General features: G+C 38.1%; 2 protein-coding genes and 1 non-coding gene across 4 annotated transcripts; all 3 read left to right on the top strand.

Annotated features, from left to right (window-relative positions):
* The first annotated feature begins 4,621 nt into the window (after positions 1-4,621).
* On the top strand, positions 4,622-4,728 carry LOC118481447. Its single transcript, XR_004865656.1, has one exon. It is a non-coding gene; the product is annotated as a small nucleolar RNA R71 (small nucleolar RNA).
* A 34,949-nt stretch (positions 4,729-39,677) lies between these two features.
* Positions 39,678-45,496, top strand: LOC110873441. The gene is made up of 7 exons (XM_022122368.2): positions 39,678-40,169; positions 41,390-41,489; positions 43,116-43,181; positions 43,301-43,418; positions 44,076-44,158; positions 44,948-45,009; positions 45,103-45,496. The coding sequence occupies exons 1-7, from the start codon at positions 39,967-39,969 to the stop codon at positions 45,215-45,217; spliced, it is 747 nt and encodes a 248-aa protein (XP_021978060.1). The 5' UTR covers positions 39,678-39,966; the 3' UTR covers positions 45,218-45,496.
* A 2,829-nt stretch (positions 45,497-48,325) lies between these two features.
* On the top strand, positions 48,326-60,264 carry LOC110873440 (ubiquitin carboxyl-terminal hydrolase 5). Of its 2 annotated transcripts, XM_022122366.2 has the most exons (13): positions 48,345-48,693; positions 50,683-50,839; positions 51,567-51,776; positions 51,896-52,040; positions 52,171-52,230; positions 53,069-53,164; positions 54,418-54,810; positions 55,446-55,757; positions 56,268-56,525; positions 56,655-56,803; positions 56,900-57,382; positions 58,624-58,897; positions 59,894-60,264. In XM_022122366.2, the coding sequence occupies exons 2-13, from the start codon at positions 50,685-50,687 to the stop codon at positions 60,071-60,073; spliced, it is 2,715 nt and encodes a 904-aa protein (XP_021978058.1). In that variant the 5' UTR covers positions 48,345-48,693; positions 50,683-50,684; the 3' UTR covers positions 60,074-60,264. The 2 variants fall into 2 exon arrangements, with proteins under 2 accessions (XP_021978059.1, XP_021978058.1); XM_022122367.2 differs by lacking the exon at positions 50,683-50,839 and having other exon boundaries at positions 48,326-48,693.
* The last annotated feature ends 11,825 nt before the right edge of the window (positions 60,265-72,089 follow it).

The following is a 72,089-nucleotide window of genomic DNA, read 5'->3' as shown; positions in this document are numbered from 1 at the left end:
AATTAAGTTATTAATGCAAACTATGGTAGGCCCCGCTTCTGGCGGTGACGTTACCCTCGGCTAAGTAGTCTGAGTCAGCAGGGATACAGTCCTAAATAGCCGGGTTATAGTATTAATAGTAGTTAACTTATGAGGGGGTCAAAGAGTTTGGATCCCCGCCATCCAATACCTATGGGCATTGAAGGAGATCCTACTAAATTTGACCCAGGTCCCAAGCAGGACCTCTAAACGCTGAACAAGGGCAAGACCTTTACCAAACCGTTCCCTTAACCCCCGACCAGGTAGCCAACATACCTCCATATAGACCGTGGAGATATGAATGGTGAAAATCTTTTATTTTATATAGACAGTAAAATAACGCCAAGACACCACGGACAAACGATAAGGAAAGATCACCTTCAACATAAGTAACTAGTTATTAAAGTCATTAATACAAAACCAAATAAAAAGTGCAAAAGATTAAAAATAAAAAGTATTATACTAAACACTTGTCTTCACCAAGTGATGTAAGAGACTTAGGCAAACATGGCCTTGATTGTCAAGAACTCTTACGATCAATCTTGGATCCCGAGACGACTCACACACTCTACGATGGACAATGGATGATGGTGGTGGATGATGGTGTTATGGTGGTGGTGGGTGGTGGATGAGGTGTGAGAGAGGTGGTGTGCCAAGGGATGAGAGAGAATGAAGCCAAGCTCCTCTATTTATAGGCTGAACAGAAGGCTGGACACGGCCCCGTGTCCGCTGGACACGGCCCCGTGCCCGCCTGACACTCTCTCTCCTCATTAATTGTAATTGCAAATTACAATTAATGCGCCTGCTGTACTTTCACCACGCCCCCGTGCTCGCTGGACACGGCCCCGTGGTGGGCAATGGAAGCTTCTACTGGTTTGTCTTTTCTGCTGCTTCCTGGGCACGCCCCCGTGTTCGCTGGACACGGGGCGTGTTCAGACTCTGTTTCTTTCTTTTTGCTTTGGGAGGTGCCGTTGAGGGTCCGGACAGTCTACTTTTGTTCCTTTTCTTGTATTTATGGTAGAATTAGTGGTCTTTTTGCTTCTTTTGTGATTTTGAGCTTATTTCATCCTGAAAATACAAAAGGAAGACAAAAACACTCTTTTTCCAACATTAGTCCAAAAAAAGGGTTAGTTTTATGCCTTAATTGATGTGTTTTATATGTTGCATTTTACACATATCAAATACCCCCACACTTGAACTTTTGCTTGTCCTCAAGCAAAACTCTTTAAATGTGGCTTACACTCCCAAATGGAATAGGTAGAAGAGAAGTTTTTTTAGCTTGTCCTAGAGTGTCGGGAATCCAAGGTTTTTTATAGGCTTTATTTTTATTTATTTACAATCCTATTCGTTATGATTTATTTTGAACTTTTCATAAGATAAATTACTTATTTGGGCATAGCATGCCTTATTAAAATTCCATTTATATACAAGTTCACATACCTCACGGAAGATCACTCAACACTCGGCCGAAGGTGTATATTTTAGTGAATCACTCGAGAGCGGCAAGGAACTTACGTCTTTCCATAGGCTTGCCAAGCAATCAATCCTCCTCCTTTTTAACTTTTTACCTTTGTAAATATCAAGAGGACTTTTTTTTTTGGGTGAAGGCTTGGGTTTAAAGGTGGGTGGTTGGTTAGTGGTTAGTAAAAAGGGCGAAAAATCGTAACAAGCGTCGGTTTTCGTGAAGTACCTTATTTTTAGTGACTTTTTATTTTGAAGTATTTCTCCAAACAAGCTTTTATAGCTTTTGTTTGTTTTTGACTTCATCATCATTTTTTTTTTTTAATGTCACATGAAAGGGCAAGTTGACGAAAAAGCGAACTTGTTACTAAAAAAAATAAATAAAAAGGTTTTTGGTGGGTAGAAAGGGTTTTGGGGTAATGAAATGAAAGGTTTAGGCTCAAAGGGGCTATCTAGGGGGATTTTGGGTAGGTAAAAAAAATGAAAAATAATGGTTTTGAAAGAAAAATAGTTAGTCCTAATACCTCCATCATTTACTTACTTGGGTTTAAGTTGGTAAGGACCGGGAATGTATCGTCGTGGCAAGTTCTAGATTTGTAAGGACCGAGCGGCTATTCACACAAGAAACGAAAAATGAGCATTTAATCTAAATATGTGTATTTTTATGCTCAATAAAGGCTCAAAACTCACTTTTGTGGTAATGGGTTTTTAATGTGACCAAGCATATATAATCGAATTTTAAACTAGACTTGTTATGCCGTTTCATAATTTTCTTATGTTGGTTCCTTTTTTATCACGACGCTATCGGTTGTAAACTTGTAAAAATATAACCTTTTTTTAGAACTTGTTCTTCCCAACTTAAACTAAGACAAGTAAATAAAAAAATGAAAAAGTTTTTGAAAAAATTTGGGGTGTTTAGCGGTTCCAATAGAGTTTTGTGTAAGGCTTGTGTTTAGGATTTTGCAAAATTTCAAGGTTTTAGCATCCCCCCCACACTTAAATTACACATTGTCCTCAATGTGTCCAAAAATAATATTTTTGGTTGATTAGAATGCATAAAAGTATGTTAAAAAGCAAAGATTTTTGTTACTGGCATCCTAGACACGGCCCCGTGTTCACCGGGCACGGCCCCGTGGTCAAGTGCCAGTAACAAAAATTTCAGAATTGAAACAGAAGCCTGGACACGGGGGCGTGTCCGCTGAACACGACCCGTGTCCAGTTACCTGAACTGGGTGATTTTTCTGCAGGGGCTCAGCACGGGGCCGTGTTGGTTGGGCACGGCCCGTGTTGAGCCTTCTGTAATGGAGATTTTTTTTGTCGGGTTGCTCTGTTCTTCGTGCATGGTTCCATTCTTCTCGTTCCCTTTTTCATCCATTACCACCATGAGTGTGTTTTATTCTGCAAAAATTAAAAGATTAAACTAAACTAAACTAAACTAAGGATAGATCCGCGGAATGCCTCCGTGGTGCGCCACGTTTATAAGGGTCCTTGGCTAGACCCGATTTCTGGTTATATATCTTCTGAGTGGAGTGCCTTGCTTCCCAAGTTACACCGTCGGAGAGCGGCATCCAAACTTGAATCAATAACCTTCATGTAATTGACTGGGTTATCGTCCTCTATTTTCTTCCCAACTCCGAACTTCACCTCATCGTCCCCATACCTCAAAGTCAGTGTCCCTTCATTCATGTCTACCACTGCTTGTGCTGTGGCAAGGAAGGGTCTCCCTAGGATAAGGGGGACCTCGGTGTCTTCCTCCATGTCGAGTATGACAAAGTCAACGGGATAAACGAATTTGCTTACCCTTACCAAGACATTCTCGATGACACCTTGTGGGAACTTGACTGATCGATCAGCGAGTTGTATGCTTATTTTTGTAGGGCTCGTGGTTCCCAAGCCAAGCCTTTTGAACATTGATGAGGGCATGAGGTTAATGCTAGCCCCTAAGTCGGCCAAGGCATTGCGAACGGGTGATTCCCCTTTTGAACATGGAATCGTGAAACTTCCGGGATCGATTTTCTTTTGGGGTAGTTTATTGAGTACGAGGGCAGAGCATTCTTCGCCTAAATTAACTAATTGCAAATTTTCAATTTTCTTTTTATGTGTAAGGAAGTCCCTCATAAATTTAGAGTATTTGGGCATTTGGGTTAGGACTTCGATAAAAGGAATATTGACATGCAATTGTTTTAACAAACTTTCGAATTTTGCGAATTGCTCATTGGTTTTTTGACGAATTAACCTACCGGGGTATGGAACTCGAGGAGCCTTGGTAGGTTCTGGTGATGGGGGAGAGTTCTTTTCCTGCAGATGTGTTGGCATTGTTTCTTCCGTTGGTGGAGGTACTTCTGCAGGCCCTACGGTGCGGTTTCGTAGTGTGATGAGGTGAACTTGCGCCTTTGGGTTTGTTTCGGTATTGCTAGGTAATGCGCCTTGCGGTCTCTCGGAAAAATTTTGTGCTAGTTGATTTATTTGTTTTTCTATGTTTTGAATGCTAGCTTGTTGATTCCTAAAATTAGATTCTAATTGTAGAAATCTTTCCGAGTTTTTCTTATCAGTGTCGGAGACGAGGCGAGATATAGTATCTTCGAGCCTTTCTCGTCCACCTTGTTGTTGAGTGAAATTTTGTGACTCATTTCTTGATTGCTGAAAGTTTGTTCGTTGGGTTTGTTGGTTACTACTATTGCCGGTTTCCCTCCAACCAAGGTTTGGGTGGTTTCGCCATCCTTGGTTGTAAGTTCCCGTTGGAGGACCCGACGGCCTAGGTCTATTATCAATGTAGTTTACCATTTCTTGTTGATCGTCCGTTTCTTTCATGCAACTCCAATTTTCATGTGACCCACCACACCCTTCACAAGCCATAACCGAGACTGTTTTTGTCATTTCTAATTTTTTTATTTTTGAAGAAAGGGCCTCGATTTGGGCTTGTAAAGAGGTGCTTTCGTCGACCTTATGGGCGCCCGGGGCGATAGACTTATTTCCTCGGGGAGTGTGCCATTGAAAATTGGTTTGAGCAATTTCCTCAATTTGATTATATATTTCGTGTGGGCGTCGATTACCTAAAAGTCCCCCGGAGCTAGAATCAAGTGTTTGCCTAGTGTGTGGCAACAATCCATTGTAGAAAGTGGATACTTGTTGCCATATTGCGAGGCCATGATGGGGACACTTGCGTAATAGCTCCTTGAACCTTTCCCATGTTTCATATAAGGATTCCCCGTCCTCTTGTGAGTATGTGTTAATTTCAGCCATTAATTTAGCAGTTTTAGAAGGAGGGAAATACTTATATAGAAACTTTTGGGCTAGTTCATCCCAGGCGTTTTAAAACCTAGTTCACTATAACCAGTGGCTCTGATACCAACTGTAACACCCCCAAAATTCCACCTGCGGAAACCCCGCGAGGCGTGTTACGCATCAGAGTTCGAGCCACCAATCACATTGAACAAATGATAAGTATTTAAGTAAGTCATGACACTAATTACCAAAATAAGATGTCAACATGATATCAATTCTCAAATGTTATGTAGCGGAAGCATGTAATCGTTCAACAATCGTTTCATAATAATAATCAAAATCAATGTATCGTTTATAAGTGAATCCAAGAGTCTCGATCCATGACCACTCCAGCACTCCCAGATAGCAAGTCCATGTTCCAAGGCTAACGACCTACAAGCATGCAAACAAGTGTGTCAGACTACGCACGCTGGTGAGTTCAAGGTTTTGTTAACGTGTTGAGTTACCAGATGTATGTTAATGTGATTCAATGTTGCGTTGCGATGTCGTTCACGTTAGATACCCTAGGGAGTGTGCCCATATGTATCCGGGGAGTGTGTACCCCTTAACGACCGTTGCTATGTTGCCTTCGCTAGATACCCTAGGGAGTGTGCCCATATGTATCCGAGGAGTGTGCCTCTAACAACCATAGCCATACCCAGATAATTAGTTCACGCCCGTCCTTACGGCCCGGTGTGAGGTTTCCCACCTAATAGCGCTATCAACTAATTACCCCCATTGCCCTCCAGGCAATCCGATGATAGATTCCATGTTCAATAACCAAAACCGATTAAGTTGTTTACCCCAAGTTTCCCTTCCAAATGTTTACCAGTTGTCCCAAACCACCGGGACGCATGCTTGAGAAAATGCAATGAACTCACATGGGATTGCTCGGTAAGATACACAAAAGGTTCTTGAATTAAAGATGGTCAACCACGTCCTATCAGGGTTACCATACGAGTCAGGTTTGGTTCAAGTAAAGCACGTATGTTCCACACAAGTTAACACGTTTCTAGCACGTATAGATCATGGCACACTTAACAATCAGGTAATGCTACAAGAAGCCCAAATAATATTGGCCCAACCCGTTGTGCGATCCGCCTACTTGTGCGTTCCACAATGGGTTGTGCGGTTCAACTAACGTAGCCCAACCAGTACCCGGCCCAACATGGCAGTCCAATTGTATACGGCCCAAATACTAAACAAATAAGCCAACTTGTACGGTTCATACATCTTGTGCGACTGGAGTTCATATTGTGCGATCCGGACCTCTTGTACGGTTGGACTGGGTTGTGTGAGCTTGTGACTTGGGCTTGTTCGGCCCAACAGCCTCACACGTTTAACGTATGTGTGTGTGGCCCAACATATGAGCGGACAGTTCAGTTTGTGCGACTCAAAGGGTCTTGTGCGACTGAGGACCGCTTGTGCGGTTGGCACTTGTGTGATCGGATCAGGTCCGGTACAACCTGATCTTGTGCGATCAGCCTGATTTGTGTGATTGGCTCTTGTGCGATCAAGGCCCTTGTGCGACTAGTTTGAATTCCGGATATCATGCAAAATCGGTTACAAGCATCAATCTTGCTAATCAATAGTTTCCAATTTGTTATCAATTAACACAATCAAACAACAGTTAATCGGTTTCCAAATCAAATCAATTAACAGTTTTCAAACCAATCCATCTAGCATGCCATCGATCAAACAAGCATATTTCAATTGTTTTCTCAAGAACCCTAATCGAACCACACATGAATACAACCTATTAATATGCAATCAGATTAAACTTTAAAGCATGACCACCTCGTAACCTATCAATTCTAATACCCAAAACTATGGCATAACATCCGATTACATAAACATATTCTAAACACACAAACAAGCCCATTAATCAAGCATTCAGTTTACAATCATCACAACCAAACTTTAACAACTTATATTACAACATTATGCAATAATTTCGGTAACCATACATGATATCCGATTCACAACTTTTATGCATAACCAATTCACAAGAACATCATTCATATACACTATAACGTGGCAACCTAATACCGTTTAATCACATCCACAAAGAACACTAACCGGTTAGAGGAATGATAACGAGGATTATCCAACAAGAAGGTGATCCGAGCACAATGATCTTCGGTTGATTGGAACGAGTGTTGCCGTCGGGTTCGTGAGAGAGAGAGAGAGAAGTAAAGATTAGGGTTTCTTGTGTGTGTGAGGTGATTGTAAAATGAGAGCACCAACCCCAACCTTAGGTGTTTACACGTTTAAGAGGAGTGGGCCGGACCCCTAAATGGGCCGCCCTTAGTTCGTGTACAAAAGTAAGGCCCGAAGTGGGCTTGTGCGATCGAGAGGGAATTGTGCGGCTCTGGTTGGGCTCGATTAACATACATACATACATAGCACACATCCACATAACAACATATCAGGTATTCAACAATCATAATATTCACATAATCAGTCAAGTTCATAAAGTAATCAGTCAAGTTCATAAAGTAATCAGTCAAGTTCATAAAGTCGTGTCATGTTCACGAATGTTACACAAAGATAGGCTCGGATTGCGAGTTGTCACAGTATCCCCAAGTAAAAAGAAATTTCGTCCCGAAATTTGGTACGCACTCACTGAGAAAGCTAGATAAGTTAAAGCTAGGTAAGTTATATCGTTTGCTGGTTTTCCTGGGGTGTCACATCCTCCCCAACTTGAAGGAAATTTCGTCCCGAAATTCACCAGTGATATCAAGAGTTGGTTCAATCCCTTGAACAATTGAGAACATTGAAGTTTTAACATATCCTTCCGTTCCTATGTGAACTTCAGTCCACGTATTGAAGTTTAACAAGCCCTCACGATTGTCATATGACTCATGCTAGCGAACCTTGACTTCTTAGCCCATGCTTTCGATAGATTCCCTGATATATACAACTGATCCGATGACCTCAAATTTCGGTAAGGGTATCACCAGGGTTTCATCGGGCAACCACTGCCTTAAACCTAGGGCTTACATAACATTACGATAGTTATCTCGTTTCATCAATTAGCCTGAGTTTGTGAGCCAAGTCACCGTTTGTTCCAGTAATTCGAATGTCTCACGCGTCGTAAAGTAAACTTGCCATGTTTTCTATAGCATACCGCACCCCCCCCCCAGGGTGATGCTTTCGATATGACACGTTTGCCTACAACAAACTCTCAGTGTTTCCTAAGCTAATCAGCTTTCCTAGCGCTCATGCGCTGCCATCAAACAATTTCCGATCTAAGCAATGTTCGAGAGTTTTGAGCTCAAGTCCTGGACCTGCGATTACGTCGTCAACTACGTTAGTCCAACAAGGAGATTAGAGTTACTGTCCAGGTTATGCCTCAGCATGGGCTGTATGCATACTATCGTGGTGCAGCTGCATTAGAGCTTCTCCCCAAGATGAGTGTCCTTCCCAAACGTTTACTAAAGTCAGTTATGCACATACTTACAACATGCCTTCGTGTGCTCAGATGGTTCGTCACTTTGCTCGATTGTCCTACAGTAATAAGCAATGTTCATGTCAAGACGTGAGTCAAAGGTGTGCGCCATGCCCGCCTTAAATTAGGTACAGTCCAATAGGTAATAGAAGTTGGCACCTCATGCCTATAATCCGTCTCTTCCAAAGAAATTTTCACAAGCTGAGAAGACTCATCAGTTCCCTTGACTGCAAGGAGGTGTGCTGGTCACATTCAACGATCAACGATTGTTACTGTTTGTGTTTCCATTTCGAGTTGTGAATAGACTAGTGGCAGCATTCATAGCAGCCTGCTCCCATCTTCCACATGAGTGTTGCCAGTTTCTTATACTTCGCCTTGACTTTTCCCAAAGTCAAAAGTCATACCCATACATGGTTAGACGGGTTTTCATGCCCAATTATCAGTACAAGATTTACATGTCCAAACATCTTTCCTTAAAATCCAGTTGAATAGAATTTTCGAAGCCGGTGTGTTTTGCTAACCACAACTTCCCTACCGTTGCTGTGAAATGAGATTTATAGTTGTTCTATGAGTTAATGAATATTGTTCGTTTCACCAAGGTTGTTCTTCCATGCCCCGCATGGACTCAACTTGAAAATTCTCTCCCGTTAGTTCCCTAGTTTGTACAGAACGAGTTGAGTCAGGTGGGTTAGAGTCAATGGCGAGCTGCAAAGTCCATACACGTTCAGGTTCCACAGTCGTAATCCACTCAGAAGTTCCATCCAACGATGCCATTTACTGATTTAGCTCTTTCGAAACCAGAGTACACGGAAGGCCCTTGTGATCGGTCTAAGTAACGCATTTGGTACCGTCCAAGTAATGCCTCCGTGTAACTCCAAAGACCACGGTTTCCACCACCAGTTGTGTGTCATGCAGTTCTTCGTAAGTCGTTACTCTCTCGTGTTGCGTCGACGTGTAACTGGAACTCTGATTCAAAACATAATGATATACCACTGTATTACCCATGCCCTTGGGTAAAAATGAGGCTCAGTACCTTACTGAATTAGGATTCGAAAGCTGAAGAGACGTCCTCATGTTCTGTCTTTCGCGAACACGGCACCCCGCTGTGCTAAAGGGATCTAAGCTATGCGGCCTTCGAAATTCCTGTGATAAATCAAGCGGAACCAAGAAATCGTTGTATCCTCGAAGGACTTTTAGTGTCGATCAGTTTCCAAAGAAAACGGGTCTTAGCGAGATTCACGTGCATTCCCACTTTGTTGATTACATTACCCAAAAGGTACCTCTCGAATTCAGAAGCTACATTTATCAAGACTTCGCGTGATGTGGCTCCTCCATCAGGACCTCCCAAATAGGATAAAAAGTTGTCCATGTTGTTGCTTCCCCCCGAAAAGGTTCAAAATGTCACCCAATAGCACGGTCGGTTCACATGATCTATGAGGCTGCTGGTGTGATGATCGCTCTAAAGGTCTTGGAGTGCAAAGTTGTATGGCCGAATTGCGTCTGGTAAGCTTCTTTAAGAACTTTCTCCCCTTGGGTTTCCATCTGATAATAATGCGCTCGTAAGTTAATCCTTGAATGAAAGCTCGTCTCTTGTAACTAGTCGATCGGTTTTTTGTTAGTTCATTTATGTCTATCGCCTCCGTCATCTCAGTTCGTAGCAGAAACAGAAGATCTTTAGTGATTATATTGTTATATCTTGTTACTAAAAGGCAAGGTGGCATGATTGTAAATAAGGAGAACTCTCCTTATACCTTGGCCTATAAATAGAAGCCTTAGGCTTTTAGTTAGAGACTTTTGCCATTTTACACCTTGGAGCTTAGAGGTTAGAGAGAGAAAGTAGAGAGAGAAAGGCAAAAGGTGATTCGTGTTGCTTGTATACTGTCATACATTTCTATAGAATCACAGATTGAGTACGTCTCGTGTGTTTCGGTCGTTCACGTTCACGGATTCCGCACGTCGGACGTGTCATACGCAATCGTTTCGGAGTCAAACCGGTCCTAACAAGTGGTATCAGAGCAGGTGCTCGATTGCGAAGATCAAACTCACAGATTCGTACAAGTTTTGAGCAGATTCAGAGCCAAAAACCTCCAGATTTGTCAAATTCTTCTTAACTTTCTTGTTCTTCACGTTTTTCTATGAATTTTACAAATTTGAACGGGTTTTTACGGTTCAAATTGGCTGAAATTTTGATATGTTGTGCGCATATATCTGATCTATAATCCTACAAATTTTCAGGTCAAAATTCCAAGCCGTTTGAGAGAAATCTGCAATTTTGTGTTCGTTTTTGCTGAAAATGTTCGTCAAGTTCTTCATCAGGTCCTACTCGATCGAGTAGGCCAACCGTTCGGTTAGGCTACTCGAACGGCTAGCAAAGTGCTAACCGTTCGAACAGAAAAATCTCACTCGAACAGCATACTTTTCTATTCGATCGGACAGCTCTTTTGTTTTGGATCGAACAGCATATTAGTGCACTTCAATCGAACAGCTGTTCGATCGGCTAGAAAGTCATTCACTCGAACAGCATAACATTCATTAAACACTTTGACTTTTTGACTCTGTTCGATCGAACAGCACAGCATTCCTAGCCGAACGGCTAGCACCACCGCTACAATCCTTCAATCGAACAGCTTTTTAACTGACTTTCATTATTGACTTGTTGACCTAGCCGAACGACTAGGACTCACCTCCTTTTTCAACCAATCGAACAGCATAATTTCCCAACCGATCGGCTAGCATGTGCTACCCGATCGGCTAGCAACTCTTGGATCAGATAGTGTATTGTGGTTCGAACAGGAAATTGTCACTCGAACAGAAGTTGGATCGTATAGGCAAACCGATCGAACAGCAATTCTCACTCGATCAGCTGGTTAAACCGTTCGAACAGCAGACGTTGTGTATTGTTAAAGTTTTTTTTAAAAGATCCCAACCGATCGGCTAGCATGTGCTAACCGATCGGCTAGCAAATTCTGATCGAACAGCACATTTTTTATTCGATCGAACAGGAGTGATTTTGGTTCGAACAGCTACTCGATCGAGTAGCAGACTTTGTGTTTTGTTAAAGCTTCTAACCGATCGGCTAGCAAGTGCTAACCGATCGGCTAGCAAAGTCCCACTCGAACAGTATCCTTTCCTACTCGATCGAACAGAGACCTTTTCTACTCGATCGGCTAGCACTACCTCCTAATCGATCGGCTAACAACACCTCCCACCCGATCGGCTAGCAATCCCCCCCACTCGATCGGCTAGTATATCATTCCTGCTCGATCAACTAGCATTCACTTCTCACCCGATCGACTAGCATTCATTTCCACCCGATCGGCTAGCAAACCCCCATCCGATCGGTTGATAATAATCAAATTGAGAAAGTATTTTAGAATTGATTTGGATCATATAAATTTTTAAATCATATCAAATCAATTAACTTTCAAAATCAAGTTTGTTAAAAGTCTTTGAACTAATCGGTTGTTTACATAATTCATTCAGGTAATTGAAGAATTTCAAATCATGGCAGAGGAATTCTACAATACATTTTACAACGCATTTACTTCCGAATCGTCAGAAAGAAGAACTGAGATGAGAGAAGTTTCAAAAGAGATATCAGAAAATTTGAAGTTTGAAAATATGTATGGTAGTCAACAAAAACCACCGAAATTGATGAAAGTCGAAGATTACAATTGGTGGAAGAATAGGTTTGAAGGATGGGTGAAAGCTTTCGCTCCTGAAAGTTGGTTGAAGTTAGTAACTGAATATCAAGCACCAGAAAAAGCAGGAGGAGAGTTAATCGAGGAGAAAGATTATACAGAAAAAGATGTAAAGAATGTTGTTGCTGAATACAGAATGATAACTTTGATTAAACAGTCAGTAAGAGAGGATATTATTTCATTGCTTGAACAAGAAAAAACGTCAAAGAAATTGTGGGAAGCATTGGAGAGAAAACTTGTTAGGACCGGTTTGACTCCGAAACGATTGCGTATGACACGTTCGACGTGCGGAATCCGTGAACGTGAACGACCGAAACACACGAGACGTACTCAATCTGTGATTCTATAGAAATGTATGAAAGTATACAAGCAACACGAATCACCTTTTGCCTTTCTCTCTCTACTTTCTCTCTCTAACCTCTAAGCTCCAAGGTGTAAAATGGCAAAAGTCTCTAACTAAAAGCCTAAGGCTTCTATTTATAGGCCAAGGTATAAGGAGAGTTCTCCTTATTTACAATCATGCCACCTTGCCTTTTAGTAACAAGATATAACAATATAATCACTAAAGATCTTCTGTTTCTGCTACGAACTGAGATGACGGAGGCGATAGACATAAATGAACTAACAGTCTCCCCCTTGGATATTGCCGCAGTCAATCTCAAACATTCAGACTCGTAGCTTCTTTTCTTTTCTTTCTCTCTCTTTAGCTTGAATATAATCCCGGTGGATCTGTCTTCAGCTTCAGCTTCCCCTTTCGGTAAACTCTTCAGGCTCCCCCTTTCGTCAAGCTTCCGTGCTTTTGGGATCGACACCTGGCTTTTCGGTTACAAGCTCTTCCAGAAACGATTCCTGGCTCCTTACACGCTTCCGTTTGCGTTGAGCTCGTCTTCAGACTCCCCCTTAGACTCGGCTTTTGGGATCGTAGTCTGAATTTTTCCTGTAATAACTCATACAAATGATAAGTAACAATATTTTCAAATTCATTAAACATGTTCTCTAATACACTCCCCCTGTCAACAAACTTAACAGATATGGCAATATAAAGAATCCAATTTTCTCACACATTATCATTCAAGTTCAAGTTAATGACCTTGAAGATATCATACATGTTTTTGAAGATTTTCCAAGAAATTTCAAGTTTCAAATTAATGAACTCGTTTTGTTTTCAGAAACACAATCAGCATACTTCGATTTTGAAACTCAGCAACTCAGAGATCGGTTTATCGAAAATAACGCAGAAATCAAAATCTTTTTGTGTTTTTCTAAAAAATAAAGCTGCAAAGAAATATATACAAACAATATTTACAAACAATATTTTTGTTTTGAGTATGCATCAGAGGATCATATCAGTCTTTGATCAGTCACAAGTACCGTTAAGCTTTAAATCATACTCAGAATTAAACAATTCACTTAGATTGTCAATATACTGATCCACTTAAATTTTCATACAAATTTCAACTAATTCAGGATACGATTTAGATATTTTAAGACTTAAACTCATTCATGTGTCCCACCTCTTGAATATACTCCCGTATCCAGAATCCCAATATTCAGTCTTACAGGTAAGAATACTACAATGATGTCTGTACATAAATTAGGGTATGCGAGAACTGAGGGATCTCAGGTCAGAACTTCCGTTCAGCAGAGAGATATCAGCTTCGACTTTGCAGTGTGTTCCCTTTAGAGAATCTTTTTAGCTACAACAACTGAGTATCAATTTTATTGTCTAATCAGCTGAGGGCTTTATGCTATATTTCAAGCATTTTGGAATAAAGTATTAGCCAAGGACTAGGTCAGAACTACCGTTCAGCAGAAGTCCCGGAATAATACCCCAGACATCATAGAGTATAAACACCTAGTATATCAGAATACGAGACCTGTCAAACGAGATTTCAGGGGTTACCTATATATCCAAGTAGTGTTCCCCACAAAATAAGCAAGTTTTGAATTTAGGTTTATATCCCGAAAAAGCTTACTAAATGTATAAAAACCTATCGACATATCATCAGTGAGACTGTTTAATGCTATTTAATCATTACATTTCTTTAGCATACTGCAACTGTCTACTGATGTACTATCATTTCCTCTTTTTACGCAAAACTCAAATTTTTGATTTTATCATGTTTTTGGCTTTTTCAAATTTTCTAATGTTTTTGGATTTTCTAACAATTTTTCTCCCCCTAAAATGCAAAACCATTAAAGAAATTTGACAAACCGATACTGATAGCTTTGTCTCGCCATCCATTTTCTGCTACTCATGCTCTGTTACGCAGAAAACATAACGTACCCCCATGATTTACAACCCATGGATTTTGACCATTAGAAAACCATTCTTCAACCTGTGAGTAATCATGTTTGTTCCGCCGTGAGGGTTTCGGCATAGTCCATCACCACTTATTCTAAGTAAACAATCATCAATCATCTCAAACATCAAGCAAACAAACACATAACCAACAAACATACAACAATCATCAAAACCAACACAAATTCATACAAAACAACAAACAAACTCCCTGTCTGACCAAAACCAGGGATCTTCAATCTCTTTCCATGCAACACTCTCACAATCTTCATCTGCATATAGCACCTGCACATTCAAATTTTATCAAATACTCAAACAATTTGGCATAAAATTTCAAACAATAAAGATAGATGCCGATTCATGCTTCGCGATCCAGGAAGCTCCGGCATTTCAACCACTTAATCAAACATGGTGTCCACCCAGGCCTCAGGAGCCTTAGATGTAACCTTGATTCTAGCAATCTGAATTTTAAAATTTTCAGCCTTGAGCGGAGGAAAATTTGCATCATAGGCAACCAAAACTGAATCCTCAGATGTTTTCACCTCAGAAGTTGAACCTTTCGTTTCAGCTTTTGGTTTCCAAATTTGTGTTTGTTTTTCAGATTTCTTTTCAACATTCTCAGTTTTTATCTCATCGACACGTTTCTTAACCGACCATTTTTGACCTTCTGGAGCACCTCTTTTATAAAAATTTGTTTCTTTCTGAACCTGTTGCTTTTGAACAACATTTTTAGGTTTCCAGATTTTTCGAGGTTCTGTCACAACAACTATCGGTCTCCAAATCTGTGTTGTTGTCGATCCGGATGTATGAGAATTCTAGGTCTGTCTTGAATCGAACCTGTCCGATTTTGGTTTCCAAATTTGATTTGATGCAAACTTGTTTGTAGTGTACCTCCAAGTTTGTCTCGAATCAAATCTGGTTGACCTTGGTTTCTCATTACCAGATTTCTGTTTTTGAACATCAACAGACTTTGGAATTTGACATTTCCGTGCAACGTGTCCAATTTGATCACATTTAAAACAAACTTTCTTTGACACATCTTTTGGCTGTTGTTGTTTCTTTTTCATGGCCTCAAACTCTGCATTAGATTGTGTTCCAAGTTTGAGTTTTTCTTCTTCAGTGAAACTTTTTCCTTGAACAAAATTCATTTTTGTCTGAAAATTTGACCTTTCAGTTCTGTTTCGATTATGTTTCTTCCTATACCCCAAACCAGACTTCATGTTTTTCTTCTTAAAACCAGGTTTGTTATAAGACCCTTTGAAACCTTTACCAGCAAACTTCGACATTTCAGACTTCTCAATTTCAACCATCTTGAAAACTTTGTCAATTTTCTCTGAAATCACATTCTGAATCGGGAAAACCACATCCAAGAATAGTTTGTCCGATCCAATCATGGTATAGACCAATCCTTTTGAATCATCATTCAAATTTTTCTCAGATTTTGTATCTTTCAGATATCCATCATAAAGATTTCCTTCATCTTCATCTTGTGATTCAGACTTACCTTTTGTAGACTCATCTTTCAAAACACTATCAACCACCTTACTCACCACCTCTGAATCATCAGCATCATCAGATTTGGTGTAAGTAACATCGATACTGTCAGGTAATTGGTCAGCTATGTTCAAACCCTTTGCCACCTTTTCCTCATCATAAAAAGTATAATTGTCTCTCAATGGTGGTGGTACCTGATGATATTCTGAACCAATACCCTTTTTACAAACATTAGTATCTTTGTTATCAGGTGTGATATTGAAAATACGTTCGAGAATGTACGAAGAGTCATGATAACTTTGAAGTTTTGTAACAATCTTTTCTTTTTCAGCCAAGACTTGTTTAAGATTCGCAATTTCATCAACACGTTTGTTTAATTCAATTTGCTTTTCTTTAAATTGTCTTTCATATATTTCTTTAGTTGTTAAAGTTTCAGACAATCTTTGATCAAAACTTTTGACTTGGCTCTTCAAAGTATCATAAGCTTCTTGTACTTTCTGACTTGACCATTTTAAAGAATCATACTGTTTTTGTAACTCTAGAAACTTAGATTCTTTCTCAATACAATCAACACATTTTGTATCACATTTTTCTTTCAAAACTGTATTTTCTTTTTCAAAATCATGACACTTTTGTGTTAGTTTCTCAACTTTTAATTTTAGACTTTGCTCTGTGTCAATCCTTTCTCTACATTTCAGTTTTAACACATGTTCAAGTTTGTTCATTTCATTATCTTTTGTTTTGATTATTTCTTCTTTTTCAATACAGGCTTTGCACTTTTCAATGCAATTCCTGCACTTGTTTTCCTTTTCTACAACTAAATCAACATCTGGTAGTTCAGAAGATTCTGTTACCTCAGTAATTGGCACCTTGACATGATCAGCTGCCTTTGTCTCCTGTATCTTCTCAACATTTTCTTCCATATCTTTCTGATTTTCTTCACCAGCAAGCTTTGCAACAGTCTTTACTTCTTCAATCATCTTCTTCAACTCTTCTTCTTTTCTCTTCTTCATCTCTACCACCTTCGGTAGACTTGTTTCAAAGATTTCTCTCAACTTGTTCATCAATTCTGGCAAATAGCTGCTATCAGAAAGCCTTTTTGTGTTGAAAACACGCTCACTTGGAAACACATTAGTCACTGCATCAAAATCAACTTTTGACGGATCTACCACCGGATTCCCCTGTGGATCCAAGTAACACTCCAACTCTGCATTCCATCTCTTGGCTCTCTGTGCTTCATGAAATGGTTCATACAGCTTGCCAATTTCCCATCTTGCACTATCTTTTCTCCACCATGTATCATGATCATCTTTTGCCACGAATGCATAACCAACCGCATCCTGTTCTGGAAGAACTTCTTTGCTCCAGTCATAGCCTTCATCATCATAAATGACTACTAGAGCCCTTGATTTTTCTTCCTGCTGTTTCAACCTTGGTGGTTCAGACTTATTTTGATGATAAATCGCTTTCTTGTAATAGTCTTCGTTGAACGGATTTTCAGAAGCTTCAGCAACATATGAATTTCTGCACTCGCGCTTGAAGTGACCTTTTTGTTTGCATTTAAAACATGTCACTTTGGATTTGTCAAAACCCAGTTTAGTAGATGGTCCTCCAATTGACTTCCTCCCCGTAATTTCCATGAACCGTTGTGCTCTACGAACTGCACTGGCCATGCACCATCTGATATCCATCAGTTCCATCTCCTCTGGATCTATTTGATCATACTCTTCTTTTGTCAAATTGGTATTTCCAATCTTCCCTGCAACGAGGCCTTCATATGCTTCCAGTACAGACGCTAAGAAAACCATCTGTTGTTTCGCTGATTCTTCACTGAAGTTCTGCCCATTCTTCAAATCTATTGCAATATTACACTGAAATACATTCTTTGAAGCAGTTTGATCTGAAGTGTTTGAAGAAGCACCACTGTGAAAACCACTGTGAAGATTTTCATTGTTCACTGTATTCGAGCTTTCAGCAGAAAAAGCTGTTTTTGGAGACCCAGCTTGTGGTATATGACTTCTGTAGTAAAGTTCCACATTCTGCTGATGCGATGGAATGTTGACTTTCGATCTCTTCAATTCTAACTCATGGCTTTCAAGCCTTTCAATCAGCAAGTCAATTTTTAATTCCTCTGGCTTAATTGTGTTTTTCAGCATAAGCGCGAAATATTGCCATTCCTGATCATTTGGTAACGAATCAAACAATTTATCTACCATCAGATCTTCATCATAACTAATTCCATGCCTTGTCAACTCCATCTTCAAATGTCCAAACCTTTCAAGCATACTACAAACCGATTCATTTTTCATGCAGCTAAACAAATCAAACTCTCTACGCAACAACTGTTAGTTCATTTATGTCTATCGCCTCCGTCATCTCAGTTCGTAGCAGAAACAGAAGATCTTTAGTGATTATATTGTTATATCTTGTTACTAAAAGGCAAGGTGGCATGATTGTAAATAAGGAGAACTCTCCTTATACCTTGGCCTATAAATAGAAGCCTTAGGCTTTTAGTTAGAGACTTTTGCCATTTTACACCTTGGAGCTTAGAGGTTAGAGAGAGAAAGTAGAGAGAGAAAGGCAAAAGGTGATTCGTGTTGCTTGTATACTTTCATACATTTCTATAGAATCACAGATTGAGTACGTCTCGTGTGTTTCGGTCGTTCACGTTCACGGATTCCGCACGTCGAACGTGTCATACGCAATCGTTTCGGAGTCAAACCGGTCCTAACATTTTTGATACATGGCCGCGGCAAATGGTTCTCAACTGTCGTCTCGATGGGTGCTCGATAATTGGTACGTACACACAAAAAGGCTTATCTTCACGGATATAACTGGGGCTTCCTAAAGTGAGAATTAGGTCCAACAAAACTCTTGTGCAACAATTCTCGTAGTAGATTGCACAGTTCTTGCAACCCTCCTGGTGTAAGACGGTAAGAGTATGAGTATTCGAAGCTCCCTCCAATCGTGAGATCACTGAGTTTCTGACTAATAGTTGTGGTAGTAGACCTGAAAGCTCCTCCAATTGCACTTTGAGATGAGTCACAACAATCGGTGGGTCCTCGATCCTATCGTACTTAGTCTGATCATTAGATATAGTTGCTAATACAGTGAGGTCCTCCTTCCATAGGCGCTTTCGAGGCTGTCATTACTGACATGATGCTAATCTTTTCACCGCTCTGGTAATTTAGAGCATGTAGTGACGCTAAGTTTCTTCTCACAGGGTACGTCCGGGCGATATGTCCTAACCCACCAACACTATCTATTGCGCCGTAACTACCAAGGATAGCAGAGGTAACACCGGTGTCGAATGTATGTCCCCTGCAATATCGAGTTTGCATCCCAACTAACATATGCGGTTTCCGCTGACCTGCCATCAGCCGGTTTTCATAACAGGTTTGGTTTCAAGAAGCATCAGGGTTAAACGGAGTCGAGCCGAAGCGATTTGTTATCCATCCAAACTACCATGTTGTTATGGTCCTGTCGTCGCCCACGTCAATCCTAAATACTCTTTCGCGAGCACCACTACCGGTGTTATTGTTACAGTCACACGGATTTCTACCATACTGTCATCGCTCCCTTGGTTGTTGTCGTCTTGAATTATCAACTGCCATTACATGCCGTAGGCACCTTCATTTCCATACTGTAAGCTACTATTACAAGTACCTTGATGTCACGATAGTTGTTGCTTCTAATGTTGTTGCTCGAAACATGACTCTACGATCCTTCACCAACGATGTCCATCTCCTCATATTTCGTGCTAAGTTCCAGGGTGCTACTCGTTGTGTTGGAAGTTACACAGTCCACATCCTGGTCGCTTGTCATCGTTTACGTTTCGATTGATTCATAAAAGTCGGCTCCCATAAGTTGCTGACTAGAATTAAGGATTCGTTTGGTGTCAAATCGTTGATGTTCATTGTCAATAATTGGAGTCGTTCAAATGCTGAAGTCAGTAGAGTACTATATTTACCCTTATGCCCATCGTTCTTACAAGTTGACTGGGTAAAACACGGTAGGTTTCCAGAGTGTCGCAGGTTCCAACAACAAAGGGGAGTGAGGGGGAAAGAAAAGGGGTATAAACCAATCATGGACGCTGCAACATCCACTCAGGGACGTTCGTACAAGCACCTAGCATTCTACTTAGTTCGCTACGCGTTCAAAGGGACGTTCAAGTAATACTCGATAGCATTGCGATTTCAGAAGGATTCAAAGAGAGGTGAGAAAGTCACATTTGAGTAGGAGACGATCACTGTTATGACTCCTATTAGTTTGTTACGTTTCACACTGATCAATTAACAGAGCGGAACCCCTCCTTCACTTGTTAAGCCTCACTGGGACTCGCATGCACCCCACATTATTATTATGTGTGCACCCACAATAATATTGTGATTTGCATGCTCATCTCAGCTCCTCCTAACTCATGTCGAATGGTTCCCCCAACTCGAATAGTAAACAAAGAGCATCACATAACATAAGTCACGAATGTTTAGGGAATCACCACCCTATCAGTCATATAACACGTGCAAGGGATACGTAAGTTCATACTATTGTGTTTAACGTGCACCAGCATGCAATATCATATGTAAGTGTCCACTAGTTACGTAGTACAATGAGTATACGAAAGACGAACCTTGCAATCTGGAGCTGAGTGTCATGATCGATTTTCGAAGGTGTTCGGTTATAGTCTGGTTTTACAAAAACGTTTTAAAACCTAGTTCACTATAACCAGTGGCTCTGATACCAACTGTAACACCCCCAAAATTCCACCTGCGGAAGCCCCGCGAGGCGTGTTACGCATCAGAGTTCGAGCCACCAATCACATTGAACAAATGATAAGTATTTAAGTAAGTCATGACACTAATTACCAAAATAAGATGTCAACATGATATCAATTCTCAAATGTTATGTAGCGGAAGCATGTAATCGTTCAGCAATCGTTTCATAATAATAATCAAAATCAATGTATCGTTATAAGTGAATCCAAGAGTCTCGATCCATGACCACTCCAGCACTCCCAGATAGCAAGTCCATGTTCCAAGGCTAACGACCTACAAGCATGCAAACAAGTGTGTCAGACTACGCACGCTGGTGAGTTCAAGGTTTTGTTAACGTGTTGAGTTACCAGATGTATGTTAATGTGATTCAATGTTGCGTTGCGATGTCGTTCACGTTAGATACCCTAGGGAGTGTGCCCATATGTATCCGGGGAGTGTGTACCCCTCAACGACCGTTGCTATGTTGCCTTCGCTAGATACCCTAGGGAGTGTGCCCATATGTATCCGAGGAGTGTGCCTCTAACAACCATAGCCATACCCAGATAATTAGTTCACGCCCGTCCTTACGGCCCGGTGTGAGGTTTCCCACCTAATAGCGCTATCAACTAATTACCCCCATTGCCCTCCAGGCAATCCGATGATAGATTCCATGTTCAATAACCAAAACCGATTAAGTTGTTTACCCCAAGTTTCCCTTCCAAATGTTTACCAGTTGTCCCAAACCACCGGGACGCATGCTTGAGAAAATGCAATGAACTCACCTGGGATTGCTCGGTAAGATACACAAAAGGTTCTTGAATTAAAGATGGTCAACCACGTCCTATCAGGGTTACCATACGAGTCAGGTTTGGTTCAAGTAAAGCACGTATGTTCCACACAAGTTAACACGTTTCTAGCACGTATAGATCATGGCACACTTAACAATCAGGTAATGCTACAAGAAGCCCAAATAATATTGGCCCAACCCGTTGTGCGATCCGCCTACTTGTGCGTTCCACAATGGGTTGTGCGGTTCAACTAACGTAGCCCAACCAGTACCCGGCCCAACATGGCAGTCCAATTGTATACGGCCCAAATACTAAACAAATAAGCCAACTTGTACGGTTCATACATCTTGTGCGACTGGAGTTCATATTGTGCGATCCGGACCTCTTGTACGGTTGGACTGGGTTGTGTGAGCTTGTGACTTGGGCTTGTTCGGCCCAACAGCCTCACACGTTTAACGTATGTGTGTGTGGCCCAACATATGAGCGGACAGTTCAGTTTGTGCGACTCAAAGGGTCTTGTGCGACTGAGGACCGCTTGTGCGGTTGGCACTTGTGTGATCGGATCAGGTCCGGTACAACCTGATCTTGTGCGATCAGCCTGATTTGTGTGATTGGCTCTTGTGCGATCAAGGCCCTTGTGCGACTAGTTTGAATTCCGGATATCATGCAAAATCGGTTACAAGCATCAATCTTGATAATCAATAGTTTCCAATTTGTTATCAATTAACACAATCAAACAACAGTTAATCGGTTTCCAAATCAAATCAATTAACAGTTTTCAAACCAATCCATCTAGCATGCCATCGATCAAACAAGCATATTTCAATTGTTTTCTCAAGAACCCTAATCGAACCACACATGAATACAACCTATTAACATGCAATCAGATTAAACTTTAAAGCATGACCACCTCGTAACCTATCAATTCTAATACCCAAAACTATGGCATAACATCCGATTACATAAACATATTCTAAACACACAAACAAGCCCATTAATCAAGCATTCAGTTTACAATCATCACAACCAAACTTCAACAACTTATATTACAACATTATGCAATAATTTCGGTAACCATACATGATATCCGATTCACAACTTTTATGCATAACCAATTCACAAGAACATCATTCATATACACTATAACGTGGCAACCTAATACCGTTTAATCACATCCACAAAGAACACTAACCGGTTAGAGGAATGATAACGAGGATTATCCAACAAGAAGGTGATCCGAGCACAATGATCTTCGGTTGATTGGAACGAGTGTTGCCGTCAGGTTCGTGAGAGAGAGAGAGAGAAGTAAAGATTAGGGTTTCTTGTGTGTGTGAGGTGATTGTAAAATGAGAGCACCAACCCCAACCTAGGTGTTTACACGTTTAAGAGGAGTGGGACGGACCCCTAAATGGGCCGCCCTTAGTTCGTGTACAAAAGTAAGGCCCGAAGTGGGCTTGTGCGATCGAGAGGGAATTGTGCGGCTCTGGTTGGGCTCGATTAACATACATACATACATAGCACACATCCACATAACAACATATCATGTATTCAACAATCATAATATTCACATAATCAGTCAAGTTCATAAAGTAATCAGTCAAGTTCACAAAGTCGTGTCATGTTCACGAATGTTACACAAAGATAGGCTCGGATTGCGAGTTGTCACACGCCTCATCTCAAAAACCGACAAAAGGTACTCGGATCGGTTCCTACAAATGGAATCTGACATTAGAAACCAAAGAGCTAGTATTCAAAACATCGAAAAACAAATAAGCCAACTAGCCTAAAGTTTCTCCGAGAGACCAGAAGGCGCATTACCTAGCAATACAGAAACCAATCCAAAGGCGCAAGTACACCTCATAACATTAAGAAACCAGAAAGTAGGTCCCGAGGAAACACCACTACCCCCAAACAACAACAATCCACCCAACCAAACTACAAACTCACCCTCAACCAACCAAGAAACAACCATCCCACAAAATTCCGAACCTACCAAAAACCCCTCGGCACCCTACCCCGGTCGGTTACTTCGCCAAAAGACCGATGAGCAATTCACAAAATTCATAAACTTACTAAAGCAATTGCATATCAATCTCCCGTTTGTAGAATTCCTCACTCAAATGCCAAAATACTCAAAATTCATGAGAGACTTCCTCACCCACAAAAGAAAGATTGAAACTTTGCAATTGGTCAACCTAAGTGAAGAATGCTCCGCCATACTCCTCAACAAACTCCCACAAAAGAAAATCGACCCCGAAAGCTTTACCATCCTTTGCTCCATCGGGGAGTCACCCATAAGAAATGCACTAGCCGACCTTGGGGCTAGCATCAATCTTATGTCCGCATCAATGTTTGGCCGACTCGGACTAGGAAAATCGAGCCCCACAAAAATGAGCATACAACTCGCCGATAGGTCTGTCAAATACCCACAAGGTGTCACCGAGAATCTACTGGTAAAGGTCGGATAATTTGTCTTTCCGGGCGACTTTGTCATATGGAAGAAGACACCTAAGTTCCCCTCCTTTTAGGAAGACCATTCCTCGCCACCACTCGTGCCATGGTAGATATGAGTGACGGGAAGTTAACAATGAGGGTTGGAGATAAGGAGATGAAATTCGTGGTTGGAAAGAGAGTAGAGGACGACCCGGTCAACTATATGGATGTCGTAGACTCAAGCTTCGATGACGCTCTCCGACGGTGCAACATATGACTAGCTTTGGGTCTAGCCAAGGACCCTTATAAACGTGGCGCACCACGGAGGCATTTCGCGGAACTATCCCTAGTATTAATTTAGTTTAACTTTTATGTTTTCTAGTCTAGTCTTACTTTTCAGGAATAAATCACACTCGAAAAGATGAAAACTGCCAAAGTGACGTTAAAACCACACCCCATGCACGTATACAGTGCCTTCCGACAACTTTTTCAGCTTCCCAGCATGTGCAGCATGGGGCCGTGCCCAGCCCAACACGCCCCGTGCCCAGCCTCTGTAGAAAAAAATCTTTGGTCAGGTAACTGGCCACGGGCCGTGCCTAGTGGACGCGCCCCATGGTCAACATTCTGTTCATTTTTTATACTGGCACTCTGACCATGGGGCCGTGCCCGGACCACATGGGGCCGTGGCCAGGTGCCTAGTAACATAAAAACTTGTTTTTAACACGCTTTTACACATTCGAGTCAACCTAAAAACTTATTTTGGGACACATTGAGGACAATGTGTAAATTAAGTGTGGGGGGAGCTAAAACCTTGAATCTTGCAAGTCCTAATAACAAGCCTTACACAAAACTCTATTGGAACCGCTAATCACCCCAAATCTTTTCAAAAAATTTCATTTTTTTTACTTGCAAGTCCTAATAACAAGCCTTACACAAGTTCTAAAAAGATTATGTTTTTACAAAATTACAACAGATAGCGTCGTGATAAAAAGAATCAAATAAGAAAATTATAAAAAGGGCATGACAAATCTTTGTAAAATTTGATTATATATAATTGTTCACATTATAAACCCACTCCCACAATAAGTGAGTTTTGAGCATTTATTAAACATACATGCATACGTCTTTAAACTAAATGCTCATTTTCGTTTCTTGTGTGAACAACCGCTTGGTTCTTACGACTCTAGAACTTGCCAAGACGATACATTCCCGGTCCTTACCAACTTGAACCCAAGTAAGTAAATGATGGAGGCATTAGGACTAACTTTTTCTTTCAAAACCATTGTTTTTCTTCTTTTTACTCCCCTACCTAAAATCTTCCTGTTAACCCCTTTGAGCCTAAACCATTTCGTTTCAAAAACCCGTAAAACAAACACTCATTACCCACCAAAACCTTTTTCCTTTCAAACCCATTTGTTTTAGTAGAAAGCTCGGTTATCTTGTGACATCAATAAAATAGAGAATCTTGCAATAACCAAACAAGTTCCTCAAAAATCTTATTTGAATATGCTTAGTTTGAATAAATGTCACAAAAACAAAAAAAAATTACGACAACTGACGCTTTTTACGCTTTTCGCCATTTCACTAACTACTAATCCAAAAACCACCTACCCTTAGCCCAAGCCTAACCCTTTCCAAAGTCCTCTTGATATTTACGAAGGTTTATAGTTAAAAATGAGGAGGTTTGATCGCTTGGCAAGCATATGGTAGAAATAAGTCCTACGCCGGAATCGAGCGTTTCATAAAAATACACCTTCGGCTGAGTGTTGAGTGATATCCCGTGAGTTATGTGAACTTGTATATAAATAGAATTTTAAAGAGGCATGTTATGCCCAAATAAATAATTTTTCTTAACAAGTTGTTCTAAATAAATCATGACGAATAGGATTTTAAATAAAATAAAAACAAAATTAAATAAAAATCTTGGATTCCCGACACTCAAGATACGCCACAAAACTTCTTCTCTACCTATTCCATTTGGGTGTGTAAGCCACATATAAAGAGTTTTGCTTTAGGATAAGCAAAGATTCAAGTGTGGGGGTATTTGATGTGTACAAAATGAAACATATAAATTACATCAATAGAGGCATAAAACCATCCCTTTTTAGTACTAACATTGGAAAAAGCGCGTTTCTTTTTTCCTTTTGAATTTACAGGACCAAATGAGCTTAAAAGAACAAAAGGAACAAATAAGCAGCCAAAACCAACATAAATACAAGAAGAAGGAATAACGTGACATGCTCGACCCCTCGGCAGCATCTCCCAAGACAAAAACATGAAACAGAAGCCGACCACGGGGCCGTGCCCAGCCAGGCATGGGTCGTCGTCAGTCCTCACACATAAAGACAAAGACTGCAGAAGCTTCTACACCCACCACGGAGCCGTGCCCAGCTTACCATGGGGCGTGGTCAACTCTTAGATTTGCAGAATCTTGATAGTACAGCGAAGAGTTGACCACGGGGCCGTGTCCAGAAGCCACAGGGTTGTGTGGGGCCCTCTGTTGACAACTGCAATTAATGAAGGAAGAGAAGAAGTTGGCCACGGGCCATGCCCAGTGGACACGGGGCCATGGCCGGGGTACTGTTCTGACTATAAATAGGGGTGTTTGGTTCTCTTTAAAGGCATCTCTTAGCCAACCACTTCTCTCCCACTTTGCCACCAATCCACCACCACTACAATACAAACACCCACCACCATCATCCATCATCCATCTTTCATCTTTAGAGTGTGTAGTAGTCTCGGGATCCAAGATTGATCTTAAGAGTTCTTGTCAATCAAAAGTCATGCTTGGCTAATTTCTTACATCACTTGGTGAAGACAACTTTTTAATGTATTACTTTTGATTTTTAATCTTTCGGCACTTTTTAATTAGGTATGTATTAATGACTTTAATAACTAGTTTCTTATGTTGAAAGAGAATTTTCTTTACTATTTCTTCATGATGTCATTGATTTTCTCATTCGTGTCTTTACGGTCTATGTAAAGCACGTTAACTACCTGGAAGGGGGTTAGGAGGGTGGTTTGGTAAAGTTCTTGTCTTGTTCAGTGTATAGATCCTACGAGGACTTAGTTCAAGCTTACTAGGATCTCCTTCGATGCCCCCAAAGGTATTGGATGGCGGGGGTGCGAATAGCTTGAACTCCTCATATGTAAACTACTATTAAAACATTAAATCGGCTTCTTGGGATTGTATCTTGGCTGACTCAAACCACTTAGCCGAGGGTAACGTCACCTTCAAAAGAGGGGCCTACCACTTTTCGCATTAACAACTTATTTAATTATCTTTCAATATTCTGAACCTTTGGGATTGTATCCCTGTTGAGTCAAACCATTGGGTTGAGGGTAACGTCACCTTCAAAAGAGGGGCCTACTACTATAACTAAGATAATCTCTTAAAAAGTCCGAGAGTGCGAAAATCATCAAAGGGTACATTAAAGATGAGTTGGATCCAAGTGATTCTATCTTGTCTATTTGTCTTTTCATTTTATTTATCTTTTACTTTTAGATTTATGTTCATGTTTAAAAACTCTTTTCAAAAAATTTAGATTGATTAGACGTTGACAATAAACTGGTATTGGAATCCCAAATGATATCGTATGGTTTCTATCAGATGCTAATGTGTTATGGAATCTTTAAATGCAAAACTCTAAGAGAAACTTAACAGGACCCCCGGCCCTTCTCAGGAATACACCTATGGAACTCTAAAAGGCTGTTAAGACTACTGGTTTATTAGACTCCCCTACGGTTATCTAATTATCTTGAAAAGTGCCCTAATGTGATTAACCACCTCACGGTTGGAAATCTAAGGCAACTAAGGAAACTGATTTAACTCAGTGAGCAAATACTAAAAGGTAAACTAAGAAGGTATTCTTATGAAGTACCAAACCCTAGCAATCTAACAATAAAGACGGAGCGACAATCTCTCACCTTTTGTATATAAAGATTGGTAGAATATTAAATCCTATTAAAAACCTTAATCACAGTTCCTATGGAAAATTGGCATATTAACCGCAAACTAATCGCTAACACAAAGTCCACGACCTAACTGGCATTCATACATGGAAGACATCCACAAAACGCAAGTGAAACATGTGTCAGATTTAAAGAAGATTAAATACGTATGCACATTAAATCAATATTCCAAAGTTTGTTACTTTTCAAGATAACACCATAAATTACATTAGCAAACGATAAAAACACATACTTTATTCAAGAGTTCATCTCAACCTAGTTAGTCTAAGAGTTTAGCCAAGAAGCATGATTTTAAAAACAATTAAACGAAGTTTAAAATCTGAATTCATTGCATAAAACAAAGAAAACTAAGAAACAAAAGAACCCGGTAAGCAAAAAACCGCAATTTCCCCAATCCCTAAGCTTCTTGCTTCAATCCAATGATTCTCGAGCTCAAGAGCTAGCCAAAGAAACCTCCAAATTCGTCTAGAACAGTAAATTCGCGTCCAAGTATGATTATTCTCCATTAGGGTTCATAAAACATTGATTTATACTCCCAAAAGGCCTAAAAACCACGTTTTCAAGAATTCTGTTGGGCTTTAAGCCTTTCACAGCCCGCGAAAGGGCCGGGCTTTTGTACCGCGGCTCGCGACGTGTTTAAAATCAGTCAAACTGGCCAAATGGGCTTCGCGGCGCGCGGAGAACTTTCCTCAACCTTTCGCGACGCGCGAAAGCTCCGAAAGATGAATTTTTTATTCTTTTTTCAATTTCCAAACATTCATTCACGAACCGGCACTTGATTTCCTCGTTTTATGGCTCGATTCCCTCCTCTTTTCACTACTTTAACCATCCAAGACCTATAAAACATAAACAACTCAAATAATACGAATGTTATAAATAAAACGACACTAAATATAACTAAAACCTATACAAACTGTTCACGATAATTAATGTATTTTACAATACATGACGCTCACAAAACTACTATTCAATTTATTTGAGCGAATTTGACTTGTACCCTATGCAACATGATTGGTACCGAATCCTAATTTTCGTTTTCTTCCCTTAGACCTTTGAAAGTTTTCAATGTTACTTAGCTTCCCTCAAAGTATTGGTAAAATATAATATAATCTTATGGCTTAGTTTGAATTTTAATAAACTCTATATTTTATAACTTTATTTAGTTATTATTATTATTATTATTATTGTATTATTATTATTATTATTATTATTATTATTATTATTATTATTATTATTATTATGGTTTTTATAGTTTTTTTCTTTGTTTTAAGCAAGGTTCTTTTTATCATTTTGGCTTAGTTATTAATTTTTACAAGAATGTTTTATAATGGTTCAAAATTTTTACGTCTATTTTTTCTGGTTTATTTTAGGTTTTACGTTTTGCTCAAATATTTACAAATTAATACCCTACGTGTGTTTATGGTTCATCATCATTTTTATGTCTACTTTTTGTTTAGCTTAATAAGTAAACATTTTACTTTTATCTAAAATAAAATAGTTAATTGCCCGGATAGTCCCTGTGGTTTGCCATTTTTTCATATTTAGTCCTCACATTTTCAAAATAGCATGTATAGTCCCTGTGGTTTAACAAACTGTTACTCTGATAGTCCCTTAATGGATGGGCGTTAAATAATTCAGTTAAGTGGGTGTAAAATTACAAAAATACCCTTGGTCCATCTCTCTCTTTACTCTCTCTCTCTATCTCTCTATCAGACACATCTCCCTCTCTTTATTCTCTCCCCTTTAAAAAGCCACCACCACTACCATCACCACTCAGCCACCACCACTATCACCATTGCCACAACCATCCTCCGCCACAACCACCATCTGCTCCGATAATGGAGTAAACCACTCTGATTCATACGACCAAAATCAACAATAATGGCTTCAAGATTCCTCTTTCTTCTCTCCTTGTTGTTGATCGGTAATTGCATAGAAGAAGATGAAACAACAATCAAAACAACAATGGAAGAATTCTCTGCATACCTAGCAGCAGACCCTTCTCATTAAATCCATTTCATTCCAGTTGATTCTCTAGTTCTTTAGCAACAAATTCTTCATTTATCCATATTATATATTGAAATGTTAAAAACAAAGCTGAACAAACCCATCACAAAGTTTTGGATTTTAGGTTGAAATTTCATAATATTGGTTAATTAATTCATTAAAAATTTATTCTTTTATTACCAAGCGTATGTACGTTGTTGATTGTTTGGATGCAAGATTGATCAGCTTCCTTTGAATGGTGGCGGTGGTGGTTGTGGCGGAGGGTGGTTGTGGCAGTGGTGATAGCGGTGGTGGCTGAGTGGTGATGGTGGTGGTGGAGGTGGTTGTGGTGGTGGCTTTTTAAAGGAGAGAGATGTGTGTCTGATAGAGAGAGAGAGAGAAAGTAAAGAGAGAAAGATGGACCAATTGTATTTTTGTAATTTTGCACCCACTTAACTGGATTATTTAACGCTCATCCATTACAGGGACTACCCAAGTAGCAGTTTGTTAAATCACAGGAACTATAAATGCTATTTTGAAAAGGTAGAAACTAAATGTGAAAAAATAGTAAACCACAAACACTATCCGGGTAGGTAACTCAAAATAAAATATACATTATCTAAAATAAAAATATGCATGTAAAAAGAACTTATTATGAAACCAAATCAAATAATAACTAGAAACATGAGACGAAGGAGTATTTTAAGCAAAGAATAAAGTTGGGAAGTTGATTTACGTTAGTTTTATTTGTAATAATTAACTAGAATTACGACCCGCCGCAATGCGGCAGCGATTCTTTAGTTATAACTAAGTCGATTTAAAACGCGCACCTTATGTTGAACCTGCCAAACGGGAAAAAAATAGACGATGTAAAAACGTTCACCCACACACCCACGTTGTGCCGTGTTAACTCGTAAAATTTAGAACGAAACGTAAAAACGTTAAACCAAAGACGTCCGTTCCGATGTGTTAAGTCACAAAATTTAGAACGAAGTATAAAGCGAAAAATTTGCGGAAAACAAAAACTATAAAGGACCAAAGCTGAAAATAAATAAAAAGTTGTGAGGATAGATTGCAAAAGATAAAAAGTTTTGTGTTAAAAGTAAAAAAAAACAAATAGTTTTGGGTTAAAAGTAATTTATGAAATATTTTTGGGTGAAAAGTAAAAACATTAATTTTTTTTTAAAACCCCCAAAAGCCAAGGTTTTAACAACCATATGCATAACCATTTTTTGTTTAAAAAACCCCAAAGCCAAGATTACCACACATAAGTAAAAAAAATCAAAGTGGTTAAATTGCAAAAGATGGAAACTTTTGAATTAGAAGTGAAAAATCAAATTAATCAAAGTGGTTAAATCGTAGAAGATAGAAACTTTAGAATTAGAAGTGAAAAATCAAATTAATCAAAAGGGTTAAATTAACAAAGATTAAAACTTTAAACTTAAATTGTGAAATATTAAAACTTTAGGGTTAAAAGGAAACAAAGATTAAACTTTAAACTTAAATTGTTAAAGATAAAAACTTTAGGGTTACAAAGAAAAATTCTAGTTTTTTTTTTGGAAAACCCCCTAAGCACATGTTACAACACATGTATGCATATTCAAGTTGCTTATTTATATGTTAACTAGGATTAAGACCCGCGCGCGTTGCGGCGCGGGTGCAACGAAAATATTGAATAGATTAGTACAAATGTTATGTGATGCGTTAACCATATGAAAACGCATGTTTCGAAGCATCTTACTGGACTCAATATGACCTATATAAGCATTGTGATTGGATCAAAATGTGAGGTAAATCGAGTTTATATCGTATAATTATAACGTATTATATGTGACCTAACTCATACATAGAAAACATCAACGGGTATAAAGGAAAAACTGACACGTTTAATCAAAAGCGACTAATGGAAGCTTTTGAAAAAAGGGAGAAAAGCACATTTTGACTCCACTCGGTTCGAAACATAATTTACGAAACATACATAAAAAGACGAAAACGTATTATATTTGACCTGACATGTTTTCCAAAAAAAGTTTACGTTTTACATAGACCAACTCGAATTTATACCAAAACGTACATAAACCATGCACTTAAAATGTTTTTTTTTAACGAAAACATTTTATATCTGACCTGACTCGTTTCCAGAGAAAGTTTACGTCGAAACATAGAGCAAATCGATTTTTTTTTTTAATTAAAGGATATATAGAGGTAAACTCGAAAATACTATTAGTAAAAAACTTAATAGATTAAAAACGTTCGTAAAACTGTGCCAAATAGCACCAATGTCAAATCATTGCCAGTGACCAACATCGGAAAAACTCGTAAAACTAATATAAATAAAAAGGACAAAATAACACCGAATGAAAAGCAGACGTAAGATCGTTGAACCACGCACGCCCATTGCGGCATGCGATGAAATTAAAGCGAAACGTAAAACGCGGAAAAGAAATAATAAGTCGATCTAGGTCCAACGCGCTGCGACGAATCTGTCAAACGACTAAAAAACGTTGAATCCCACACACACGTTGTGTGTTAACTCGTAAAATTTAGAACGAAACGTAAAAACTTGCAAAAGATGAAAAGCATGGGGGACCAAAGTTGAAAATAAAAAAGTGTTTGGGTTATATTGTAAAAGATGAAAAACATTAGGTTAAAAGTTAAAAAATCAAAATGGTTAAAATGAAAAAGTAAAATTCTTTGGGTTTGAAGTGAAAATGTAGTTTTTTTTTTTTTTAAAAAACCTCCCAATGCAAAAGATACAACACCATTATGCAACAACTTACAAGAATGTTTTATGATTCGGTATAAATTTTGTGAGTTAACACGCTACAACGTGCGTGCATGGTTCACAATTTTTACGTCTATTTTTTCTGGTTTATTTTAGGTTTTACGTTTTGCTCAAATATTTACAAATTAATACCCTGCAACGTGTGTTTATGGTTCATCATCATTTTTATGTCTACTTTTTGTTTAGTTTAATAAGTAAACATTTTACTTTTATCTAAAATAAAAGAGTTAATTGCCCGGATAGTCCCTGTGGTTTGCCATTTTTTAATCTTTAGTCCCCACCTTTTCAAAATAGCATGTATAGTCCCTGTAGTTTAACAAATTGTTACTCGGATAGTCCCTTAATGGATGGGCGTTAAATAATTCAGTTAAGTGGGTGTAAAATTACAAAAATACCCTTGGTCCATCTCTCTCTTTACTCTCTCTCTCTCTATCTCTCTATCAGACACATCTCCCTCTCTTTACTCTCTCCCCTTTAAAAAGCCACCACCACAACCACCTCCACCTCCACCACTACCATCACCACTCAGCCACCACCACTATCACCATTGCCACAACCATCCTCCGCCACAACCACCATCTGCTCTGATAATGGAGTAAACCACTCTGATTCATACGACCAAAATCAACAATAATGGCTTCAAGATTCCTCTTTCTTCTCTCCTTGTTGTTGATCGGTAATTGCATAGAAGAAGATGAAACAACAATCAAAACAACAATGGAAGAATTCTCTGGATACCTAGCAGCAGACCCTTCTCATTAAATCCATTCCATTCCAGTTGATTCTCTAGTTCTTCAGCAATAGATTCATCATTTATCCATATTATATATTGAAATGTTAAAAACAAAGCTGAACAAACCCATCACAAAGTTTTGGATTTTAGGTTGAAATTTCATAATATTGGTTAATTAATTCATTAAAATTTTATTCTTTTATTACAAAGCGTATGTATGTTGTTGATTGTTTGGATGCAAGATTGATCAGCTTCCTTTGAATGGTGGCGGTGGTGGTTGTGGCGGAGGGTGGTTGTGGCAGTGGTGATAGCGGTGGTGGCTGAGTGGTGATGGTGGTGGTGGAGGTGGTTGTGGTGGTGGCTTTTTAAAGGAGAGAGATGTGTGTCTGATAGAGAGAGAGAGAAAGTAAAGAGAGAAAGATGGACCAATGGTATTTTTGTAATTTTGCACCCACTTAACTGGATTATTTAACGCTCATCCATTACAGGGACTACCCAAGTAGCAGTTTGTTAAATCACAGGAACTATAAATGCTATTTTGAAAAGGTAGAAACTAAATGTGAAAAAATAGTAAACCACAAACACTATCCGGGTAGGTAACTCAAAATAAAATATACATTATCTAAAATAAAAATATGCATGTAAAAAGAACTTATTATGAAACCAAATCAAATAATAACTAGAAACATGAGACGAAGGAGTATTTTAAGCAAAGAATAAAGTTGGGAAGTTGATTTACGTTAGTTTTATTTATAATAATTAACTAGAATTACGACCCGCCGCAATGCGGCAGGGATTCTTTAGTTATAACTAAGTCGATATAAGACGCGCACCTTATGTTGAACCTGCCAAACGGGAAAAAAATAGACGATGTAAAAACGTTCACCCACACACCCACGTTGTGCCGTATTAACTCGTAAAATTTAGAACGAAACGTAAAAATGTTAAACCAAAGACGTCTGTTCCGATGTGTTAAGTCACAAAATTTAGAACGAAGTATAAAGCGAAAAATTTGCGGAAAACAAAAACTATAAAGGACCAAAGCTGAAAATAAAAAAAAAGTTGTGAGGATAGATTACAAAAGATAAAAAGTTTTGTGTTAAAAGTAAAAAAAAAAAAAATAGTTCTGGGTTAAAAGTAATTTATGAAATATTTTTGGGTGAAAAGTAAAAACATTAATTTTTTTTAAAACCCCCAAAAGCCAAGGTTTTAACAACCATATGCATAACCATTTTTTGTTTAAAAAACCCCAAAGCCAAGATTACCACACATAAGTAAAAAAAAATCAAAGTTGTTAAATTGCAAAAGATGGAAACTTTTGAATTAGAAGTGAAAAATCAAATTAATCAAAGTGGTTAAATCGTAGAAGATAGAAACTTTTGAATTAGAAATGAAAAATCAAATTAATCAAAAGGGTTAAATTAACAAAGATTAAAACTTTAAACTTAAATTGTGAAATATTAAAACTTTAGGGTTAAAAGGAAACAAAGATTAAACTTGAAACTTAAATTGTTAAAGATAAAAACTTTAGGGTTACAAAGAAAAATTCTAGTTTTTTTTTTTTTTTTTGAAAAACCCCCTAAGCACATGTTACAACACATGTATGCATATTCAAGTTGCTTATTTATATGTTAACTAGGATTAAGACCCGCGCGCGTTGCGGCGCGGGTACAACGAAAATATTGAATAGATTAGTACAAATGTTATGTGATGCGTTAACCATATGAAAACGCATGTTTCGAAGCATCTTACTGGACTCAATATGACCTATATAAGCATTGTGATTGGATCAAAATGTAAGGTAAATCGAGTTTATATCGTATAATTATAACGTATTATATGTGACCTAACTCATACATAGAAAACATCAACGGGTATAAAGGAAAAATTGACACGTTTAATCAAAAGCGACTAATGGAAGCTTTTGAAAAAAGGGAGAAAAGCACATTTTGACTCCACTCGGTTCGAAACATAATTTACGAAACATACATAAAAAGACGAAAACGTATTATATTTGACCTGACATGTTTTCCAAAAAAAGTTTACGTTTTACGTAGACCAACTCGAATTTATACCAAAACGTACATAAACCATGCAGTTAAAATGTTTTTTTTTTTAACGAAAACATTTTATATCTGACCTGACTCGTTTCCAGAGAAAGTTTACGTCGAAACATAGAGCAAATCGATTTTTTTTAATTAAAGGATATATAGAGGTAAACTCGAAAATACTATTAGTAAAAAACTTAATAGATTAAAAACGTTCGTAAAACTGTGCCAAATAGCACCAATGTCAAATCATTGCCAGTGACCAACATCGGAAAAACTCGTAAAACTAATATAAATAAAAAGGACAAAATAACACCGAATGAAAAGCAGACGTAAGATCGTTGAACCACGCACGCCCATTGCGGCATGCGATGAAATTAAAGCGAAACGGAAAACGCGGAAAAGAAATAATAAGTCGATCTAGGTCCAACGCGCTGCAACGAATCTGTCAAACGACTAAAAAACGTTGAACCCCACACACACGTTGTGTGTTAACTCGCAAAATTTAGAACGAAACGTAAAAACTTGCAAAAGATGAAAAGCATGGGGGACCAAAGTTGAAAATAAAAAAGTGTTCGGGTTATATTGTAAAAGATGAAAAACATTAGGTTAAAAGTTAAAAAATCAAAATGGTTAAAATGAAAAAGTAAAATTCTTTGGGTTAGAAGTGAAAATGTAGTTTTTTTTTTTTTTTTTTTGAAAACCTCCCAATGCAAAAGATACAACACCATTATGCAACAACTTACAAGAATGTTTTATGATTCGGTATAAATTTTGTGAGTTAACACGCTACAACGTGCGTGCATGGTTCAAAATTTTTACGTCTATTTTTTCTGGTTTATTTTAGGTTTTACGTTTTGCTCAAATATTTACAAATTAATACCCTGCAAGGTGTGTTTATGGTTCATCATCATTTTTATGTCTACTTTTTGTTTAGTTTAATAAGTAAACATTTTACTTTTATCTAAAATAAAAGAGTTAATTGCCCGGATAGTCCCTGTGATTTGCCATTTTTCATCTTTAGTCCCCACCTTTTCAAAATAGCATGTATAGTCCCTGTGGTTTAACAAATTGTTACTCGGATAGTCCCTTAATGGATGGGCGTTAAATAATTCAGTTAAGTGGGTGTAAAATTACAAAAATACCCTTGGTCCATCTCTCTCTTTACTCTCTCTCTCTCTATCTCTCTATCAGACACATCTCCCTCTCTTTACTCTCTTCCCTTTAAAAAGCCACCACCACAACCACCTCCACCTCCACCACTACCATCACCACTCAGCCACCACCACTATCACCATTGCCACAACCATCCTCCGCCACAACCACCATCTGCTCCGATAATGGAGTAAACCACTCTGATTCATACGACCAAAATCAACAATAATGGCTTCAAGATTCCTCTTTCTTCTCTCCTTGTTGTTGATCGGTAATTGCATAGAAGAAGATGAAACAACAATCAAAACAACAATGGAAGAATTCTCTGGATACCTAGCAGCAGACCCTTCTCATTAGATCCATTCCATTCCAGTTGATTCTCTTGTTCTTCAGCAACAGATTCATCATTTATCCATATTATATATTGAAATGTTAAAAACAAAGCTGAACAAACCCATCACAAAGTTTTGGATTTTAGGTTGAAATTTCATAATATTGGTTAATTAATTCATTAAAAATTTATTCTTTTATTACCAAGCGTATGTATGTTGTTGATTGTTTGGATGCAAGATTGACCAGCTTCCTTTGAATGGTGGCGGTGGTGGTTGTGGCGGAGGGTGGTTGTGGCAGTGGTGATAGCGGTGGTGGCTGAGTGGTGATGGTGGTGGTGGAGGTGGTTGTGGTGGTGGCTTTTTAAAGGAGAGAGATGTGTGTCTGATAGAGAGATAGAGAGAAAGTAAAGAGAGAAAGATGGACCAATGGTATTTTTGTAATTTTGCACCCACTTAACTGGATTATTTAACGCTCATCCATTACAGGGACTACCCAAGTAGCAGTTTGTTAAATCACAGGAACTATAAATGCTATTTTGAAAAGGTAGAAACTAAATGTGAAAAAATAGTAAACCACCAGCACTATCCGGGTAGGTAACTCAAAATAAAATATACATTATCTAAAATAAAAATATGCATGTAAAAAGAACTTATTATGAAACCAAATCAAATAATAACTAGAAACATGAGACGAAGGAGTATTTTAAGCAAAGAATAAAGTTGGGAAGTTGATTTACGTTAGTTTTATTTATAATAATTAACTAGAATTACGATCCGCCGCAATGCGGCAGGGATTCTTTAGTTATAACTAAGTCGATTTAAGACGCGCATCTTATGTTGAACCTGCCAAACGGGAAAAAAATAGACGATGTAAAAACGTTCACCCACACACCCACGTTGTGCCGTGTTAACTCGTAAAATTTAGAACGAAACGTAAAAACGTTAAACCAAAGACGTCCGTTCCTTTGTGTTAAGTCACAAAATTTAGAACGAAGTATAAAGCGAAAAATTTGCGGAAAACAAAAACTATAAAGGAACAAAGCTGAAAATAAAAAAAAAAAAAAGTTGTGAGGATAGATTGCAAAAGATAAAAAGTTTTGTGTTAAAAGTAAAAAAAACAAATAGTTTTGGGTAAAAGTAATTTATGAAATATTTTTGGGTGAAAAGTAAAAACATTAATTTTTTTTTTAAAACCCCCAAAAGCCAAGGTTTTAACAACCATATGCATAACCATTTTTTGTTTAAAAAAACCCCAAAGCCAAGATTACCACACATAAGTAAAAAAAATCAAAGTGGTTAAATTGCAAAAGATGGAAACTTTTGAATTAGAAGTGAAAATCAAATTAATCAAAGTGGTTAAATCGTAGAAGATAGAAACTTTTGAATTAGAAGTGAAAAATCAAATTAATCAAAAGGGTTAAATTAACAAAGATTAAAACTTTAAACTTAAATTGTGAAATATTAAAACTTTAGGGTTAAAAGGAAACAAAGATTAAACTTTAAACTTAAATTGTTAAAGATAAAAACTTTAGGGTTACAAAGAAAAATTCTAGGTTTTTTTTTTTTTTTTTTGGAAAACCCCCTAAGCACATGTTACAACACATGTATGCATATTCAAGTTGCTTATTTATATGTTAACTAGGATTAAGACCCGCGCGCGTTGCGGCGCGGGTACAACGAAAATATTGAATAGATTAGTACAAATGTTATGTGATGCGTTAACCATATGAAAACGCATGTTTCGAAGCATCTTACTGGACTCAATATGACCTATATAAGCATTGTGATTGGATCAAAATGTAAGGTAAATCGAGTTTATATCGTATAATTATAACGTATTATATGTGACCTAACTCATACATAGAAAACATCAACGGGTATAAAGGAAAAATTGACACGTTTAATCAAAAGCGACTAATGGAAGCTTTTGAAAAAAGGGAGAAAAGCACATTTTGACTCCACTCGGTTCGAAACATAATTTACGAAACATACATAAAAAGACGAAAACGTATTATATTTGACCTGACATGTTTTCCAAAAAAAGTTTACGTTTTACGTAGACCAACTCGAATTTATACCAAAACGTACATAAACCATGCACTTAAAATGTTTTTTTTTAACGAAAACATTTTATATCTGACCTGACTCGTTTCCAGAGAAAGTTTACGTCGAAACATAGAGCAAATCGATTTTTTTTAATTAAAGGATATATAGAGGTAAACTCGAAAATACTATTAGTAAAAAACTTAATAGATTAAAAACGTTCGTAAAACTGTGCCAAATAGCACCAATGTCAAATCATTGCCAGTGACCAACATCGGAAAAACTCGTAAAACTAATATAAATAAAAAGGACAAAATAACACCGAATGAAAAGCAGACGTAAGATCGTTGAACCACACACGCCCATTGCGGCATGCGATGAAATTAAAGCGAAACGTAAAACGCGGAAAAGAAATAATAAGTCGATCTAGGTCCAACGCGCTGCGACGAATCTGTCAAACGACTAAAAAACGTTGAACCTCACACACACGTTGTGTGTTAACTCGCAAAATTTAGAACGAAACGTAAAAACTTGCAAAAGATGAAAAGCATGGGGGACCAAAGTTGAAAATAAAAAAGTGGGTTATATTGTAAAAGATGAAAAACATTAGGTTAAAAGTTAAAAAATCAAAATGGTTAAAATGAAAAAGTAAAATTCTTTGGGTTAGAAGTGAAAATGTAGTTTTTTTTTTTTTTTTGAAAACCTCCCGATGCAAAAGATACAACACCATTATACAACAACTAGTTGCTAATTTATAATATAGAAATTGCAAAATAATATTCCCAAAAAGCCCTTACAAAATTAAACAAAACGTCACCATATTCATCAAAAAGCCCTTGCAAAATTAAACAAAACATCACCATAACATCTTCACGGGTCACAAAAACAATAAATTATTTAATAAAATAATAATCATCATTTTTATCCATAGATCTCTCCACCGCTACAACTTTATACAAAATATCGATCGTGTAGAACCATCTTTTACCGCACATAAATAAAACCCATGATGGGTCAAATTGCTGATGAATCTTTACTTAAAATACCCTCACCGATTCTCTCTCTCTCTCATCCACCCCCATTTTCTCTCTCTAACCCCTCTCAAAACCGGGTTCTTTTCTCGTCAACAATCTTGTTGTTGTTCAATTGTTAAAAAAAATCCCATTTTTTTATACACCCAATTGAGCAAACGGATAATCTTTAAAAGGGGTTTGAGAAAGTTTGTGTTTTTTTAAGTTTATTATTGATGGCTGCCAGTGCAAACCCTTCTGCGAATAATAATAATGAATCAACCAGTAATGGAAATGGCGCCACCGCTAACGGCGGCGGTGCGGCGGCGCCGGAGAATTCGGTGGTGGGTCCTACTCAGTCTGCGTTGAGGCATAACCCGGGGTTATCTGTTGAATGGGCTCCTGATGAACAGTCTCTGTTGGAAGAGTTGCTCACAAAGTATGCAATTTTCTTGAATTTTTTTTATATTATTTTTTAGGGTTTTTGGTTTGATTGTTGAATTGGGATCTTGAAAGGTGTTTTTCAGAATCTTTTTTTTTTTTTTTTTTTGTGTTGTGTTGGGGGGGGGGGGGGGGGATTTAGGGATTTGCATGGTTTGTTTTGTTAAGATGTTGTTGAAGGTTTGATGAATTTGGTTATGTTTTTTTTTTTTTTTTTTTTTTGCTGAATCTGGAAATTGCTAGATGTGAGATGTTTGTGTCACTTGCTTGTTGAATTTTGATGCTACAAAAGTTAACATTCTAAACATAGTATGTTTGAAGTTGGACAATAGTAAAGATGAATTGGTCTTTTGCTTTTTTTTTTGTTCAAATTTAGAGGTTTTATTAAATTGGAAGCTTTAATTTTGTGGCAAAAAGATGGAATATTTGGACACTGTAATCTTTATTTGGTGATAAAATGTGTTATTTTTGCTGAATCTTGTAAATAAAGTTGTGATTTTTGACAAAGTTAGGAAGCCCGATTCGGTTCAAGTAAGGTGTACAATGTATTTTTGAGTATACTGTGAAAACATCAAAATCAAGTGCAAGTCATTAAATTCTTTACAAAATTTTGTTAATTGGTTTTGGAATTTAAGAAATGTAAACATAATCAAATGCCTTGTACATAGAGGTGTACAAAAGAAACCGGTTTTAGGATCGAAACCGGTTTTTTAAAAAACCAGTTTCAACCCGAACCGACGGTTTGTGGACTGGTTACTTTGAAACCCGTTTTAAAAAACGGGTTTAAACCGGTTAAAACCCATTTTTTTGGCCCAAACCGGTTAGCACCGGTTTGGGTTCCCATTGTGTAAAACTGGTTAAAAAACCGAACTGGTGTTTTAGCCCCCCCCCCCCCCCCCCCCACACACACACACACAAAAAAAAAAATGATGTGTACATCTTTACTTGTACATCAACTATTTGATTTTGGACCACTCTAACTGCATAGCAAATATATAGAAAGAACACATTCTTACGATTAAAATCTTGTACACAAACATAGGTATAAATGCTTCAGAAATTAGACGTGTGATTACTTCTCATTTGTGTGCTTGAGCTTATACTGTTTATGATCCGTTTATTCTCTTATCAGTTATCACCAACATGTGTATTGCCTAAACGAACATGGAAAAATTAAATTTGTTTGGTACCTTTACTTATTATGTTAATAAAATGCAGATATGCCTCAGATAGTGCTGTATTGCGTTACGCAAAGATTGCAAAGAAGTTGCAAGACAAAACAGTCCGGGATGTTGCTCTTCGTTGTAGATGGATGACGGTGTGATATATTTTCCTCTTTAATATTTTCTTTTCCTGTTTTATTTTATAATTATGGAGATCAAACTCATGTTCCAAATTAACCATAAGTGATTTTCATTTTGATTCAGTAAACCAACTTACAGACGGATTAGGATCAAATACAAAGGCTCCTAATTGTAAGACGGGTACAAAGGCTTCTAAAAAAAACCCACTGCACAAAAAAAAAAAAAAAAACTAAACACCCACCGCCACCCAAAAACCTAAACCCCCCACCCCCATCACCCACCCAAAAAAAATTGTTTATGTTTTTTTTTTTTTGTCGAGGGGGGGGGGTGTTAGGCTTTTGAATTGGGGGGGGGGGGGGTTAGGTTTTTGTGTGGTGGTGGGATGGGGGTGGGTGTTTAGGTTTTGGGTGGTGGTGTAGTGAGTTTAGGTTTTAGGTTATTGGACACTTGTCACTCTATAAATTCTTCTTACCCTTCTTACAATTAGGAGTCTTTGTAGAATAACTTAACCCACTTACAGACATTATAACACTTTACAACTCCATGTTTTTGCAATTATCAAAGCAGATATAAATAACCTTATGTCAAGTTATGATTTAGAACAAGTGTTTGACCATCTTCGTTTTGTCAAAGTTACTTGGGTCAGTTAAAAAGTAGGCCTGTAAACGCACATAACGGCGGCTTGTTTGTGTTTGTACAACTTTAACCAAATAAACGAACGGACACAAACACTCAAATGAACGGATTTTCTTGTTCGTGTTCTCGTTTGTTAAGAAAGCGAGTGAGTTCATGTTTGTTCATGAATATCTAAACAACATAAATGAATGTGAACGAACACAAACTGACACCAATTGAAGTAGGCGTGCTCACGAATCGAGTAATGAATTTTCGAATGACTCGAATCGAATTTTTTGAATAAGTTTTTTTTGCCGGAATTTGAAGTCGGTTAAAAACTGGCCAATTCAATTTGAATTCGATTGAAGACTGGCGAATACGAATTAAAACGCCAATCTGAATCGAATTCAGATAAATTCGTTTTGATTCAAATTCATTTAAATATGTAAATTGGTTATGGGCTATTTGGGCTTGGTAATGGGCTATTTTAGGGCTTAGATTAGATTTATAGATTAGTTTATACTATAGCCCGAATTAAAGTTAATATAATTAATAAATATGTATAATTTGTGTTCGAATTTCGAATCGAATTGAATTTAAAAATATAAATTCGTATCAATTTACTATACTCGAAGTCGAATTGAGTCAAATTTGAATTACTGATTATCTAATTGAGTCGAATTTCGAATTTTTCGAATCCAAATCAAATTCCGAACACCACTAAATTGAAGTAAACAACAATAAACAAATTAAAGTCTAAATTGCAAATACCACTGAGTAACATTTTATAAGTAAACAACGGTATGGGCTGGATTTAATCTAGTGTGACATGTGTTCATGGTCGTTCATTTGATTAAGTAAACAAAAAAATATTGTTCATGTTCGTTCGCTTACTAAATTAAGGAGACTTCCTGCCAAACAGTTCCTGAACAGTTCACTAAACATTAAAAAGGAAACAGAACTAAGTTATATTCTGGTTATTTTATAGTGCTTAATTTGCACAATTTTCTTCTTTGTATTTCCAGAAAAAGGAAAATGGTAAGAGAAGGAAAGAGGATAATAATTCATCAAGGAAGAACAAAGATAAAAAGGTACGCTTTATAACTTTCAACGTATCATTAATTTTCGCCAAAATAGGTAAAAGCGTAGAAGCAAATGAAATTCTTTTTGCATGAGTTATATTATTCTTTTTGTTTCTTTTTACCTTCAGGAGAAAGTAACCGAGCATTTGGCAAAGTCGTCTTCTCATGCCACAAACCGTGCCAATGGCCCGCCATATGCTCAATCAGCAGTCTCTATGGACAGTGATGATGGTATCTCTTACAAAGGTTGGTGCATTTCTTGGTGATATTTTTTTCATTTTATGACATATTATTATGTAATTAATATTAGAGTTAATTACTGTTTTCGTCCCTGTGGTTTGTCAAAAATCACTATTTCAGTCCATTAGTTTAAAAATTGCGATTTCAGTCCCTGTGGTTTCACTTTCGTAACCTTTCAGTCCAGCTCGTAACCATTTCAGTCCCTGTACTTACAGAATAAATGGATTGAAATGGTTACGAAAGTGAAATCACAGGGACTGAAATGGTTACGAAAGTGAAACAACAGGGATTGAAATTGCAATTTTTAAACTAATGGACTAAAATAGTGATTTTTATCACCCCCAACTATTGGCTATTGGCTGCTGCCACCCTCAACTATCACTTTGACGTCCGCCACTCCCAACTTAACACTTAGTGTGTTCTGTCACCAAGCCGTTAACTGTTCACTAACTTTTGATCCTGTTACTATACTTTTGGGGTGTCCTAAGATCCCTAAAACTTAGGGGTGATAAAATCCAATAACCCTTAAGAAAATGATGATATATTTATAGTAGTTTATGGACACTGCTCACTATGGAGTATGTTTGCTTTGTCGATGCATTATTTGTTTAATTCTTATCGGATTTTAAACAACTTGTAATTTGTGGGTGTTTCTTGATGCAGCAATCGGTGGTACGGCAGGGCAGCTTCTTGAGCAGAACGCTCAGGCGTTCGATCAAATTTCTGCAAATTTTGCTGCTTTTAAGGTAAGTATGCAGCGTTGTTTCATTAGAACTATCGAGTTTTTGGTCAGTTGGTTTTCCTCCAATTGGAAATTTGATACATATTAATCTAATTTCGAAGATAAAATAATAATTGATCACTACTTCAAAGTTCAAACATATGAGTGTAGGCAATATAGCATTTTTATAATGAGGTTAATTTGATATTTCTCTCTTAAAAGTTAAAACTTGGTACAATATCATATTTACCCAACTAAAAAAGTATAATATCTAATATTCTCGTTTTCAAATTTGTGACATTTATACCCTTCCTTAAAACTTGTAGTAGAATATGAGACTTTGGAGTGCAAGCAGAAAGAGAAGGGTATAATGGTCATATTATAAATTGTATTTTATCAAATGGGTATATGAAATTTTATATATAAAATTTTTGGCTGGGTAAATATGATATTATGCAAGTTTTTAGCGGTACATATGAAATTAGTCCTTTATTATGGTCAATTGGGTAAAAGTCAAAAGTTTAGTTAAAAGGAAGTGGGTTTAACGGGTCGAAAGTTTGATGCATAGACTATCCTAAATTGCTTAAACGAATGTATTAAACAGTATTGTAATCATAGTTAACACACTATATGTTTATAGAAGTTGTAAAAGCCTGAAAAAAATGTTCAGGATCAACCCCACCCGATCCATACAAAAAGTACCCGTTTTGACCCATTACTTAACGTGCTTATTTTTAGGCAACAGCCAAGAATTATTTTCAGTTTAAGCCAAAAGTCCGTTTTACCGCTTGATGATCTCTTCTCTTTGTGGCAGGTGCATGAGAACATCAACCTCTTCTGCCAGGCGCAAAACAATATTGTCTCTATCTTGAACGAGTACGTCATTTTTCGTTCACAGTTCCACCAAGTTTGACGGCTTGATTTATGCAATAGTTATAATTTTATATATAATTTGTCTATAAACTGCAGCTTAAATGATATGCCGCCAGAGATAATGAAGCAGATGCCAGCACTTCCCGTAAAGCTTAACGAGGAACTCACCAACTCCATGCTTCCCCAATCATCTTTGGCCAAAAAAGCTTGAATCTTTTTTCGGTTCTTACTTCAAACATGGAGACGATGATGATGATGACGACGAAGATGATGTTGTTTCCAGTTGCTTGTCGAAACGTTGTTTAGATGCGTTACTTGTGCTTTTCATGCTAGATGTTTGTGAATAGGTGTGTAGTTGTATCAAAAGAAAGATTCTGTAAAATGAGGTAGGATGGAATCAAGTTGATTCAAAGTTTGTTTTGTCTTTTCGAAGGCGATTTACAATCAAGCTTCAAGAAAGAAATTTATAAAATAAATTCCTGAAACAAAATGCAACATCTTTATAACTTTATAAATGTTTCGCTCGGGTGTTTTAGTCGTGGCTATATGATAGATGTGTATGTAGTGTTTGGCATACGAGTTACAAAAGAGTAGAATAAACAATTACATAACTCCATTTAATGTATCAATTTGCATCTTCCATGAAAAGTGTTTGTTTTTTTTTTCTTTTCTCATTTTGAGTTTTATATTTATATAGTTTATTGCGCGAGATAATCACCGGTCAATTGGTTTTCGTGCCTACTCGCATAATTTAGTAACCTGAGCTATTGTCAACTTTCTACTTTTTTTAACATGTCACTTGTATAGTGAAGAAGATTAGCGGTAGATAATATTTAGTTGCAAGTGAGACCATAAAGTAACAATAGGATATTCTTTTTAAGTTTTAATTAATCGTCAATAACAATAAAATATTCTCTTTTAAGTTTTATGAATATAGTTTTTAAGAATGTATACAATAATTTTGAGGCAGACTGATACATTAACGTTGACAAAATATTCGAAGAAATAGACATAAAAAATAACTCGAGTTATACATATAAGAAAAATACTTCACATTTTGCTATTTTAATAGATATATAAAGGGGCGAGTAGCAATCAAAATAAGGTGAGAAATTATTGGTTGAGTTATAGTTCTTTGATAAAGCCTTTTGTAGTTTACTTTATTACCATCTAATATTTATATGGACATAGTGACATGGTTTTTTTCCCATTACATTTGATACAAATTTTGTTCAAATTTGATGAGCAAATAAAGTGCTTCCATATTGCATTATATTCTAACTTAATGGAATATTTTTTAACATACTCTCTCCACGACCTAATGTGAGTTGAACCTTACTAGAGGTAATTTGTTTTTTATTTAATATCAACTTTATTTTTTTAGGGTTTATCGACTTTTGGAAAATGTTAAATCTAGCCCTATACTTCTAAATCCTTTTAGTTATTATAAATAGCAATTCTAACCATCAGACTTCTAATTCTTTCACTTCACACCTTCAAACTAAGTAGGTTATACATTCATTTCTAAATTTCGGTAATTGACAACTTGACCCGACAACCTTTTCTACTTAGAAACTTGACGTGTCATTTTATTTGAATGACTTTTACGACTTTAGACCGTCGCGTGTCACACGTTAATATACTTTTTTTTTGTTTATGCCTAACCATGTTAATGTCTAAATTACTTTTACTACTTTACATGGTTGTCTAAATTACAATTACAACTTTACATCGCAACGATCGAGACATGCCATTTATAGTACTACGTCTGATTACGCTAATATCATGAACATATTGCGTGTAACAAAGTCGAAAACGTGTAAAGTCACATGCAGGAATCACACGTTAATGTCATCATTATACACTGTAATCTCAGTGCTTATATAGGTTACATTGAGTTAGATTTAATACATCGACACACGTGTTCTCACATGGTTAATGCATCACATAACGTGCCGCCAGCTAAGGGTGTTCAGAATACGTTTCGAATTCGAAAAATTTGAAATTCAATTAAATTCGATTTGATTATCAAGAATTCGTTTCGATTATAAGAATTCGAATTCGTTTCGATTATAAGAATTCGAATTCGATTCAATTCGAGTCAAGTAAATCGAATACGAATTTATAATTTCAAATTCGATTCGAAATTCGAATAACATTTATACATTTTTATATTGTTTTTATATATATATGTAACACCCCCAAAAACGAGCTTGATAATTAAACCAAATTACCGAGGTCATTATTTGTCACATAGGACCATTATTCATGCACTACACCACCCCTCATTAAATCATGGTGGTTTACGTGGATTAAACCACGGCAACCACGACCCTCCCATTTAAGATTTTAAGACAAAATTAAATTAAAAAAATAAAGAGGATAGTGGTTTCGGTCATGACCACAACCTTTGGGGAGTGATTTTGGATAGTGGATTAGAGATGGATGACATGGTTGCTATATGGAGGGTCATGACCACACCCTATATCCTTATAGTAACAAAAATAAGAGTCCATCAGTTATGACGAAAAAGATGCGGTGGTCCTTGATGACATATTACTATATTAGGCGAACAAAGATAAAGTAGGCGTCAGCAGTTTTAACTAACTAGTGTCAAGATTTTAAAAATCATCTTTTATTCTTTTAACAAAAATGTCAAAAAAAAAAAAAAACATCTTCCCACAACTTAATAATAACAAGATTATTGTACAATTGGCCTTAACGTATGAGCGTACACGATGAGTATTCTGCACGTTATAAAACCTCAAAAACATAAATCCGCATGTTGGAATTTGTCCGAGTTTATGAACCGCATGTCGGAAGTGTCCGAGTTTGTGAAACCGCATGTTGGAAGCTTCCAAGTTTTTGAATTGCGTATTGGAATCTTTCGAGTTTGTGAAGTCCGCATGTTGGAATCGTCCGGTGTTGTGAAGTCCGCATGGTGAATCTCCCGGGTTTGTGAGTCTTCCGAGTTCGGCTCAAGGGGGAGTGAAATAAAGCAAGCGCTTTGGGCAACCACTTCCATAGGGCATCAAATTCAAAAGAAAAACATATTATATGTAGGTGATCTTGGATTTAGAATTATTGATATAGAGATTTATGATCTATAATTATGTATACACAAAGATGATATATGAATAATAGGATACAATATTTTGAGCCGGCTCTGCGCGTTTGTACGTTAAAACCCGCATGTTATAACCTCAAATCCGCATTTTATATGTTCATCTCGTACGCACCGTGCGTTAAGACCACTTGTACGTTAACTAACCCCGCTATAATAAATATTTATATAACCGTTACTATACAACTTATAATAATCTTCACACTTCTTAACAATCATACCCTAAAAACAACAAAAACTTAAAAAAAAAAAAAAAATTGGGCGTTCGTAGCGATTCTTCTTCTTCACACAACCGATCAACAACAAACACTCTTCAAATCAGTTAGAAATCAAATCACACATGGAGCTTTCAGTTTCACCGACTTCAAACAATAACTCTTAATTTCTAACACACACTGAAACAGTGAAGAAGAAGAAGAAGCTATGACGGAGGTTATAATGGCTGACGTCACTCCGCCGGTGCGGTCTCCGGAGGAAGAACGGCTGGTTATGCGAGACATTGCCATGGCCGCCGGTGAAGCTCAGGCGAAAGAAGGAGATACATTCTGTTTGATCACTCAAAGGTAATATTGATAATACTATTATTACTGTTTTAAACTTAGGTTTATGAAATTTTATGATATTGTTTGAATATTAGTGGATTTTGATGATGATTAGGTTTTAGTTGGAGAAAAGGAACGGTTTGTAGTCACTGTAGGTTGTAGTGTTGGTTCTTGTGTATAGAATTGTGAGATTGTTTTTGTTTTGAATTTAGAGGTTTCGGAAGATTAGGGTTAACAAGTAGTAACTGTGGTTGATCTGGCATAAGTTGAGGATTTTATGTGGTTTAGTTTGATCATGTTATTCTAGTTCTTGTTCTAAACTTAGTTTTATGGAAGTGTTTGAATATTAGTGGATTTTGATGGTGAATAGGTTTTAGTTGGAGAAAAGGAATAATTTGTAGCCCCTGCTGGTTGCGGTTTTGGTTCTTGTGTATGAAATTTTGAGATGATTGAATTTGGCTTTGGAGATTGTTTTTGTTTTGAAACTAGAGGTTTTGGGAGATTAGGGTTAAGAACTGATAACTGTGATTGATGTGGCATAAGTTGAGGATTTTATGTGGTTTTGTTTGACCATGTTATTCTCATAGTTATTAAAGGCGTGAGGCGCACTCAGGGCCATTTGTTGGGCCCGGGGCTTTATTTGCGCCTAGGCACGCCTGGGCGCTTCTAAACTTAGTTTTATGAAAGTGTTTGAATATCGGTGGATTTTGATGGTTAATAAGTTTTAGTTTGAGAAAAGGAACACTATGTAATCATAAATCACTATAGGTTGTAGTTTTAGTTCTTATGGAACAGAAGGAGTAGTGTGTGTGTGGATGTTTTGAGGTTATGATTGAATTTGTAGGCCGTTTTTGTTTTGAGTTTAGAGGTTTTGGAAGATTAGGGTTAAGAACTAATAACTATGGTTGATGAGGAAAACGTTGAGGAAAAGTAGCGATTTTTATAAAAAAAAATATTATATTTTTTTTTTGTGTGTGTTTTTTAGATTATTTAGGTATTTTTGGTTGTGTTCACATTGGTTCTCGCGGTTCTCGCAATAAAGGGTGGTTTCTAACGGATCCTTCTATATATATATAGCAATTCAACACTAAAAATTCAGTATACTCTCCTACCATTAACAAATTAACCTTTTTGCAACTTGCAAAACACTAACAATTGTAGCAAGCAGGAACTAATTAAGACTTAAAACACTAACATTTAACACTAACAATTAACAATTAAGCTTAAAACAATAATAGCAGCAATAAGAAGAAAGACGGATGGTAGAACCAAGAAGAAAGGTGGGAATATCAGTGATATATCGGTCAATATCGCCGATAATATCGGTACCGATATTCTTACCAATATTTGACAGCACCGATATTTTACATGGGGACCGATAACCAATATATCGGTGATATATCACCGATATATCACCGAATTAACTGCATAGGATCAAAGTGGCGTTCCACTACCTTATATTCGTTGTAGTTATCGATCATGAGTTTGTTATGAGCGTTAGTAGTAGGCTTCTAATAACTTCCCACCTTGGTTTTGGTTGTTGGGAAGTTTTTGGGCTAGTTTTAAGCTATGTTTAGTACACTCTTTCCTTCATTTAGTATTTTAGTCAATATCAAGGTAACACTGCACCCTGTATCTGATGAATTAATGATAAGTTGATTACGAGGCATGGGTAGTACGCTACCAATCAATTCTGCCCATGGTTATCTTGATTTGGGCTTGGGCCGTTTCACAAGGTATATGAACTTAGGTATATGGGCTTGGGCCCATATGCACCGTGCATTGGGCTTGTCCACTGGAAGGGAAGAGTATCTTAGATATTATTATGGCCAAACACATTTACTAATGTGGCTTAAAAGCAAATGTGGGCTTTTTTAGAGAGTAATTATTTAGTGTTTACAGAGGATATGATTATACAAATTTGTGCCACCACTTTAGCGTTTTTACAAAGCTATACATCCTTTTGAGAGGCATCCTCAACATTGGCTAAAAATCTTGTGTGATATTTAGGCATGTCAGGGAGTGAAGGTGTGAGCGAGAATTCAACCGAAAATGGTAGTGTTACAGGGCCGTCACCAGATCAAGAAAGACAAGTGATTCTGAGCATTACTCAAGACGATGAACCGCACGTCAAAGAAGGCGATACTTATTATTTAATCTCTTTTAGGTAATCGAAGTTCAAAATACATATATATCTATAGTGAATTCTATGTTTTTTGTTACATGGTAGACCTTTTGAGATGGGAATTGAATTTGTTGATCCTTCTTTGGTAGTTTTAAAAAATTAGGGTTTTAGTATAATCAAGTGGATCCTGTATTTTTGACTATACAACATACACATACTTCTTTTAGATGCTTGTGAGTTTCTTTATCTGTTTGAACTTTGCATGTAGTGGTTCTAAAAAATTAGGGTTTTGGTATTCGTTAAAATGTGAGATGTCTTTGTTCCGTAATCCATGTACGATTGGGGTTTCATTAGATGAGCTCCAAAATTTTTAGTTGTTGTTGGGAGATGTAGGCATCAGAAACAACAGTGCACAGAATTAGCGCATTTGATGAACAATAGCGCAAGATGGATAGCTTTTAAGACATGGATTTTACATCTTTTATTACATTTCAACCATCAAATATGTACGTGGTTGTGAATTTCTATGGTATAAAATCTAATGTTATGTAGATTTATAAGATTTGATATATCCATATTCAATTTTAACTTCTAAGATAGCAATTTAGTGGAATCGGTGACCGCAAATATTTGATAGACATTGTTAAATTGTAATTATTATTTGGATTTTGATTATATAGTGACTAGCAGTGGTTATACGTCTTTTGATTGGCATATTTTTTTATTAGAAGTTGCAAGTCATTATCGTATTTTTACTGTTTTCCGACAGATGGTGGCGAACATGGTCTGCATTTGTTAATCAGAGCCCTACACCTAGTAGCAGCTCAGGTATTTTGCAGAGGCCACCAAGCATCGACAATTCTGATTTAATCTGCGAATCGTCACCTGAAGATTCAACTATTGATATTCACGATACATTAGTTGAGGGCACTGATTACATATTGGTCACCGAAAGAATTTGGAATCAGTTTTATGCATGGTTAGTTACGTAGTTTGAACTTTCTTAAATGAATTGTCCTCAACACATGTTATTTTAGCTTTTTGCCATTAGTGTTATTCAAATTTAAAAGTAATGGTTGCGTGATTCTTGGAGTGCAGGTATGGTGGGGGCCCCACATTGGCTAGGAAAGTTATAATGCGTGGCTCATCACAGACAGAATTAACTGTAGAAGTTCATCCTCTACGCCTTCAATTGCACTTGATGCCAAGGGTTGACCATTCTTACCTAAGAATGAGCAGAAGGGTACATCAGTGTTTTATATATGATAACGAACTTCTGCAATTTTTAATAATAAACAATTCGTCTTGTCTCCTTTTGTAAAAAGATGTAGCAATTCTGGTTTTCACGAGAGACGTTAAATGCTTCTGTGCAGGAAACAGTTGGGGACCTACACAGGAAGGCTTGTGAGATCTTTGGACTTAATTCAGATCAAGTAATGATGTCTTAAGTGAATCTTTCTCCTAGGGTTGGTTATATGGGCGGGTTGGGTAATGGGTCGAATGGGTAAATTTTTTACAGGTCAGGTTGACGACTTGACTCGAACCTTCTTTTGTCCAAAATTTTAAAAATAATATGTAATAAATAATTTATATAGTAAAATGCTCTGAGGTTTGGCCAGTTTTGTGACTTTCGTCCAAAGGGTTGTTTTTCTGCATCTGGATCCAAAAGGTTTGAAATCTTGCCATTTTCATCCGGCTCGTTAACTCCATCTATTTTTCTCCGTTAAGTCAGGGGTATTTCTGTCTTTTTTGTTAGATTAAAGGGCAATTCGGTCTTTTTCACTTTATGGAAAAAGACCAAATACCCTTGAAAAAGACTGAATTGCCCTTTAAGTTAACAATAAAGACGGAAATACCCCTGACTTAACAGGAAAAATGGATGGAGTTAACAAGCCGGATGAAAATGGCAAGATTTCAAACCTTTTGGATCCAGATGCGGAAAAACAAACCTTTAGACGAAAGTTGCAAAACTGGCCAAACCTCAGGGACAAAAATGGCATTTTACTCTAATTTATATTATTACAACAATAATCATTTTATTTAGTTTTTGATAATATGATTTAGCGAGTTTATTCATGTAGAGTACACTTCGTGTGACTTTTGTCCCATTTGACCTACTTTCTTTTCAGCTATATTTTTTCCATAAAACATAACCCGAATCAACCTGTTCATAAGTAAATGGGTCGGAGTTATCTCTACTTTCACCTTTTGATTATCTTTCTCGACAACTAACACCCTTATTTATCATGTTTTTTTTCTTTACTCTGTTAGGTAAACATTTGGGATTACCATGGCCGTCGAAAACATGCTTTGTTGAATGACCTAGATAAAACACTCGATAATGTCAATATAGAAATGGATCAGGATGTGAGTTACTTTATCCTGTCTCACTTGAATTCACTTCACAATAATATGCGATCCTTAGATTGTAAGGTGGTAAAATTTGTTGGAATTATTTTAAAAATTGTAGATGATATTGAGTAGCCTTGATATATATAGGGGTGTTCATCGAATCGAATATTGAATTATTCGAATAATTTTTATTTTCTCTTGAGTTCTAATTCAATTCGATTAAAACCTACCCAAATTCGATTGGAATTCGTATTCGAATAAAAAACCCAATTCGTATTCGATTAAACATTCGAATTCGAATAAATTCGATTTGATTCAGATTCTTTTAAAACATGTAAAAGACTATCAAAATGAAACATAAATTTTAAAGCAGCCATAAAGCACGATATCACATTAAAAAGTTCCAAATAAAGTACCATAAGTCTAAAATTCAAAACTAGAAGTCGGGCATAACCACTCCACATTACAAGTTAATATTTTTAGGGTTAGAAATCTATTGGTAGATTTGTTACTTTTTTTTAGTTATGGGCCATGTAGTGGGTTTGGTAATGGGTGATTTTAATATTTGGAATCAATTTTGAAAATAATTTATAGTATAGCCCAATAAAAGTTATATATGTATTATATATAAAAATAATAAATAAAAATGTATAATTGTTATTCGAATTTCAAATCGAATTTGAAATTATAAATTCGTATTCGATTTACTTGACTCGAATTGAATCGAATTCAAATTCGAATTCTCATAATCGAAACGAATTCTTGATAATCGAATCGAATTTTTAATCGAATTGCGAATTTTCGAATTCGAAACGAATTCTGAACACCCCTAATACACACACACACACATCTAGGACAGAGATCAAGAGAAAATCACCCCGGGTTGTGAGAAAAACCTAGAGAACTCCAACTTCCGTGCAAGTTTTGCCACCATTTTTTGGATAAACGTAGATGATCATGTTATAAACACACCTGTAAAGAAAAAAATCGAGTGGTGTTTTAAGCTTTTTTACACCACTGTAAAAAGCTGCTGACATCAGCATTTACAGCCACTGTAAGGGTTTTTCCGGTGGTGTAAATCAACAAAAACTTTTTTTTTTTTTTTTTTGAAAAAAATGATTTTTTAAGGATTTTTGGTAAATTTGTTTTTGAAAAAGCCTTCGTTTTGGCTGAGTTCTCTAAGTTCTCACAACTCATAGGAGTATTCATTTTACCCTAACCCATATATATCTTACACACCTAATTTTTCATGAACATGGTGAATACAGATTCTAGTGGAAGTCGTTGATAACAGTGGCGGCTACACAACTGCTGTTAAAGCTAATGGTTGTTTGGGCAACGGTCATTTCACAGTTCCAGAACCTTCTAGAACAAACCATTCGGTTGCAGGAGGTTCCTCTACAAGCAATGGTTTCTCTAGAAGCTATAATTCAGAGATTTCACAATTGCAGAGCACGCCTCTTGCAACTGAAAAGGGACCCACTTCTTTCGGTGTTACTACTAGAGGTTCTTGCATTGGTCAAATCGGGTTGTTGAATTTTGGGAATACGTGTTTTATGAACAGTGCAATTCAATGCCTTGTTCACACACCCGAGTTCGCTAGATTTTTCATCGGAGATTTTCATCAAGAAATTAACTGGCAAAATCCTCTAGGCATGGAGGTAACTAACTCTCTACCATAACCCTTAAACTAGGGCTGCAAACGAACCGAACGTTTAGCGAACAGTTCGTGAACCGTTCGGTGGGAAGTTCTTTTGTTTAATAAGTGAAAGAACATGAACATAGGCAGCGTTCGTTCATTTATGTTCGTGAACGCTCGTTAATGTGTTCGTTTTGTGTTTGATAATTCATTAGTATTTTTCGTTTTTATATTTTACTTAGATACTTCAAAATTCCAACAAATAAAGTATTTAATAAGTATTAGTGTATTATATATTATGTTCATGAACGCTTGTTTGTGTTTTAATAAGTATCAGTGTATTATATATTATGTTCGTGACGCTTGTTTGTGTTCCTTTGTTTCCATTTTTGTTCATTGACATTAGTTTGTGTTCATGAACGTTCGTTTGCATTCATTGCCTAAAATTAACAAACGAACACGAACATGTTCATTTCCTTAACAAACAAACTTAAACATAAAATCTCGTCCGGTAAGTGCTCATGAACAATTCGCGAACACATATATTTCCTAAACTAACGAACATATTGTTCATGTTCATTCCGTTCATTTGCAGCCCCACCAAAAACATAATTACAAATGTATTATTACAAAATATTTTTTGTTAACGACATGTAGGGGGAGCTGGCTATGGCATTCGGTGAATTGCTTAGGAGGTTGTGGGCCCCAGGACGGACCGCATTTGCTCCACGGGCATTCAAAACAAAGCTAGCCCGTTTTGCACCACAATTTGGTGGACACAATCAACATGATTCTCAGGAACTTCTTGCTTTTTTGCTTGATGGACTTCATGAAGATCTGAATCGTGTGAAAGAGAAACCATATATTAAGTCTAGAGATGCGGATGACCGTCCAGATGAACAAGTTGCTGATGAATATTGGGCTAACCACATCTCTCGGAATGATTCAATAATTGTCGATGTCTGCCAAGTGAGTATGAGTTTTAATATATTTTTCAAGAGTATCGGTGTCAATGTTAAATTCTTGGAATTATATGGTTAAATCATGATTTTAGATATAGTGTTTTGTATAGGTGGCAAGATCGGTGGGTTGGGTAATGGGTCGAAACAGGCTGGGTCATGTTGGCCCAAAACACTTTTGTCCAAATTTTTTTAAGGGTAAATTGCATTTTACGTTTTTTAAGTTTGAACAAAGTTGCAGAATTTTTATATTCTGTTTTAGTTATCAAGTGAAAGTGACCATTATGCCCTCATGTAAGTGGCATGTGTTAAGAGTTAACAGAAATAATTGAGTTAGGGCTAAAGGACACCGCATGATGAGAAAGTGTAACATAAAGGACATCCAGTGTAATTTTGTTAGTTAAAGGACAACGCCTGCAATTTTATTCAAACTTGAAGGATGCAAAATGCAATTTAATATATTTTCTTTTATCTGTATAAAGGTTAATAAATCAGTTTCTTTCTCTTTTCAATTTGACAGGGGCAGTACAAATCAACTTTAGTTTGTCCTGTATGTGATAAAATCTCGGTTACATTTGACCCGTTCATGTATCTCTCCTTGCCACTTCAGTCAGCCACACCTCGTACAATGACGGTGACAGTTTTTAGCTGTGACGGCAGTGTGATTCCCGCTACGTGCACAGTAACTGTACCAAAATTTGGCCGTTCCCGGGACTTGATACAAGCACTTAGCAATGCGTGCTCACTAAAAAAATATGAGAAAATTTTGCTGGCTGAGGTATATAATATTCTAAATTATTTTTTTGTTATCGGTTGTGAGAACATGTGCATGATAGAGGTTGGCAAAATGGGCGTATTGGGTGGCAGTTTTTCTGATTATGTTAAGTATTTGTGTTATTTTATTCAGATTGAGAATCATGCTATTCGTCGGTTCTTTGAAGACCCACACATGTCATTATCTTCCATTAAGGATGATGTATGCCTTAGTGCCTACATAATCCCTAAATCAATGATGAACAGCAGATACCTTCTGTTTGTCAACCGCCGTCAAGACCCGTAAGTTTATGTTTATTTTGGTTTTTAAGTTTTCGACCAAATAGGCATATTATTATAGTATTGAATGTTCTCAATATTTCTTTTGGTCTATTGTAGGGAAGGAATGTGGAAGCCTTACGGAACACCGCTTGTTTTTCCCATCTCTAATGATGCAACGATTACAAGAGGTGATATCCAGTTAATAGCTCACACAATGCTCTCTCCCATACTAAAACCCGAGAACATTGCTCCCATTACACCATCGGGCCCTACCAAAAAAGAATACTCACCTTGTAATGAAAACGGTGACTCGTTAGTCAAACTTCCGTTAAAGTTGGTCAATGGAACCGATGACCTGATTGATATCTCAATTGGAGAAGAGAAAACCATTAACTTGTCATCATCTTCAACGTCGGTGGTGCTTTATATTGATTGGTCTCCAGAACTTGTGAAGAAATTTGAGATACGTTATTTGGAAAACTTGCCGGAAGTTTCTAGAAACGGGCATGTGGCAAAGAAAGCACGTGTTGAACCTTTGTCTCTCTACACATGCATAGAAGCTTTCTTGCGTGAGGAACCCTTAGTACCTGAAGACATGTGGTTAGCTTTTCTCTTTCAAATCCTTTGATTGCTGTCTTCTGATACGGGCTGATTTTATCTCCAACTGGTCAATTGAATAAAGTATCAAAACTTATCTAAAAGAGTAAAGTACACGGATGGTCCCTGTGGTTTGTACTTTGTAACGCATTTAGTCCCCAACTTTTGCCAAAAGTACACGGATGGTACCTGTGGTTTGCACTTTGTAACGCATTTAGTCCCCAACGTTTAGCGACTAAATGCGTTACAAAGTGCATACCATAGGGACCATCCATGTACTTTGAAAAAGCTAGGGACTAAATCCAAATTTTTGGTTAACCACAGGGACTATCCATGTACCTTACTCAAAATGAAACTAAGCAAAAGTCGCCCAAAGTGTTTTTAAAAGCTTCTAAATTGCTCAAATGGTAAATTTAGATAACTATTTTAACAATGTAGTTTTTTATTTATGGATTAGGATCAAATACAAAGGATCCTATTTGTAAGAAGTGTAAGAAGGATTTATAGAGTGACAAGTGTCCAATAACCTAAAAAAACCCACTACACAAAAAAACCCACTACAAAAAAAAAAAAAAAAAACCTTAAACATCCACCACCACCAAAAACCTAAACCCCCCCCCCCCCCACCCACCCTAATTTTTTTTTTTTTTTTTTTTTTTTTTTTTTTTTTTTTTGCCGAGGGGGTGGGGGTTTAGGTTTTTGGGTGGGGATGGGTGTTTAATTTTTTTTAGATTTTTTTTAGGTTTTTGGGGGGTGGGGGGGGTTAGGTTTTTGGGGGGGTGTGTTTAGGTTTTTTTGGTGAGGTATAGTTTTTTTTTTGTTTTTTTTGCCGGGGGGGGGGGGGGGGGTGGTGGGGGTGGGGGGGTTTAGGTTTTTTGGTGGGGGGGGGGTTAGGTTTTTGGGTGGTGGTGGGGTGGGGTGGGGGTGGGTGTTTAGGTTTTTGGTGGTGATGTAGTGGGTTTAGTTTTAGGTCATTGGACACTTGTCACTTTATAAATCCTTCTTACACTTCTTACAATTAGAAGCCTTTGTAGAATAACTTGACCCTTTTATTTATAACAATTATAAAAATTGGACAATAGAATGTTGACTTGTCCAGTTGACCGGCCTGACACTAGAAAAAGCTTCCCCTTGTATCTGTTATCCAACCCGTATGACTGACCCGCATTCTTTGAAATGTTGCTATTATCTTTTGTTTTCAGTTTTTATTTATTTTATTAATGTTGTCTCTTTATTCTTTATAGGTTTTGCCCTCAATGTAAAGAGCAAAGGCAAGCGAGTAAAAAGTTGGATCTTTGGAGGCTTCCTGAGGTGCTTGTGATCCATTTGAAAAGATTCGCATATAGCAGAACCATGAAAAGTAAACTAGAAACATTGGTCAACTTTCCTATTCATGACTTTGACCTGACCAAATATGTTGCAAACAAAAACAATAATCGTCCTCAAATATATGAACTTTATGCCTTGGCTAATCACTATGGCAACTTGGGAAGTGGCCACTATACTGCACATATCAAGGTTTGCTCGTTACTTTCGTTAAATTAACTATGTTACGGTTTTCGTTGTTGACACATTTACTTATAAATGGGTCAACTTAGGTTTTTATTACTTTTAACTGATCATGCAGGTAAAGGAAATGGGTCGAAAGTTGGTCCAAGTATATTTAACACATCTTAAATCATTTTATACAAAATTATATATTACTACTTAGATACTATAGTTTTCATAACAACTGAATATATCTTGAATTTTAGAGTAAAGTACCCGGACAGTCCCTATGGTTTACAAAAATTTTGGTTTTGGTCCCCAACTTATCAAAACTACACAGATGGTCCCTGTGGCTTGCACTTTGTAACACATTTAGTTCTCAGCTTTTTCCAAGAGTACATGGATGGTCCCTAGTGGTTTGCACTTTAGCGCATTAAGTCCCTAACTTGGACATGCTAAAACCATTAGATTTGTTGGTCGGGGACTAAATGCGTTACAAAGTGCAAGCCACAGGGACCATCCGTGTACTTCTAGAAAGCTAGGGACAGGGCTGGCTCAACCCTTATAGAGGCCTAAAGCGAATTCAAGAATTGGGGCCTTTTTGTAAAAGAATAGTAACCTAAAGTCAGTTGGCTAACGGAAAGTGTGGCCAAAAGAATTGATTTATCATTTAGGAATGCATGCGATATAAGCATTTGGATTACTGCATATATAATTAAGGAATTGATTTATTATTGGAGGCCCTTTGGAAAGTGTGGCCAAAAGCCACCGCCTCATTTGGATTACCTTTCAGCCGGACCTGGCTAGGACCAAATCCAAAATTTTGGTGAACCACAGGGATCATCTGTTTACTTTACTCTAAATTTTAACGATCTTCTGAGATGGGATTAAGAGTTTCTTAGTTTAGGTTATTGTATTTTACAATTGAATATTCATGTTTAAAAGTTTCTCATATTTCTAAAACCACTTAACTAGCATGTGTTAGATACTAGTCTTTTAATAATTATTATTATTTTTTGCATGCAGCTTATTAATGAGAACAAATGGTACAACTTTGATGATAACCATGTTTCAGCGATTAGTGAAGATGATGTGAAGTCAAATGCTGCTTATGTGTTATTCTACAGGAGGGCGAAAACTGACGGTGCTTCAGCAAGCAGTGGAGCTCATTCTTCGTCAGCTCAAAACTTTTCCTTTTCCAAGTGACATCGTAAGCGTATTTCACAACAGTTTCTAGTTCGAGATGAGACCTGATTGTGTTCTCGAGAATTTACCCAAAAATTAATATGGCTTTACAGGTTTGATAGGGAGTCTAAAATATTTTAATTAAGTGGATGTTGTTATAACTGATTATGCTTGGCTGCTTGCTAGGATTTTTTGTGACTTCCTGCAGGTTTTATCGTCTTTTTTTTTATAGTTGTGTGGGTGAGAAATAGTTTTTGCTATGAGTGAGATTATACTTTTCTTTGAACGACAAATTTGGATCACTGACGGACCACTAGGGTATCGAACCCAACTGATTATGCTTGGCTGCTTGCTAGGATTTTTTGTGACTTCCTTCAGGTTGCATCGTCTTTTTTTTTATAGTTGTGTGGGTGAGAAATAGTTTTTGCTATGAGTGAGATTATACTTTTTTTTTTGAACGACAAATTTGGATCCCTGGCGGACCACTAGGGTATCGAACCCAACTGATTATGCTTGGCTGCTTGCTAGGATTTTTTGTGACTTCCTTCAGGTTTCATCGTCTTTTTTTTTTATAGTTGTGTGGGTGAGAAATAGTTTTTGCTATGAGTGAGATTATAACTTTTTTTTGAACAACAAATTTGGATCACTGGCGGACCACTAGGGTATCGAACCCAACTGATTATGCTTGGCTGCTTGCTAGGATTTTTTGCGACTTCCTGCAGGTTTCATCGTCTTTTTCTTATAGTTGTGTGGGTGAGAAATAGTTTTTGCTATGAGTGAGATTATACTTTTTTTTGAACGACAAATTTGGATCACTGACGGACCATTAAGGTATCGAACCCAGGACCTAATGGTCCCTAAGCCTTATGTCACCCTTAAGATGCCACTAGATTATAATGTTATGAAGTGAGTGAGATTATACTAGGTATACATTTGTTTGTTTGTTTGTGTGGGTGAGAAAAATTGGTAGCATTGATTTAGAGGTGGCAAAGTGGGGAATTTCTTAATACGGATCAAACCAAGCTATGTTTATTTGTTTGTTTCTTATTCTTTTTTCAATCTTATTTATAATTAGTGTATGAAATATTTATATAGTTCAAATAATAATCTTTTTAAAAAGGTATATTAATAATAAACTTTGGATGATTTTTGGCTTATGTTACGTTATTTTTAACCCATTTGAATGTTACACTTTTTAACTCACTTGATTCATTATAGATCAAAATAGGTCAAAATTGTCACCTCTAGTCAAAGTGATTTGTTGATAAAATAAATTACACCTTTTGTCCTTTTTGTTTGCACCGGATTGCAACAGATAACTTTTAACTTCAATAATTACAATCACAGTACTTTATTTGGAAAACTCGTTACATCTTTTATCCATTAGCACTAACAAAGTTAAAATTTTAAGTTAAATCAGAACATGTGAACATGTGCCTTGCACATCTGAGTAAATTGGTAATTTCACTTTATATATATAAAACCCTATCTTTTCTCTTAGCCATCTCTTTCTTCTCTCTTTCTCTTATCTTTCTCTTAAACCAACCTCCACAACCACCACCACCATATCCCAGCCGTCGCCACCACTACCGTATCCAGCAAACACCACTTCTCCCTCTTTATAACAAATCCCCCACTCCCCTCCCCCCTCTCTCTCTCACCCTCAACGAACACCACCAATAGCAGCCCCTCGGAGCATCGTAAGAGATCATAAGCCCTAACGTCAAAACAGTTACAACCAGGGTACTGCCGAGATCGACGAGAGGCGCAGTGGATGGAACCAGTGCGATGACTAGGGTTAGGGTTTGGTTCGGTACTACAGCCGCTGTTGAAGGTGATGGCGAAGGTGGGGGCGCTCATGGTTGGAGAGTTGTACGGACGGTAGGAGCGAGATTGGAAAATGAGATCTGAGTGAGTGCAGTGAGTTGAGTCGGAAAGTGGAAAGTGAAAAAAAGGGGTAGGTTTGATCTAAGAGGGTCCAATGACGTGTTTGCGAGATTCATCATCGTTGGTGGTGGTGGTGATGGGTGTTGGTGTAAAAGCAGTGATTTGTAGAGAGAGGGAGCTGAGGGAGGGGGACTGAGTATCTAGAGAGAGAGATGAGATTATGATTATTGTATATATTTTATAAATTTTTAATTTTGTTTTTGTTTTTTTTATAAAGTATTTTAGTTAGATTGGTAAAAAGACCAAAGCGCCCTTATATAAATAGACTTAGCTGAATTTTTTAATCTTGTTAGTGCTAAAGGACGAAAGATGTAATAAGTTTTCCAAATAAAAGATTGTGACTGTAATTCGTTGCAATCTGGTACAAACATAAAGGACGAAAAGTGTAATTTACCCTAAAATCTATTGAGAATGATATATGATTCTTGCACAATTTTGGGTACGAAATGTTACGTATTTCATTTCCATTAAATTTTATAGGTTTCTTGCCTTATGACCACCGTCTCATGTGATGTCGGTATCTGCTTTCTAGATTTTGTTAATCCATGAGGTGGTTTGCTTTCAATAAAGAAACATGCCATAAAAATATTGATAATAATGCATTACTCTTTTCTTGTTTTGCTCTCCACTCACATTCACCTCTCTTTCTCCACTCAAAAGATATTTGAAGTTGGTTGTCGTGTCTCATAGTATACTCTTATGCAGTGTTGTTCACGAGCTGAGTCGAATCGAGCTGATCTTTACTCGTGCTTAGCTCGTTTACAAACCGAACCGAGCGGAGCGGCTCATTTAAAACCGAGCCTCAAATCAAACGAGCATTTTTCGAGGAATAAAAATTCCGAGCGAGCGTCGAGCGAAGTTCGAGCGATTTGGGTCGCCCGATTTAAATTTGCTGAGAGAGGTAGTGATAATGCTGGGTCTCGAGTTTTTATGTCTTTAAAAACATGCACATTTAATGGCACAATATTTTTCTTATTAATAACAATGTTGTAGCTGACGAGGCGATGATCATATGGCACGAACAATTACGTTGAGAGCAGAAGGCGATCGACTTATGGTAACAACATGAAACATTGAGGCGATGAACAAACTATCTTTTATCGGTTTAGGGTTTAACTTTGAGTTTTAATATTAATTTTTTTATTGGCGTGTTTAGGCTAGTACGTATAGATATAGTTGTAAATTTGTATATCGTTGACCTAAATCTAATAGAGTGGTACATATAAAACTATAAATTTAATTTATATTTAAGTATATATGTATGTGTAAGTGTGTGTATATATATAGGTGTGTGTATTATGTATAATTTATATTTGTGTATATATATATATATATATGTGTATATACATATTAATATATGTATGTGTATAGGTATATGTATATTTATACTACTGAAAACAATAATTCGAGCCGAACCGAGCCGAGCGGACCTTTGCTCATGTTTGGCTCGTTCACAAACCAACCCGAGCAGAACGGCTCGTTTACAATCAAACGTCAAATCGAACGAGCATTTTCCGAGCAGTTTTTGAAAGAGCGTCTAGCGAGCGACGAGCGGCGAGCGATTTGAACGGCCCTACTCTTATGTTTTTCAACTTGTTTATGTATGGCTCATGTCCAATTTATCTTTATTACAATTTTTTTCTTGGGAAAATGTGTTTTTGAGTCGATACGTTTCGAATCGAAAATGTCATACAACAGCTTCATCATCATCATCATACTCAGTAAATTCCACCAATAACAAAGCTCAGTTAGGGTCTGAAGAGAGTAAATGTCATACAACAGCTTCTATACATTTATTTGGAAACATTGGATTGAAGTTGTGACACTTCGGACTTTCCCGAACAATCCTTCGATGTAACTTACGTGTGTATATTTATTAAATGAAAACCCGTGAACTTTCGTGTTACATGTTATGTGTATCTACGTGTTGGTGTATTTAGATATGTATATATATATATATGTGTGCGTGTAATACATATGAGCCGAAACCACAAGCAACCCGACTCGAGACCACGGTCTCGAGTGAACATTAGTAATGGGCCGGCTAGGCCTTGGCCTTGTAGGAATTGAACCCAACCCGGAAACCCCCTAAGCCCATTCGGAACCTTATATAAACCAACCCACCCCTCCCTTATCCATTTTTACAACACTCACTACACTCTAACACCCTCCTCTCATCTCTCTCACTAAAACCCTAAAACCCTAAGCAACCAAGATCACCTCTTCTCATCTCCTTCTTCTCGGATCAAATCGGTGACCACTAGGAGCTCTCGGATCAACACACACACCCGTTAGAAGTTTCATACTCACCCTTGAACCTCACCAACCGGTTAGTGTCTTTAAAATATTTGTTGATTGTTAGATGATAGCATGAAGGACATAATTTAGCTAGTGTAGTTGTATACTTGGTGATGTGGTTTTGTGTGTAAAATGAATAATCGGCTAACATGTTTCTAGTTTCGGATAAGTTGCTAATGTGTTCATGACATTTTTGTGGCTAAAAATGACGCAAACCATTGACATATGATGCTCATGAAAATCGGTTTGCATATGTGTGACACCATATGAATCGGTTTGGTTTAGAATTGATTCTTAGGATTTTCATGATAAAATGTTGTTTTGATAACTTGTTTGTGTGTTTTGATGTTGTCCGAGAAATATAAGATTTTGGTTAGTGGGTTTTATGCATAGTATTTGGGTTGATGATGATGAGTGTTGTTGAATGTTGCTTGAATAATGATGAACAAGATGAATGTCTCATGAATATTTGAAAATGCCTTGTTTGATCCATTTTAGACAAAGGTTAGACAAGAAAACATGTTTTAGTGGCATAGTACAACCTGATTTCATGAAATTGCAATATCATTGGATAGTACGGTTTGCAGGTTCTAGAAGGTCTTCTTGTGCACGTAATCACGGTTGCGAGTCGCAACCTTTGGTTGCTACTCGAGACCGCACCAAGATTTGTCGAGACCGCCCGGTTGCGAGTCGTAATCAACGCGTATCGATCCGATTGCGAGTCGTAACCACAACTACTTTGTCGGAACTGCCGGTTGCGAGTCGGAATCTCTGATTGCGAGTCGCAACCAAAGCATGACGAACCGAGACCTCGGTTGCGAGTCGCAACCTTGGTTGCGAGTCACCTCCGTCTCGACTGGACTGTTATTGGGCCGATATACTTGCTGGATTGTCTGTTAACTGGATTGCTTGTGTAACTGTTTAGGCCCAATACCCCACTGTTTGTATATTGCATGTTATACGTGACTGCTTTCTGTATTGTCATAAGTGTTTTATACGTGTTTACTTGTACCCAACTTGACCCATACTTGGTAACCATGCTAGGACGTGGTGACCAACATATTTAACCAAGTAACGTGTCATACCGAGCAACCCAAGGTGAGTTCACAGCTTAAAAGCATGCGTCCCGGTGGTTTGGGACACGAGACTACAACAACCCTATCCCCTTGTAAAGGGGATACCGTCTACACTCCTTCCCTAGTTATTGGGAAACAAACTTACTTTATCTTCCCTTGTATTGGGAAACCTTTTTAGTTAATTACTGTTTATACGGATTGCAACTAACGGCACTAAACGCAACTCTATCACTCAAGTCCCTACTACATAATACCGATTAGTCGCCGGTGCCAGGCGAACGGGTTATTAGTTGATAGCGCTATTTAGGTTTTACCAGCCTCACACCGTGCCATGGTATGGGATCGGTCGTGAACTAATGTACTCAGGCATCCGTCAATGATGATAGAACATTGACATCGGGGCATCCTGCGGAAACGCATTCGGTTACCTAGTGTTCGGTATTAGAAAACAGTTTAGTCGCTAACTTTTGGGGTAGCTCCCCATGGCATGTATAAACGGATAAATTAACTGGTGAAACAAGTTTTTGGTAATTAAAACTGGACAACTAGTGAACTCACTCAACATTATTGTTGACCCCTTACTGCATGCTTTGCAGGTGGCCAGTGACTGGAGCAGCTGCTTGGGATGTGTAGTGGTCGTCGGCCCGTATGTTGGGCATTTATCATGTCTACCTTTTGAACAATGTTTAAAACTGTTAATTATGCTTCCGCTACATTTTCTCTGAACTTAAAACTCTGAACTTGATATTTGCTAATCGTATGGTTAGTAAGTATTACTTTAATATTAACCAATGCTTAGTATAATTGGTGGCTAGATCCTGGGCAGTCACGCCCTCGAAGCGGGTGTTATCCGCGGGTGGATTTTGGGGGTGTGACAGATTGGTATCAGAGCCATTGGTTATAGTGAACTTGGTTTTAAAAAGGGGAAAAATCTTTTGAGAAAAACCAGACTATAACCCGTGACTCGTGACGACACTACACTCCAAGTACAAGGCTCGACTTATCTGACCTCATAGCTCGGACCCATAGTTACTTGCTTACTTGTCTTATGCTTTCTGCTTTACTATACGTACTAGTTGCCTGATTAGATAGATACATCTTCTCTCTTCTATCTTATTCTCGCTATCACGCACTCATACCATGTTTTCTGGTTATGAAGACAATGAGTGGACGCGGACGAGGAAACGTCAACATGACCCCGGCTCAGTTCACTAGCCTGCTCAACACTGTGGCTGCAGCTTTCGCAGCTCACCCTATAGGTAAACTCGTTGTCTTAGGATGTTTAGATCCTACCGCCACATTGTCTTTTCGCCTCTAAGCCTATTTCGCTTCACTCCTCACGACAGGTCAGCCTGCACCTGTGCAACCACGTGTTTGTACCTTCAAGACCTTTATGGATTGCAAGCCTCTTCCTTTCAATGGCACGGAGGGTGCCATAGGCCTTCTGCACTGGATTGAGAAGGTCGAAGCTGTTTTTGCTGTCTGTGAATGCCCAACTGCTAATTGGGTGAAGTTTGCTACTGGTACTCTAGAGGGAAGCGCACTTTCATGGTGGAAGGCGCAAATTCAAATGCTTGGTTTGGAGACTGCTAACGCTACTGCGTGGGAAGATTTCAAGGATATGATCAAGGAAGAGTACTGTCACAGGGATGACATCCACAAGCTGGAAAATGAGTACTATGAACTCAAGATGGTTGGGTCAGAGATTGAGACCTACACCAAGCTGTCCAACGACTATGCTGCTCTTTGTCCGAACATGTCCTGACCCATGTACCGAAGGATCGAATTGTACATCAAGGGTCTAGCTCCAGAAATCCGAAGCCATGTAACTTCAGCCAACCACACTACCATTCAGCCAATCGTTCGACTTGCTCACAAACTCACTGATCAGGCTGTGGAAGAGGGCAGGTTGCCCAAAAGGATCAGTGCTGCGGAAGGAACTTCTAGTGATGGCAAACGAAAGTGGGATGGAAATCAGGGCAAGGATGCTAACCCTACTCAAGCCCCAGCTCAGCAAAGGAAAACTGACAACAACAAGGGCGCTCAGCAACAGGGTGGCTACCGGGGAAACTACCCTAAGTGCAACAAGTGTAACAGGCACCACAATGGGGCATGTAACAAGGGTCAGTGTCAGCGATGCCACAAGATGGGGCACGAAGCAAAGGATTGTAGAAGTCAGTTCCCGGCAAGGCAAAATCAGCAACAACCCCAACAGCAACAGCAGCAGGGAAACAACAGAGTATGTTTTAAATGCGGGGCAACGGGGCACATGCGAAAGGATTGCCCTGAACTGAATCAGAATCGCAACAATCAGGGAGCTGGGAACAATGAGCAGAACAACAATGCTGGAAATGCAAGGGGCAGAGCTTTCGTGATTGGAGCTGGAGAGGCTAGGAACGATCCCAATGTCGTGGCGGGTAAGTTCCTACTTGATGATCGTTATGTTTCTGTGTTATTTGATTCCGGTGCCGATGCCAGTTATGTATCCCTTCGCATTAGTAAGAAACTTAAGCATTCGCCCGCATTATTAAGTTCTAAGCACATCGTCGAGATAGCTAATGGTAAGAACATCGAGGCCACGCATGTAATCCACGACTGCACCCTAGAATTGTCTGGCAATACGTTTAGTATCGATCTTTTCCCTGTTAAACTTGGAAGCTTCGACGTCGTCATTGGTATGGATTGGTTATCCAAACATCGTGCTGAGATCCTCTGTCAAGAGAAAGCAGTTCGTATACCTCGCCGTTCTGGCCAACCCCTCATCGTCAAAGGCAACAAAGGTGGAGAAGTCACAGGCATTATCTCGCTTCTAAAAGCCCAGAAGTGTTTGCAAAAAGGGCACACCGCCATCCTAGCACTCGTCACCAATACTCATGAAAAGGAAAAGAGGATTGAAGATTTTCCTGTAGTACGCGACTATCCCGAGGTATTCCCTGAGGAACTACCTGGACTCCCACCCCATCGTCAGGTCGAATTTCAAATCGAGCTAGCTCCTGGAGCAGCACCCATAGCTCGTACACCGTACCGTCTAGCTCCTGCAGAGCTGAAAGAACTCTCTACGCAACTGCAAGAACTATTGGATAAAGGATTTATCCGTCCCAGTTCATCACCCTGGGGAGCACCAGTACTCTTTGTCAAAAAGAAGGATGGCACATTCCGAATGTGCATCGACTACCGTGAGTTGAACAAGGTTACCATCAAGAATCGTTACCCTCTCCCGCGCATCGACGACCTATTCGATCAGTTGCAAGGATCGAGCTACTATTCAAAGATTGACCTGCGATCGGGCTATCATCAGCTGAGAGTTCGTAACGAAGACATCTCTAAGACTGCGTTCAGGACTCGTTATGGTCATTACGAGTTCCTTGTTATGCCTTTTGGAATGACCAACGCGCCGGCAGTGTTCATGGATCTTATGAACCGCGTATGTAAGCCTTACCTCGACAAATTCGTGATCGTGTTTATCGATGATATTCTGATTTACTCAAAAAGTCAAGAGGAGCATGAACAACACCTACGCCTTATCCTCGAACTCCTTCGCAACGAGCAACTGTACGCCAAATTCTCTAAATGTGACTTCTGGCTTCGAGAAGTCCATTTCCTCGGCCATGTAGTCAATAAGAACGGAATTCATGTCGACCCAGCTAAGATCGAGTCGATAAAGAACTGGCCTACACCTAAGACCCCCACTGAAGTTCGTCAATTCTTGGGTTTAGCAGGCTACTACCGCAGATTCATTCAGGGATTCTCGAAGATTGCACAACCCCTCACGACACTCACTCAGAAAGGCGTTGCCTACAAGTGGAATGCAGCGCAGGAATCTGCTTTTCAGAGGCTTAAGGATAACCTCTGTAGCGCTCCTATTCTCTCGTTGCCCGACGGTACTGACGACTTTGTGGTTTACTGCGATGCGTCTATTCATGGACTCGGTTGCGTGTTAATGCAACGCGAGAAAGTTATTGCCTACGCCTCTCGACAACTCAAGACGCATGAAAAGAACTACACGACGCATGACTTGGAACTGGGCGCAGTGATCTTTGCTCTTAAGATATGGAGACATTACCTGTACGGTACCAAGTGCACTATTTACACCGATCACAGGAGTCTCGAGCATATCTTTAGGCAAAAGGAATTGAACATGCGACAACGTCGATGGGTTGAACTCTTGAATGACTACGAATGCGCCATCAAATACCATCCGGGCAAGGCCAATGTCGTGGCAGATGCCCTCAGCCGAAAGGACACTATACCAAGGCGCGTGCGAGCACTGCAACTTACCATCCAGTCTAACCTCCCTACTCAGATTCAAAATGCTCAGGTTGAAGCATTGAAGCCGGATAACATCAGGGCTGAGTCTCTGCGAGGATCGAGACAGCAACTAGAACAGAAAGAAGATGGTGCTTACTATGTAACAGGACGCATTTGGGTTCCTCTCTTTGGAGGTTTACGTGAACTCGTGATGGACGAAGCCCACAAGTCCCGCTACTCAGTACATCCTGGTTCGGACAAGATGTACCATGACTTGAAGACTACGTATTGGTGGCCTGGCATGAAGGCCCACATAGCAACATACGTCAGCAAATGTTTGACTTGCGCCAGAGTCAAGACGGAATACCAGAAGCCGGCAGGCCTACTACAACAACCGGAAATCCCGAAATGGAAATGGGAGCAAATTTCCATGGATTTTGTTACAGGGTTACCTAGATCTCAACGCGGAAATGATGCTATTTGGGTAATCGTAGATCGATTGACCAAGTCCGCGCACTTCCTGGCTATTAAGGAAACGGACAAGTTTTCTACCTTGGCGGAGATTTACTTAAAGGAAGTAGTTTCGAGGCACGGGGTGCCAACCTCAATTATTTCAGACCGAGACGCTCGATTTACTTCGGAATTGTGGCAGGCTATGCACAAATGCTTTGGCTCACGTTTGGATATGAGCACTGCTTATCACCCGCAAACGGATGGACAGTCCGAACGTACCATCCAAACTCTAGAAGACATGCTTAGAGCGTGTGTGATCGACTTTGGCAAGAACTGGGAGAAGCATCTACCGTTAGTAGAGTTCTCATACAACAACAGCTACCACACCAGTATTCAGGCAGCACCTTTTGAGGCATTGTACGGTCGTAAATGCCGGTCACCTCTCTGCTGGGCGGAAATCGGTGATAGTCAAATCACAGGCCCAGAGATGGTGGTAGATACAACGGAAAAGATTGCCCAGATCAGACAACGCATGGCGGCAGCTCGTGACCGTCAGAAGAGCTACGCTGATAAGCGTAGGAAGCCATTGGAATTCCAGGTCGGTGACCGGGTTCTACTTAAAGTCTCACCCTGGAAGGGTGTGGTTCGCTTTGGTAAGCGGGGCAAGCTTAATCCGCGATATATCGGACCATTCGAAATTACCGAGAAGATCGGTAAGGTTGCTTACAGATTGAACCTGCCTGAAGAGCTGAGTGCGGTACATAACGTTTTTCATGTATCCAACCTGAAGAAGTGTTTGTCGGATGAAACACTTGTGATTCCTTTTAAGGAACTGACGATTGACGAACAGCTACACTTTACTGAGGAACCAATCGAGATCACGGATCGAGTGATCAAAACCCTCAAACGTAGCCAGATACCTCTTGTACGAGTTCGTTGGAACTCGCGACGTGGCCCAGAGTATACCTGGGAGCGGGAAGACCAGATGAAGCACAAGTATCCCCAGTTGTTCCCAAACGAAAACCCCAGCACTGAAGCTACGAACGAATTTCGGGACGAAATTCCAAACTAACGGGGGGATGATGTGACACCCCGTTGAAACGCTTTCACTTACACTAGCTTGACAGTGGCTGCCTTAACTTTCGGGACGAAAGTTCCTAAAACTTGGGGATAATGTGACACTTCGGACTTTCCCGAACAATCCTTCGATGTAACTTACGTGTGTATATTTATTAAATGAAAACCCGTGAACTTTCGTGTTACATGTTATGTGTATCTACGTGTTGGTGTATTTAGATATGTATATATATATATATATGTGTGCGTGTAATACATATGAGCCGAAACCACAAGCAACCCGACTCGAGACCACGGTCTCGAGTGAACATTAGTAATGGGCCGGCTAGGCCTTGGCCTTGTAGGAATTGAACCCAACCCGGAAACCCCCTAAGCCCATTCGGAACCTTATATAAACCAACCCACCCCTCCCTTATCCATTTTTACAACACTCACTACACTCTAACACCCTCCTCTCATCTCTCTCACTAAAACCCTAAAACCCTAAGCAACCAAGATCACCTCTTCTCATCTCCTTCTTCTCGGATCAAATCGGTGACCACTAGGAGCTCTCGGATCAACACACACACCCGTTAGAAGTTTCATACTCACCCTTGAACCTCACCAACCGGTTAGTGTCTTTAAAATATTTGTTGATTGTTAGATGATAGCATGAAGGACATAATTTAGCTAGTGTAGTTGTATACTTGGTGATGTGGTTTTGTGTGTAAAATGAATAATCGGCTAACATGTTTCTAGTTTCGGATAAGTTGCTAATGTGTTCATGACATTTTTGTGGCTAAAAATGACGCAAACCATTGACATATGATGCTCATGAAAATCGGTTTGCATATGTGTGACACCATATGAATCGGTTTGGTTTAGAATTGATTCTTAGGATTTTCATGATAAAATGTTGTTTTGATAACTTGTTTGTGTGTTTTGATGTTGTCCGAGAA

Source organism: Helianthus annuus, chromosome 8 (assembly GCF_002127325.2).
Source record: "Helianthus annuus cultivar XRQ/B chromosome 8, HanXRQr2.0-SUNRISE, whole genome shotgun sequence".
Taxonomy (NCBI): domain Eukaryota; kingdom Viridiplantae; phylum Streptophyta; class Magnoliopsida; order Asterales; family Asteraceae; genus Helianthus; species Helianthus annuus.
Note: the sequence above shows the minus strand (reverse complement) of the source record. Positions and strands in the feature narration are given on the sequence as shown.

Coding starts and splice junctions, on each gene's coding strand:
- LOC110873441 (XM_022122368.2), top strand. CDS start 39,967: ATGGCTGCCAGTGCAAACCCTTCTGCGAATAATAATAATGAATCAACC. Junction 40,170..41,389: donor TTGGAAGAGTTGCTCACAAA/GTATGCAATTTT, acceptor AATAAAATGCAG/ATATGCCTCAGATAGTGCTG. Junction 43,419..44,075: donor TGATGGTATCTCTTACAAAG/GTTGGTGCATTT, acceptor TTCTTGATGCAG/CAATCGGTGGTACGGCAGGG.
- LOC110873440 (XM_022122366.2), top strand. CDS start 50,685: ATGTCAGGGAGTGAAGGTGTGAGCGAGAATTCAACCGAAAATGGTAGT. Junction 56,804..56,899: donor GTCAACCGCCGTCAAGACCC/GTAAGTTTATGT, acceptor GGTCTATTGTAG/GGAAGGAATGTGGAAGCCTT. Junction 58,898..59,893: donor ACTATACTGCACATATCAAG/GTTTGCTCGTTA, acceptor TTTTGCATGCAG/CTTATTAATGAGAACAAATG.